Source organism: Amblyomma maculatum, chromosome 3 (genome assembly GCF_055883805.1).
Source record: "Amblyomma maculatum isolate TAMU_Amacu chromosome 3, ASM5588380v1, whole genome shotgun sequence".
Lineage (NCBI taxonomy): Eukaryota > Metazoa > Arthropoda > Arachnida > Ixodida > Ixodidae > Amblyomma > Amblyomma maculatum.
In genome coordinates this window covers 92,541,023-92,613,111 of record NC_139346.1, presented here as the reverse complement: position 1 = coordinate 92,613,111, position 72,089 = coordinate 92,541,023, and the positions used below count along the sequence as shown (strand labels likewise).

Here is a 72,089-nt window from a genome sequence, read left to right as displayed (position 1 = left end):
TTCCAAAGCTATCTGGAACCCTCCATTATCATACTCTTCATAACCTAGCTTGCTTTGGGACGTTGAAGCCCCTAAACCTTATTTCATAACCAAGAGCAAAGTGAATTTCTGCCGTGAACAGCGTATAGAATGGGTACATTTGAACAAGTCGCGGATGAAAGCGCTGCAACCGTAATGCACTCGAAAACACGGAGAGCTCTTTCACGTGCTGCCTCTTTTTTTTTTTTTTTACTCCATGAGAACTTGCTGAATTGCAAGCACTGTGTTCAGATACGGCGTACTCGAAACGGAAACATGTGCTGGAATTGCAATCCAAAGTTATGTTCTGCAGAAATTGCTAAATAAAGAAAAAAGGTAAATTCTTCGTATTTTGCGCGAGCAAGTGATTCAGAGGGCATCGCTGGATGAGCATTGCAACAGCAGCAGTCTGCCTTTCAGCTAAAGAACAGATTAACTCTCGTTAAGCTGTACGGCGATTGAAACCTTTCGGCTTCTTCCAAACCAGTCATTAAAAAAAAAAAACTACATGCAAGTCGAACGCTCCTCGATGACGTGGGCTAAGAAGTCATTGAATAAAGCAACCAAAAGAAAGCCACCAACAACAGACGTTGTTTGCACTTTTAGAACGGAACCATAACACTATAGGTTATTTATCATGTATGACAAGGAATTTGCAGAAATTCCGTCGTCCATTCCTGACAAAACAAAAATGCTTTACAACAAGAACCAAGGCACTATCGATAAGCACCGGGATATTTAAACCGTTGCGTTCCCTACCATTTCCAAGATCAGATGACACACTCTGGAGCACGAACTGCAGCAGTTTCTGCAGTTCTCACTGCGTGAAAATCTAAAACACGGAAACTATAAAAATATAGAAAGAACTGAAAGGCTCCAAAATGAAATGTAATATGAGGGCCACAGAGGCGGCGAAAGAGTGTCAAATTTTCTATATATGCTGCGTTTTTTGTGACAAGCGATACTAAGCAAATTCGCCCAAAGAAAAAAAAAACAGTAAGCCGGCATGTATGGTCCAAACAGGCAAGGTCAGCGGATGAAAATAAAGTGAAGACAAAGTAAGGATCACCAAATTTATTTCCCAGTTGTGTCCGATAGACGACCCTCATAACCTGAGTCGTTTGGGAGCGTCATCACCCCCCCCCCCTCTTACTGAATTGAAGCACGCGACTGCTGTTTACGCGCCGGCACGTATATAAGCTGCAAGCCCACGCTGTTATCGTGTTGCGGTATTATTCGCCCCCTTTTTTTTTTTACAAAAAAAAAACGAAAGAAAAAATGACTTAATTACAAAAATAATGAGGTTAGTTCTGGTGAGCATCGGAATACCAAGACCGTGGAGTTAACTAACCAAACAGCCGATACTCTACTTTAGAGCATATCTTTACCTTCATTTCACAAAATTCTAAACCAGGAGGAAACCAACAATTCAGAAGCGACCGAAAAGCCCAGCAGGAGAACCTAGCATTCAGTATCGCAAATTTTAAGGTTTTTTCTGCCGGCCGAAGAGGTCTAAACTTTTTTTTTTTTTTAACCTTACAAACGGCAGTGCACTTCTCATTCAACATTACTGCAGTCGCACTCTCATAGAAACGTGCTAGCCGACCGGTACAGACTAGAAAGCGATGATCAACATATACGGAAAGTGAAAACAAAAGAATTAGCACACTTCCCAGTTGTGTCGGATCCTGCTGGCCAGCCTGAGCAGCCTGATGAGGAGCAGCCACTTGCGCAGGTCCCCGTCACTACGACGCAGCTCCAGGATCCTCAAAAGGGCCAGCGCCTCAGCCTCGTTGACGTTCAGCGCCATGACGGAACAACGAAGAGAACAAAACCTCCAGATACCGGAGCACACGGTCACACAGACAGCAACAAACTGAACAGAGATTTGCGCGCGCTTGGAGCCAGGGCGAGCGCATGGCACCAGCAGCCAATCAGAGACGAGGATAGCGAAAGGAGGAAACCTCTTTCTCCCGAACTAAGCAGCATACCCGGCTGCTTTTTCTTCGTTCACTGCCTCTTCTCCCTCTCCATACATACACTTCATTTTGTGACCCAGATAATCACTTTGTGCTTCCTCGCATTCCCCCGTTTTTATGATAACAGCTCCAGTCTGGAATTTACACACCTGAACAAAAGTTCAAGCGCAAGCCCTTGTGGACTCAAGAATGCAGGTTTTTGCAGTGTGTACTTTTTTTACCGCCATATGTGACGTCATTAGAAAAGCTGATTTCATTACATTTTGCTCTAAATACTCTTACATCGGTAGTCAATACATTGTGCCCTCAGCAGTGTGAGCAAATAACATGATATTTGGCTGTGTAGCCTAATATCTGTCACGTTTGAATATGTGCTGGAAAAGGCACCTAGCTTCGCTGATGTCAATTACACGCTGTGGCTTTAGTAGTGAATCATTATCAAAACAGATACCAGGAAAAGGATTGATGCCTTGTAAAATCGACTGAGGGTGTGATTGGTGGAGTGATTGGTTAATGAGTAGTTACTCGTCATTAGTGAATGAAAAGAGCTTTGTGTAGACAAATATTTTTGTGTCGCTGAATCTGAACACGTGGCATGACCTATGGCTGCTACTGGTGCGGCAACGCCTTCCAACATTGCACCAGATATTGCCGCGCATGCGTCTAAGGAGGTGTATTTTCCTGATGGTGGTACTCGACGACCGGGAAAAGTCATAAAATAGATGCTGAGAAGGCGCGAAAGAAACGGTCGGTATATGACCGAGGCAGGTGAACGGTTGAAGCGGAAGCGAGGTGCTCATGTACGAACGTCACACGCGGAAGCGAAGTCCCGTAATTGTGCGGAGCAAGCCGAGCTGGAGCGTCAGCAAGCAGCTCACGATCGTAAAAGTCAACGCCGTTTAATAAAAGGCAAAGAAGCGAGTGTGATCAAAGTGTACCATCAGAGTAGCAATTACCCACTAAGTGCGGACGCCATCGCGTTAATTCTTATCCGCCTCCTCATATTTTTACTTTTTTTTCAAATTGTGCATTAGCTCTACTTAAATCAGGCATGAGTATGCGGCACTCTTCAGTACTCGTACCATTCTCGCTTACAAAAATGAACTGAGGTATATTCGGCAAACGTGTACTTCAAGGATATCTTGGTGTTCCAAAAACAGATGTGGCCTTTGCGAGAAACCTGAATTCCCACCAAATGCTTGAAGCGCATAGGTCCTACGCATGTTTTAAAGGCGGTCACTGCAGGCGAAGACATTTCCTGTTACCTGTTTCGAAATGTCATTCAAAGACACGAGTGCCGAGTCCCACCAAGAACGGACTCGGTGGCGTGAGGTGCGATGCACGTCCTCCTAGTTTCCCGTTGTGAGAGACATTATATCCCCGATACAGTCTCCTAAAAATTTATCCCGTAGTCTGTTGTTAGCCTATGCGCGAGATTGGCTCCAATCGCGCAAGCATCGTTCAAGTGTGAAAATTCAATGGTCGAAGAACGAGGAGCATCTGGATCCCAAAAAAAGGCCAGCGTCTCGTTTACTGCAACCTCGCTTGCATGAAAGGCACAGGGCTATTAGAGCGAGGGCTGTATTACATCATGTTTCGCCAAGGTCGCCGGGAGAGGGGGGGGGGGGGGACATTTTACTTTGAATCCATTAACGTTCAGTTTGGTTTAAAGCAGGCCACTTAACACTGCGTTGAACAATTACTGCAACGGCATTTTACATGTGAGCTAAGCCGCGTTTACATGAATGCGACAGCTATCGCATCGCATCAACTTTCTAGCGTTTCGTATTCGTGTAAACAGAGGTAATGCGCTAGGAAAGCGCATCGCAATAATGCACCAGGACGGGTTGGATTGAGAGGGATAAGTCGACTTTCTCCCTGCATGTAAACCCGGTCGCATCGCATTAGGAATTATGGGAAGAGAGTTTTCTCTGGCGGCGGTGGCCTGGTGACGTGCTCGCAGAGCTCCGAGACAAAACAGCGACAAGGGCAACGACGGTTGCCGCCGCGATGGCCGCTCAGCGAGTATATTTTTCGCCGGAGGAAACTGGCGCATTTCTGGCTATTATTAGTGAAATGATGACCGGTGAAATGCTTGGCTCTCGTCGTCAGAGGAACCAAGTTCACTTCGTGCGGGTGCAAGAAGAAATGAATCGCATCGGATACGCAGGGACATGACAGCAGCTACGCACTCGAAAAATTTGAAAGACAAACACAAAGGGTCTTGTGTTTTATGTCTACTCAATCATTCGAACTCGAAAACTCTTATGCACGCTCCAAACTCATGCTTATGCTGTTATTTTGTATTATACTAGGAAAGGAAGCTGCAGAAGTTCAGTGGCGCGGCGCCGTCAAAGTGGCGGTGGGTTAATGAGATGACGGCAATTTTGGCTCATCGCATTTTGGTGGAAGCGCAGGACTACGGCTTGTTCAGCGACGCAGCTATCGAAGCTTGCTACAGCCGCACAGGTAAGACCTGTTTAGCTCGCGCTGACTCTGGTGCTTTTCGGTGAAATGTAACACATGTACTTTTTTTTTTCGGTCAGTGCAGCGCCTGACTGTGTCGTCACACCGTCAATCAGAGCACCCGATCATATTCTAGGCACTATAGCTACGCTTTTGGTAGGCTTTTTGCAAACTGCCTTTCTTTAGAAATATGTGCAGCGCTGGCGTGTTGAGTTCTAACTCAGTGCAAATCGCACGTGGTACCCGCCCCGCTTGCTTCATATCAACTGCGCGATTCGCGAGCCCAGGTGAAACGTACGGTGAGAGGTTGTCGCGCGAAATAGGCATGCGAAGAGCGCTCACGCATCTGCCTGGAAAATCATCTCCGGTACACTTTTTCTGATTCATAGACGGCTGGAATAATTTTCATAGTGCTCAGGGAAGCTGATGTGAGGTCGTGATTGGTGGACCGGCATTGGTTCCAAAGGCTGGTGCCGGTGCAAAAAATCATATATATATATATATATATATATATATATATATATATTTTTTTTTTTTTCATTTGCTGCAGCTACATTTTTGCCCATCATATCATTTGCTAAAGTAGACTTCACTGCATGCAAACAGCGTGTGTCATTGCCGTGCTATGGCATTTTTATGGGAATTTATGCAGAAAGAAGTGATGATGAAGGCGGGCAGCATGATTCCAGAACCGAGTCAGCTGACGACATATATTATGTTGAGGCGTGCAAAAGGAAAGAAAAATAAAGAGCCTCTGCCCGTGCCGCAAAGTATAACGGGCTTACGACAGCGCGGACTTGCCGGATTGCCGCGCAGACTAGGCAGCTCAACTCGTAAGCGGCTTGTCATTCTTTTGGCTTACATGCAGTCTGTGGCCTATATATATATATATATATATATATATATATATATATATATATATATATATATATATATATATATATATATATATATATTGTTGGCGTTTTGGTGCAATAAAGGTTTAGATTCTCATGTTGAGAAGCTCAGTTTACCAATTCATTTAAAAATGAAAATGCTTGAAATAATCTTGGCAACATGTAATTTTGTCTGCATACTCTGCCGATCTTCTCTTTCTGGGCATTCATCTGTATTTATTGAATTGCACAGTTGGTTTTGGTGTCGCGAATATTGTTTCTTATACAATTCAATTGTTGCCCGTCCTGCATGGAGCAGATGTGGTCGGCAGTAAATGTAAATAAAAAAAAAAGACGGAAAATCACAACTTAAACTTTACATGCAACGTCGGGCAACGAAATCTTGTCCTTCATCGACAGCCGTAACCGATCCATCAGTTGAGATCGAAGAGTTAAATTTCTTCTGTTTGCCACCTTTTCTTTATTTTGATATTGCTAATGGCATATATAGGTAGAATTTTTTTTTTCGAAGCATTTCTCATTGTTGTGAAGAGCTCTGTCATTGTTCATATTTACATTTTTTTTTCTAAGCCGTAAGCAGTGCTACTAGTTCTGCACCACCAGCAAAGCGGCCAAGACTTGGCCAAGACGAGGCAAGTTCAACGATCTTGCCGAGCTGATGGAAGGGCAACATAGGAGAAATACTAAAATGCTGAAGAAGCTCTTAAATTTAATGCTCGAGCAGCAAAACGGAGCTGACAAAAGAAGAAAAGAAATTATGAATGGCATCACAACGTCGTTCCTGCAAGGAACACAGGCAGTGCTATCACAGTTAATGAGCCAGACCCCCCAGAATTTCGGCCTTCAGCAGACATATTCCCATGCTTCGTGGATATATGGCAATGCGCAGCAGCCTCCAAAACGGAGCAGCACCCCAGCAGGCCCATTGTCCCAAGCGTACATGCCCCATAAAACATTTGGGGCCCACACATGCAGCAGGATGTTCTGTACCAGATACTCCAGCACGACGGGGCCAAGTAAGCAAAGACTATATGTATTAAAGCATTCGTTTTATTTATTTCATTAAAAAAACTGCTTGGATACGCACTGATGAGCATAATAATAATTCTCACCATGTTGAAGAACGCAGGGGAAAACATTGCGCTAAATAATCGCACAAGAAATCTTGCACCCGACAACTAGGCCTTGTGTTCACAGGTCTCGTTGATGGCTGCTGAAGTAAATTTTGCACTCAGTCTCTAACATCTGCCATCTATTACTGTCTGGCCCCTCTCTTTGCAAAATATGTGCAGTATGCATGCAGCAAGAATCACTTTCGGCATAAAATGTATAGTTAATTTTGACTTGTTTTAAGGTAATACGCCACCGCCCTTTTAATCGTCCGAAAGCATGCTACTCAACGTGCCTACCATTGCTGTGGTATACATTAAACGACTCTTGCTTCCTAGAGAATTCGTCCTGCGATGAAGTGTAGCCCTTCAATATCCAAAGAAAGGTGGGATATGCCGGATCTCCCAGCGACATGAACGGAATCGCTCGGCCCTGGAATATTTTTTCTTCCTGAGGCAGGAGTTGAACGCTTCTCTGGTACACAAAGGAGAGCCTAAGTACAGTGGCGTCAGCAGCACTTCCGGGGACGCTGCCATGTTACACTGTGAAATCTGGAATAGAAAAGTTCATTAAATGAGGTTGTTATTGTGCTTCTAGTTGTTCTAAGCCTCTGAAAACAGTCTTGGGAACAGTTTTACATTCACTTACGCCGATTTTATCTGCACTGCTACAATGCAAGACGTCCGCATGTATATCCAAATGATATTTATATATATTGAGATTGGAAGGTCTCAAAGCCTTTGAAGTCCTGCTAAATGTTTCTTACCGGCCTCGACCGTCCACTATGGCTTGCATGTTGTATAAGGTCAACATCTTTCGGTTGACGAAGTCACGATATCCCTTCTTACGTGCCTTAACGGGAATATGTGAACCATCAATTGCGCTAAAAATCGGTGACAGATAGCAACTCATTTCAAAACTCTTTGCGATCATTGTCGCTTCTTCTGCTGAAGGCAGGGCTATACATTGGTTCATATAATGATCTACTAGTGATCGGCAAAACATATAAACACAATTTTTCACGCTGCGTTTGTGAATGCCGAACTGGTTTGCCACGACTCGGTATTCAGCACAGCTTGCCATTTTGTACAGAGCTGTGGCCACTCTTTTCTCCACTAGAATTGGTGGTCGCACACAGTGCTGTTTTGCCGACATGAATGACGTCATGAGAGGAACTAGTTTGTTGAAAGAAGCACGACTCATTCTGAGGTTCTCTTTCCAGTCAGCATCGGTGAACTCCGTTGCGACGATGCGGTCCCACCAGTCCCCGCTACGTGTCTTCATCCAAACCGTTTTTTTTTTTTTCGTTTCATTTCCACCGACGCTCCTGCACGAAGAAGGAATATCTTACTAAAGGCATACCAATTCCATACGCCTTGCGTCTGGTGTCATCACTGATGCAATATTGTATATGATCGCTTTCAGACTGACAAGTATTATATCACGTTTGCGAAATTTATAGCAGGAATAGAATGCGAAATGAGCAAAAAAAATGGCGTGAAACAAATTTACATTAAATCAAATATAACGTTTCATGGGGTTTAATGTACGAAAGGACTCAGGCCATGAGATGTGCCGTGGTCGAGGACGCCGGATAATTTAACATGTCTGATTTTGCACATTACGAGGGCGTTTCGCGTTTCACCTCCACCGAAACGCTGCCGCTGCGCCGGGGTTAAACCTGGTCCCCCGGCTCAGTAGTCCTTTTCAAAGGCAGTTGTGAGAGAGAAAGGAAATGAAAATGCATCCTGGCACGTACTTGTCGCGAAAGACAACAATCGCTGTACAGCAACCTATAACAACCTGTTTCAAAAGACTCAAATGAAGCGCGACTCCACCACCAGATATAAAAACACACTCGCGAAGGCTTCGACCTCTATTACTAATCGTTTGTTCTCACCTTGCAAAGGAACCCATAGATCGACGGTAGAACTCATCGCTGCTCCGGTGGCGTGCAGACAAGCTTCTATCTCGGTGAGCTATCCATATCCGCGGCGGCGAAGTTGCTAATGTTGTATGCGAGCGAGCCTCTAGAGAATGTGAAAGTTCGTCCACGCGGACAAAGGCAGCAGGACATGAAAACGCAATGTTAGGTTTAAAAACATGTTCCGTACAATCAGCAGCTTGATGTAGAGTTCACAGCACCCGAAGAAACGAGCAAAATCAGCGGGAAACTGAAAAATGCCGGAAGCAGATCACACAAGAAGTGCTGCTTTGCCTTCGATATACGACACCATGCGCCGCCATCATCGCGCTAGAGATGATGCGCTACATGTAAACGCAGTGAGGCGCTACGAAATGCGATGAGATACGCTACTGTCGCCTTCATGTGAACACGGCTCTTGACAACAAGCCTAACTGAGCCAAACAGAGCTCTCTATATCTAGAGCCGTGTTTACATGAATGTGATCACTGTCGCATCCCATCTCAACCGGTTCCTAGCGCACTGCATTCATGTAAACAGGGGTAATACCCTAGGAGAGCGCATCACATTAAAGATATACTGAATGAAAGAGATTTCCGCCGAGATTTCCAGCGCAGATGGTAGCTATCGCATTGGGAGTGACCAAAACAATCCACTTTGTGAATAGAAATGAGCGGAAAGTAAGTATTTTAATTAATATTTCTCAAATCGTCGCACCTAGCGGGATCCTGTGAAAGCTCTGACAAAACCTGATATCACGTCACATTTACCTGCCTCCCTCATGTCTCCCTAGCCACCCCCATCGCGAGCGGTCGCATCTGTTCATTTTTCATTTCCTCCGTGGCACTCACAAAGCGCTCGGACGGACGTTTTTTTTTTTTTTTTTTATTTATTGTTTTTTTTTTTTTGCTGCTCGTGTTCCTGCATAGAATGTATCGTTCTCCCTCGTATGCAGCATTCCATATTTGTAGCATTGTGCACGGCGCGACGCAGGATAGACAGTTTTAGTTTCACGTACGTACAGAGTTACGTACGCAAACGTGAGAAGTCTACGTGCGCTGCGCGAATTTCGCCAGGACTACTTTTAGTTTCACGTACGTGGTGTACGTGAAGCAAAATGTATGGACCTTTCATACAAGCCTCGAAAAACTGTGCGTACGTGTTATGCCGCGCCATCTAGTACAGATGAACCAAACTAATTTTGTTCAGTCGAGCTGCCTTGAGCCGAGCCATGCTGCGGCCGTAGCCAAGAGTCGGTCGAATTGGAAATAGCTGTTTTTAACGTCGTTGCTCTACAGTGAACAATTAGAAAGACGCATACCTATATGCGTTCATCGAACAGCGTGTCTCATGCAGTCTTCGAATGGATTGCATTCTCTCGCGTCGCGAAGCATATCCAGATCGTCGCTTTTGGAAAAGCGAATTCGCTGGGCAACAGAACTCATGCTTACAACTTCACGACCTTCCCCCTACAACGGATTGGCTCTGGTTGGCTGCCGGCTTGCATCTGGCACTCTAGCCACTTCTCGCTCAACTCTGGTCTGGCGTGACCTCGCGAGATCGTTGCTATGACGACGACAAACGCTTCTGCGTCGGGCTTAACAGCTGAAAAGTCGCCCTTCTATCTAAAAACAAAAGGCTATTTGTCACTTGAAACTTTACGCGAGGGTAAGATTGGGTAAGCTTAAAGCGAATACAACAGTTTAGAACACGATATCGCGCCGAGGAATTAGCGGCGAAGCTGTTATTGCTGTGAAGCGGGCGGGCAGGGCGTCGCCATGTTGTCAACTCTACGTACGCCAGCAACGTGAAGACGCCAACGTAAAAATCCGAATCTCACGTACGTCCGTAAAACTCCCGCAGACTCTTCAAGTTCTGCGCATGCGCACTGGTCACACGTAGGCGCTTCAAGTACGTAAAGCCTCCACGTACGTGAAACCAAAACTGTCTACTGCGTGTAGCGTGTAGCCGGTCAACCAACGTCAGGTGCGGGGGCCGCGGCGGCAGCGGGATCGCAGGGCCATGACGCAGCTGACGGTAAATGTGACGTCACAACCGCCGGCGCACAGTCGGTAGCACGCTGCCTCTGACCCGGCTTCCACTCAGAAAACGTCAAAAATATAGCCATCCGCTCAAACCTAACCCGAATTATGTATTATGTACTAGTGTAATCGTGTCTTAAGAATGCAATCGTGATGCTTTCTTAATATTCTTGGATATTTGTCCATTATACCCCTTAATGCGCCAGGCAGGGCTGGGTCGAGAAAGGTAAGTCGACAATTTCTATGCATGTAAACCCGGTCACATCGACTTAAGTGCAAGGTGGCGGTGTCCGGCGGTGTCCTCATCACCAATTCGGTATTGCCGCTCTACTGTGCTCCGCGTTCGCTGCAAACGCTTGGTGCACAAAGCTTTTTATTCGTCTGAAGAGGCCCGCATCACACAATACTAGCTCTAAAAAGCCTCAAATTTCAAGATACCTTCGGGATTTTGACAGCTGTCAGGTTTAGCGAGCAAGCGTTGCTTGGGTGCCATGGAGAGAAGTTGTCAGAATGCGCGGCATACTCAAATAGCTTCGTGTTTTTGCGAAAACAAAGCCGACGAAGTGTATAATTTCGCATAGTACACTGTTTTTGTTATTTATTAGAACTTTTCTCTTACTTTGTCATAACTATACATTAGAAATTAAATTAAATTTGCCAAGTTTACAAATCTGACGTTTCACTTTTTTATTGGAAATGGCGTAAAGCGACGCACCCTCACCCCCCCCCCCCCTCCCAATGCACACACATACACACACCAAGATGGCCCAACATCCTTCCCCGCCCTATATTTCTTCGTCTCGCTTTCCTCTGTACTTCTCGCTGTCTCTCTCACAATGCGGGCAGGGCAATTTATTTTACACAGCCCAAACTGACACATGTCCTCTTCTGCACACCAAAAAAAGAAAGAACGAAAATCTGTTCTGACGAAAGCGCCACTTTGCTTTCAATACACGACGACAATGCGTGCCGTCACCGCCGCGTTTGAGATGATGTAGAGAGAGAGAGAGAGAACAACTTTTATTTAAAATGCCTGCAGAATCGGTTAGGCTCCCTCCAAGCAGGGAGGACAAGCTTTTACCGCGACGCGGCCACTACGTCAGTCTCGTGCGTTGTGCTCCTTGAGGTCTTGTTACGTCCCTCGCTACTTCCGCGGGTTCGAGAGGGCCGCCGCCCCCTTCTTGGGGGTGCTGCCTCCCCTCTCCTCGGTTTCGCTCGGTCGCATCGCATCACCGTGAGGCGCTACGAAATGTGATGCGCTATGTTTTCCTTAGAAAGCTGCTGGAGTTAAACAAGGCGCGAGCACTGGAATCTATAGTCTCACTCTGCACACGGATATTTCACATATGCGGACAGTTCAAAAATTAAATAGTTCTCGAGCTACGACTGTGTTTCAAAGTGCAACCGTGTTTCTTTTTCTTTTTTATTGAGAGCAACACTACCCCAGCCGCTTCGCGCGCTCATTGTGGCTATGCGCTCAGCCGTGGCACCAACGCTCTGCCAGATGTGGGCATGCGCGGAGTAACGTCATAGCCCTCAGCTGGTCTGCGCGCCGCGCACCTCGCCGCTGCGCCGACGACGGGGCAGACGCGACGCCCGCCTCACATACTTGAACCCTTGAAACTACGACTACAGGGCGTCCTTGCAAAACAAGAACCATGTCGGCACACGCTGACTCAACATCTGCAACCTGAACTCCGACACGATGCTCACGGAACACCGCATACAGGCCACCACCATAACGCACAGGTCTCGCAGACGCCGGCGGCAGTCTCACTAATTTACTGACCACCGGAGCGTCTTCATTGGTATAAACAATAAAGCTCATTTTTTTTTTTTTAAAGATAACAGCTCGAACGACGAGTCGAAGGGTAAAAAAGGACAGCGCTTGTCCTGTGTTTTTCTACCCTTCGTCCCTGTTGTTAGACCTGTTATTTTTTTGAAGATGTATCACCAACTCGCCCGCCCAGCTATCGTGTTGAATAATGGTAAAGCCGTTACGCCAACCATGTGTACTTTCAAGCGAAACCTAAGCGCAGTCAGGGGTGTCTAGCTCTCTATACTCCACCAGGTTTAACTAGCTAAACCAAAACCATTTTCTTTTTGTACGTGAAAGCCTGGCTGTAGTCGTCCCCTTCGGATGATATGGCCTTGCCGAGTCTGCAAAGTGGAACTGCGGCTCCATCTTTAGAGCTTAAAAAACATGCAAAAAAAGTGTACAAAAGTACGGCGCAAGAGAATCCTGGCACTGGCCACCTTTCATTACAATCTTTCAAGCTCTTTTAAGGAAGATACCAAGAAGTGATACCAATATTTCGAGTATGCCAGGTTGCTTGTCAAAACATGAGGTGGCAAACTACTCTCCTTTTCCTCTACCTTCTTCAAGCCATTCTGGACAATCGAAAATTGAGGAAAAGGTGTTTCCCCTCTCAGCAATCGACTTTGTGCAGCTCTTTCTGGTCTGATGGGCGAAGCACGTGAAGTACTGAGAAGACACCCATCTGGAGAAGAAAAGCTGGGACTCGTAGCGAGGAGTCCCTAATCAGAAGGAAGCGGCCGGCGAGCGCTCGTCACAAGTGGTTCACAAGCGGAAGTGCACGATTTAGCCCCCTAAACTACACTAAACTGGGGAGAGGTCAACTGCTATCTAAGGATACCCTTATGTAAATCGCTTGCCCGAAAAGCTTGTTAATTTCTCCCTTGTGCGTAAATCTGGGAACGTTGCTAGTTGACCAATATGACTGGGAGACAGAGGGCTCGAAAGGGTACAATGGCTCAACAACACGCATTTATGAGCAGAGTAGAAAATGAAGAGGACGGAAGATTGTCCTGCGCCGCGCTCTTCGAGAGGGACTGGTTTCGCCTGATTAGCTACTCTCGCAAATTCTCGCGAAACACGTAGGACTCCACAAAACTGATATCTTGAACACCCGAGCTATGGACGGCAGCAATGGAATTGACAGGAGCGACAGCGAGAAAGTGCAGAGAAGGAATGTGTAAAATATTATTTACCAAGGGTGAAAAGCAAACAAGTATGCGCCGCTCGCGTGTGAGTGCTGTTCCTGTTCGAGATATAACGATGCAAGCGACCATTTCTCATATATATATTGCCGCGAAATGCTCAAAACTGTATTTGTTGTTTTTTAACAGCCGCCGCCGTACGGCCTTATCACTGATTCTGGATCGGGTATCAGTTCTGTATTCTTTGTTTGTTAATGCTCGATGTCGCGAGTCGCACCTTTATCAGTTCGTTGTAGCGTAAGATGCACCGAGATCTGTCTCGAAGATTCCAGCCACTCGTGTGTCTTTCTACAATGTTCCAGGTTGCGCTGGTAGCTGTTTACGACGTTATCTAGATTGCTCTGAGCAGCTTTTAAATTGAGCGTTGATGAGTGTGACGAGCAATTCCTTGTTCGGCGATCGACGAGCACGTTTGTTGCTATCAACGCCGCCGAGTTGCTTAGTTCTTTTGCGGGCGCAAGTCATTCTTCAGTGCAATCACCAACTCTTCATTTGTGTCATCGACCTTGTCACCACCACTTGACAGTATATATATATATATATATATATATAGATAAGCGTCAGCCCGTGACGTCAGTGGCGATGCGGTGGCGCTGGAGACAGCTGTGACTTTCGCGATGTAGGCAAAAGCCCGAGCCGTCTGCATTGGATGCGCGGCGCTTGCTGCATTTTCGGACATAATTCCCGATATTTGTGAATACTGTAGTGCGGTTGATTGCGCCACGAAGCACAAAAAACAAAATGACACTTGTTTTAACACGTTTCTTGCGGTCGGATAAACATGAGAGCGAAGGGCAGCAGCGTTGAGCGCGACAAGTATAGAGTCTTCGCTGACGGATTGCCTTCGCGGCTAACGCTTGCGTTGCACTTTTGCGGACGCGATATTCCGTGTGCGTATGACCCCGCAGGGAAGCTGCACTGTGAGTTCCATTCACCTGCAGTATTGCCCGTGCTTATGTTCACACAGAAAAGGACACAAAAGCTGCTGTGAAGGTTACTGCAATTACCTTGAGCGGTCACTCCAGCGCAATAATGCCGAAATAACAGGCCCGCGAGTAGCTTTTCTCTGTTTTTACTTTCGCGAGTTTCAACGAGTGACTCTTCATCACCGGTTCTATAGTAACATCGTTATGATCTGGGCAATCCCGCAGCGTTATTTCTCATATTGTTAAATTTTCTTTTGGAAAGTCATTAAGATCCTGACGAACGAATTAAATATCCACGTACAACCTAGCCCTGATCGAGCAGGATATTTAAGTATCTATGGTACATGGAGTTTAGTGTCCCAAAGTGGAATCGGCTATGAGGGGAGTAAAATAAACATAATAAGGTGACGCGCATTCGAATAAAAAATTTTCAATTATTTTTAAAAACCTCAACAGATCGCTGAGGTTTTTATCATCATCATCATCATCATCATCATCATCATCATCATCATCATCAGCCTGATTATACCCACTGCAGGGCGAAGGCCTCTCCCATATTTCTCCACTTAACCCGGTTCTGTACTATAGCTGCATCCACTTGACCCCTGCGAACTTCTTTATCTCATCCGCCCACCTAACCTTCTGCCGCCCCCTGCTACGTTTTCCTTCCCTTGGAATCCAGATTGTTACCCTCAGCGACCATCGGTTATCCTCTCTTCGCACTACATGTCCTGCCCATGTCCATTTCTTCTTCTTAATTTCCACTAGAATGTCCGTAACTTGAGTTATTTCTCTGACCCACTCTGCACGCTTTCTATCTCTTAATGTTACCCCTACCATTTTTTGTTCCATAGCCCTCTGGGTTGTCCTCAACTTAAGTAGAACTCTCTTGGTTAGCCTCCACGTTTCAGCCCCATAGGTGAGTACAGGCAAGATGCAACTGTTGTATACTTTCCTTTTGAGCGATACCGGTAAGCTGCTAGTCATAATCTGCGAGTGCTTGCCAAATGCGCTCCATCCCAATCTTATTCTTCTTGTTATTTCCTTTTCATGGTCCGGATCTGCGGTTACTACCTGTCCTAAGTAGACATATTCGCCTACTACTTCCAGTATTTCGCTGCCTAATGTAAACTGCTGTTCCTTCCCGAGGCTGTTGAACATTACCTTAGTCTTCTGCATATTGATTTTCAAGCCTACCTTTCTACTTTTACTGTCTAGGTCATCAATCATTATTTGCAGTTCATCCCCCGAGTTGCTTAGCAAGGCAATGTCATCAGCAAACCGCAGATTACTGAGGTATTCTCCATCTACCCTTATCCCTAACTGCTCCCATTCCAAGTCTCTGAATACTTCCTCTAAACAAGCTGTGAATAGTACTGGGGAGATTGTGTCTCTTTGCCTAACACCTTTCTTTATGGGAATTTTGTTACTTTCTTTATGCAGAACTATGGTTGCTGTGCAGCCACTATATATATCTTCCAGCACTTTCACGTACGGCTCGTCTACCCCCTGATTTCGCAATGCCTGCATCACCGCCGAGGTTTCAACTGAGTCAAATGCTTTTTCGTAATCAATGAATGCTATGTATAAGGGCTGGTTATATTCCGAGCATTTTTCTATCACCTGATTGATGGTATGGATATGATCGATAGTAGAGTACCATTTCCGAAAGCCTGCTTGATCCTTCGCTTGATTGCAGTCTAAGGTTGTCCTGATTCTATTAGCGATTACCTTAGTAAATACCTTATACGTAACAGACAGTAAGCTGATTGGTCTGTAATTTTTAAGGTCTTTAGAGTCCCCTTTCTTGTGAATGAGGATAATGTTTGCATTCTTCCATGGTTCCGGTACCGTCGATGACACCAGGCACTGCGTATACAGGGTGGCCAGTTTTTCTAGCACGATATCCCCCCCGTCCTTCAGCAAATCTGTACTTATCTGATCCTCTCCAGCTGATTTCCCCCTTTTCATAGTTTCTAGTGCTTTCTTGACCTCATCCTTCGTCACTGGTGGAACGTCTGACTGTTTTTCCCTACCGCCAATCTCATTACGGTCCTGACTACTTTGGCTACTGTAGAGATCTGTATAGAACTCCTCGGCTACTTTGACTATCTTGTCCATATTAGTGATGACGTTGCCCGCCTTGTCCCTTAGCGCATACATCTGGTTTTTGCCTATGCCCAATTTCTTCTTTACCGCTTTAAGGCTTCCCCCATTCCTTACAGCATGCTCAATTTTCTCCATGTTATACTTCCTTATATCGGCCACCTTGCGCTTATTGATTAGCTTTGATATCTCGGCCAATTCGATCTGATCTGTTGGATTGGAAGCTTTCATACTCTGGCGTTTCTTAATCAACTCTTTCGTCTCCTTAGACAGCTTACCGGTATCCTCTCTAACTATCCTACCGCCTACTTCTACCGCGCACTCAGTAATGATATCTCTGAAAGTATTGTTCCTTGCCTCTAGGGTAATGTCGTCACCCTCAGTTAGAGCTGAAAACCTATTCTGTAGCAAGATCCTGAACTCTTCTGCCCTCCCCCTCACCGCTAATTCGTTGATGGGTTTCTTTCTTACTAATCTGTTGCGTTCCTTCTTCAGATTTAGCCTAATCCGGGACCTCACCATCCTGTGGTCACTGCATCGCACTTTCCCGATTACCTCTACATCCTGCACAATGGCGGGGGCTGAACACATTATGAAGTCGATTTCATTTTTAGTCTCTCCGTTAGGACTTTTCCATGTCCATTTCCGGTTCTTCCGTTTGCTGGAGAAGGTATTCATGATTCGTAAGTTATTGCGCTCTGCAAACTCAACTAGTAACTCCCCCCTGTTATTCCTAGAACCAATGCCATAGTCACCTACTACCTTGTCTCCTGCCTGTTTTTTCCCTACCTTGGCATTGAAGTCGCCCATTAGTACAGTATACTGCGTCTTTACTTTTCGCATTGCCGATTCTACATCTTCATAGAAGCTTTCAACTGCCTGGTCATCATAGCTACAAGTAGGTGCATAGGCCTGTACAACCTTCAGTTTATACCTCTTATTAAGCCTAATTACGATGCCTGCCACCCTCTCATTAATACTATAGAATTCATCTATATTACCTGCTATATACTTATTGACAAGGAAACCTACTCCTAGTTGTCGCCTCTCTGGTAAACCTCGATAACACAGTACATGCCCATCCTTCAGTACAGTATATGCTTCATTCGGCCTCCTAACCTCGCTAAGCCCTATGACATCCCATTTCATGCCCTCTAGTTCCTCTAACAGCACTGCTAAACTAGCTTCACTAGCTAGGGTTCTAGCATTAAACGTTGCCAGGGTCAGTTTCCAATGGCGGCCTGTCCAGCGGAGCCAGGCTTTCTTAGCACCCCCTGCTGCGTCACAGGTCTGACCGCCGCCGTGGTCAGTTGTTCTGCAGCCGCTGGTGACTGAGGGCCGGGGTTCTATGGAGCTTATCATAGGAGGTTGTGGCCAATTACTGCACCAGGGTGGCCAACTCCTGTTCTGGTGAGGGAGTGCGTTGCCGGAGGTGTTCACCGGCATCAGGTCGCACCCCAAACCTGTGTATGCAATTCCATCGACACGCGGATTTTTTTTTTTTTTTTCATCCGGTGGAGAATTGCGCGGCACCGGGATTTGAACCCCGGTCCTCTTGCATGCGAGGCGGATGTTCTACCGCTACGCCACCGCCACCGCCCTCTGAGGTTTTTAAATATACTTTTTTTTTAATATATATGTTTTCGAGAAAATTCGCTGCAAGCGATCGTGGAGAAGGTTTGAATTTGCACTCGCGTCTCTCCTAGAGAGCAAAGAGAACAAAATGAGAGCATTCTTACGAGCCTTCATGTATGTATTAGCCTGTGAATGACCTTAGCTGCGTCTGTAAGATGAGACAGACGTCAAACGACATTTTTATCGAGCAGGCGAAAACGATTATTTGGCAGCTCACTGGGCGAACATGTTGCAAGGAACTAAAAGATGGAGTTCTTATTAAATATGCGATTCTATGACTTAAGTTTCCGGTAAAGTGAGCTAGAAACTTAATTTCTTGTTCACTAAATATAGTCGCTGATAATATTGTTCCTTGGAGTAAAAGTGCTTGAAGCAGCAGAAGGCCATGGTCAAAAGAGTTGGCATATGAAAAACACACTTCCAGTCATTCATATCACCGTCCTCCTTGCAGCGCTAAGAATAGGCCCGGGAGTTGAGCAGTGTTAACTATTAGTCTTTCTTGCGCATTGCACTTTCTCGTTTTTATTTAATTTAATCACCCACTGCAGCCGCCTACGTCCCGTAGCCGCGCGCTTTTGAGGCCACGGAGAAGGAAGCCAATGCAGCGGTCTTCGTCAGGTAATTTCAGCAGTAATAGGCTGATAACGTGCTGAAATACTCTCCAGGCATAAACCAAACTATTTCTACGCACAAACGAAGCTTACGCTTCAGAACATTTGCATGCGCGAACTGATTTCGAAGCCAGCGCCGCGTGGCGCTGTGTAAGCACGCTGCGCTTTTGCCTACACCCCGTGTCGCTGACGATCGCAGCGCCACCTTTGTTTATATATATATATATATATATATATATATATATATATATAAGCGCACGAGAAACCGCGTGCTCATGGTGCACGATCACCAATCCATCGCTCGTAGCACCTGGCCCAAATAACCTCGCGCGCAAATATTTAGCTACTGTATACGCGCTCGTACGTATGTGTGAACTGATCACTTTGGCTATTAATGGGATGCAGTGCACCGCGAATGGCAGAGCTGTTTCAAATAACGCGCGAAATGGACTTTGAAAAATTATTATTTATCCTTATTGCTGAAAAATTCGTGATTGAGTTTATGAAAGCAACATTTAATATTTTTAGTACAATACTGTTGTTTACGTGCATGATGTACCTCATTCGAAAATGTTATTGCGGGCGGAGTTGACCTAGCAAACTTTGCAGCACAGCAAGGCACGACGAAGTATAGCCGCATAAATGAAACCGGCGTGATTTCTTGCCTTGAAAACGGTTATCATGGGCCCCAGTAGTAGCATTTCGAGGACATACTGTAAATTCTACTTCAAATTCGGCTGCTTGCCGCATGAAGGATTGGCATATGCCAGAGCCTATCATACATTTGCCCCGACCACTTCCAAGCGGGAGGCTCTGCTCCATTTCTCTCTTTCATTGGCGCCCCATAACACGAACGAAAAAAAAAAAAAAAGAAAAGAAAAAGCCAGATTAGCACAGTTGTACAGTTTTACACTAAAACCGTGCATGACAAGTTGTACACACAAGATTGAACCTCTACAGGTTCTTCCTAACCTCCTGTGCATAAGCAAAGACTCCTGAACCGCCATAAGGGGGGAGGAGTTGGAATAGTTTATGACACGTACTTTTCAGGAATGATGTTTTCTCTATCGTAAACGGGGCAAACTGTGACTCAAAAAGTGGGTGCAATGTAGCATTTTTTAATGGTCACACGTGCCCTTGCCTGAAGAGAGAAGACAAGGTCAGGTCCAGGAGCGCCCTTTTGTGAAGGAGGAAGGTGCATGGCAGTCAGTCCACAGATGATTCATGCGTCTCTGCACAGGCTGGAAGAGATAAGCCCTGTTCTCAATTATACTTCCTGTCACACGACAGGAATAAGCACTGCGAAAGGCACAGGGGCCCTTGCAATCATGCCCCCAAGTGCATCTCGCCCCTTGCACTATAATAGAGAATTGGGCTCCTACTGTTACCCCTACCGACTTGGGGGGGGGGGGGGGGGGGGGGGGAGAGCCGCGTACGAGCACAATTACCTATTGTAGTGCGCGTGATCCTGGTTGGATCGGGGTGCCTCTGCCTTTCGTAGTACTGCAAACATCTTCTGAGACAAAGTATAGTGCTCTATAGAGAAAGTTTCAATTCACAGCCTGAGCCAGACAACTGTGTCTGCTAGCTTTCTGAATCACGGCACTGAAATCAATCGGTGAAAGGAAAGTATTTGCTTTTTACTAGTGGGACACAGAGGGCTTTGAAAGAGGAATCTGGGCGGTAACTATGGTACTTGGAATATACTATTGTATTATAACCTCAGCATACTGCACTGTAACCCAATTCGTATCTGGGCCTTATTCCTTTTCACCCTTTCCCTTGACAAGCCCCAGCCAATATGCGCATGCGCTGCCTAACGATACCAGCTCATTTTTTCTGTCCATCAGTAGCCAACCGCGCTCGTTAACTCAGTCACGGCTCGAGGCTTCTGTGAACGCACTCGTCGCGGATATCGTGGGGACGGCCGATCAAGAAAATGGGAAGACGCAAAAAGATGAGAAGGAACAAGAAACATCAGAAAGAGCGACAAAATAGTATTGCTGGTATTAGTGTATCCGCGCTCCTGTCCTCCTCGACTAGCAAGCTCGATGACCTCCAGGATGAAAATAAGCGGTGGCTCCCCAGTGACTACTACCTGCGAAGCCTGCTTCTGTGGTCAATCACCGAGAAATCTACTAGGCAGCTGCTGAACGAGCCCCATTCCCGGATTAAAGGTGACGGAACTTTGGACATTGAATAACCCTGTTTGTTATCGCTGGCTTTGTGCATTTTACGGCATGTGGTCTCCTGTTTGAGATGCCGACACCTTGAGAGCGGCAACAACTTCAAAAGGTGTCCCGCCCAGTCCACGTTCGCGTGCATCGAGGGGACGCGGCCGCCGCTGGTGGTGTGCATTTACTGCGGCACCGTGAGCACCGTCCAATCTTTCAAGCCGGCAACGAAGCTATGTGACTGGAGTGATGCGAGTAGCGGTCTGAATCAGCAGTATCGGGACAAGATACCCGCAAGCGCAACCCGACAACAAAAGGATGTACTCACCCGCTACCACGGTTAAAGCTGCTTTTACCTTCGACTTTCCAATTGATTGTCATCTGTCTGTGATTTATTTCTTTGGGGTTGCAGCGAGGGATACCTTTAATGAGTGTGTGAGGGGGGGGCTTCTGTGTGCCCTCGCTAAATCCGCTAATCCCGCATGGCTCCACGCAAGGTGTCTACCACCTGTCATGAAGTATTTGTGAACACTAAAAGCAGGCTGCATTATGAGCCGAAGGCGCTCATATACGTTATATGATAGATTGTACGATACCTGACTCCACTAGCAGATGGTATGGCAACAACGTAGAGACGATTGAGAAAATAAAAACACTACACTTGTGGTGCTTGGTCCGCTGTCATTTGCTCGCGCCAATCTTGAGCTTTCTGATCAACTCTGAGAGCTGCTCGAACAGTTTTCTGAATAGTCTTTAAAGTTCTGCTTTGCTGCTCACACAATGCTTGTCTCTGCGACCTTCATTTTGCAAACCTCCGCAGGCCAGTTTTTCTGCGTAGCGAAAACTCCTTTGTTGGGTGCAACGCGTGAATACCGTGCTTGCTTACAAGCAAATAACGTGAGGAGGGTGTTATCGCCCGGGAGAAAAATAAAAGAAAGGAGAGGTGGCTGCTGCTAGCCCTACGGGGCTGGGACTGGTAGGTCACTGACGCTTGCGACGACGGCTAGCCTGCCACCATATTTTTATCTGTTGTAGGCCGTCATTGCACCCGCTATTGATTCGGTGATGGACGACGGCTGGTGCGACGCGCGTCTTTCTCTCCCTCTTCTTTTTCTTTCTTCTCTATTTTCTCTCCTGTCCGTGCGAGGCAGCGGAGGTGGCTCAGCTACAAAGCCAGTAGCAGGCCCGTGCATTTTCTTTTCCTTCTTCTTTCAGTCGCAACAACAAACCACATCAGTGGGAATCTTTAACGTGCACTGACATCGCACAACACACGAACGCCTCTTCGTTTCGCCTCCAGCGAAACTCAGCCGCCGGCGCTTGGGATCAAACCCGGGAATTCCGGCACAGTAGTCGAGCCATGTTTTGACCACATCAGATGTCTCAGAGTTTTGACCATGAGATAAGCCGACGTCTGGCTGCAGGATTACCTTGGTCGATTCTGACAGCCGTCACCGAGGCCATGCTTGAGAAGTTCAAACGTGGACCGTAACAAACAACGGCTGGCGCTCAACATAAGGCCCGTAGGCCTGAGGTTATACCATACATTCCCAAAATGTCGCAAAACCTCAAAACGTCGCTGGCAGGCATGGTGTACGTGTATTGTTCTCGGCACCCAGAAAGCTGGGAAAGTTCTGCCCACGCATTTGTAATGCCAAAAAACGTGAGTGCCTGAACAAGCATAATAAGCCGTTCGTGAAATGTCCCACTGGAGTGGTTTATTCCATTCCCATGTCCTGTGGAAGGTATTACATTGGCCAAACTGGACTTTGCGTCAATGACCGCCTGGGGGGAACATGCCCGAAAATTAAAATAAGTAATAATGACGACAATTATAAGCATCTTGTTGCTCACGTAAGTAAGTGTCATGCATGTGTGGTCCGGTTTGAGGAGACGAAGGTTCTTGGCAAAATAAAGACAGGACGGCACTGATTAGCCTAGAAGCCTATCACATTAAGAAACTTAGTAACGAATGCACCAGTGAACCCTCTTTATCTCTGTTCGCGGCTGAGATTGACTTTTTCAACGCTACTACCTGTTGAATATGGCAAAAGAGTCTTTTCAAGTGTAACACACGACCACCCGTGCATGTGCCTTGATTTCCTGGATTTTGCCTTGCGATTTTTTTTTTCATTGTTATTAGCCCCATTTCATTATCTCCTGCCCTTCGGTGTATATATGTGTTCCCTTCCACAAATAAAGTCAGTTGATAGTGTTGATAGCGCTTGTGTGTGTACGTCTCGCCTTTCTTGTCCTTGTCTTTGTTTGCGTTAAAAAAAAACCTACATCAAGAGGGAAACAAACGTCCTTAATTTCTAAAAGCGTATGCGTGAAAAATGTACTTCTTAAACTGGAAATGTGCACTGCAGACCATCAGGGCCTTTTTCTCAAGCTTTAATATCTGGACTTAGGCTAAATTGAATAAGTATTTGCTTGTTTTCGTGCCATTGGAAACCAGCTTTATATAACATGTCCACCTCTAGCTCATGTTCAGACGTATAATACGAAACAATAATGCGAAAACTATTATGTAGTCTCAAAAACGCAACCGCACGGCATCTCGGAGCGATGCCAATGACTCCGCTGCGGATGGTGCCTATCCTGCCGGCGCGAAATCGCGGAAGCAGTTGAGATAAAGACGGCCAACGCACTAAAATGGTAAAAGGCGTAACAAGAGCGAGAGAAAAAAAAAGGGGGAGGTGGGGGGGGGGGGAGGGGGGACGGCTGCTGTCCAGCGGGAACTCGCGCAAATAAACAAGCAAAAAACCCTAACCGAAGCCGTGCTTTCCTGGCAGCCCAGCTTGAGAATCCTTAGATCTATGTCACAGCTTCCCTCAACTCCGCATTTTTGTCTTGTATTTAGCATCCCGCCGCTTGCTTTACTATAGTCCGGAGACGGCATGGTATGCGTCAAAGACATGCAGAAATTATCAAAGTTTGTTGAAGGGGGTCCACTAAGGCGAAAGCAAGTTTTAACTGCACGCTGGCCCCACCCATACACAATAAGTAGCCCTATTTCGTCTTGGTCGTTTGGAACATGGTCGGACAAAGGAAATAAAACATCAATTCAAGCTCAGCTAACAACACTATGTCGAAATTCCTCAGGGCCTGTTGATATCTGCGCACGCAAATACAGTCTTGCTCGTGCGAACACAGCGTGACGAGAAGTTATATTGGAGTGTAGTATCGTCTACGTAGACAGCCAGGAGAAGCCACGCCGCGCGAAGAAAGCTTGGCGCGAATTTTAAATTCATGCAAATATACTTGCAAAACTTTCATGACCTGTAAAATTCAAACCTTTGGATCGATACGAATGAAGGCTATGCCTTCAAACGAAGGAGTGCGAAATGCAAACTAAATTTTGATAGCAAGATTTTTTTTTTTTTTTCATAAGACGGCAAGAAAGTGACAGATGCTTAGAAGAAGGTTTTTTTTTTTTTTTTTTTTTTTTCAACGAAATTTAACAACGTCTTGAAAAAAAAGATGAAAGATTTATTAAAATTCTACCGGCAACATTTCCACTCTTGTATATCAAGAAAACATTACCACAAACTGCATGAAATGAGGACGAAAATTGCGCACGTTAGAGATTCCTAAATTACGCAAGTATTCTACATATGGTTGCTCGCACTGGTGAACCCTCTTAGGAATGAAATTAATCTTGTCATATGGATTAGGCAATTAGAGAAGACCATGATACGCGCCCTAAAAATATCTCTTTTATTTTATCTACGATAATAAGGCAGTATGAGAAGGCGGTATTAAAACAGGATATTTACAAACTGCTCAGTGAAGGCAAACTCTTTCAGCTCCATCCAACAGTGTGTTCAGCTCATGGCCCTGTTCCTATATCGAAGGCACCGTTCAGATTTCTCCGACACTTTTGCTAACAGTGCACGTACGCGCATCAAATTGCCATAAACCAAGGCACGTAACACCAGCGTACGCTGTTCTGTAAACACCGCACAGCCAAGTGCACGTTAATTGTCGCGCTGCGTTGTCATAGAGACCAATATTCCCCGTGCACTATTTCACCCATCTTTCCCCGGTTAAGACAAGTGTGTTGTTCCTGCTTCAATTTTCTTTCTTTTAAGTTGTTTCTTTCAGTCTCTCAGGCAGTAGATAAGACGGCAGCCAGGAGATATAATAGCCAGAATGTCAGAACAGGGGGAAACACGGGAGAGGAAACACGCTCGACAAGGGCCAGAGCTAGGAATCTTCTACAGCACACTTACTATAAAGAAGTTTTGGCAGTTGACAAACGAGGGTCCCAAACGCAATCATAACAGCCACGAAAGCGTCATGACTGCACTTGAATTTGCGAAAAGTGTACTATAGAAACTCTGAAAGCAGACTAGAACGCAGTAAAATTTGGCGTTAAATTTTGACTTTGAATGTATCGTTCTTTTTAAACTCTTAAGATAGCATTAAAAACAAGAATGACTTTGCCGTCTGCGACAAAGAGAAAAAAGAGACACGACGTGGGCTAATCCAGTTTATGGAGAGCTATTCATTTTTATAATGAAGATACACCAAGCAGTCAAGAAAGTTAGCGCTCTTATTATTGAACAACAGATCTGTGACATGTGATCGGCTCATGACCGCTGTAGCTGCTTACGTTCCATAAGGACCCAGTATAACTCATAAATTTACAACGTTGCTTTTTATTACTTAGTACATGACCTCATGTACTAAGTGATGCATTGATTGATTGATTGACTGATTGATTGGTTGATTGATTAATTGATTGATTGTACAGGATAATTTGTCCAGTAAAATTGTCAACCCTGCGCTGCGCCGAGGTATGTAAAAGTGAGGTGAAAAAAGTAAAAATTAAAATTAAAGACCACTGCAGATTCTGCATTGGAGCAATGCGAAAGCACGGATGCTGCCGTTGGTTGCTTCTAGTCGCTTAATTCAGTGCTTGTTTACCCATTTTAATCTTTGGTACTTTCAAATTGCGCGAAAATCTCTTCCGATGCCCTTTTTCGGCTCTACTTCCGGTTGCGTGACGTCACATTCTTTATGTTACATTAAGTCACTTCTTGTTTACCGATTTTAGCTTTTAGTACTTTCAAATTGCGCGCCAATCCGTTCCTATGCCCTTTTTCGGCTCAGCTTCCGGTTGTGTAACGTCACATCCTTGACGTGACATTATTTCACTTCTTGTTTGCTCATTTCAGTCTTCGATACTTTCATACTGCGCGCCAATCTCTTCCTATGCCCTTTTTGTGTCGACTTCAGGTTGCTTGACGTCCCCTCTTTAACGTCACCTTAATTGACTAATTTAATTAACTATTTTTAGTATTTGATACAATGAAATGCGGCGCCAAGCCATTAGTTAATGAGACCATTTTCGCCCTTACCTTCATATTTTCGCCTGTAATTAATTCTAGTATAATCTTTACGGACACACTACTTCACCCTCTATCGTTTGAGACCACTCGTTAACCTTTACTTCTCAATTACTCACAACTGCAGAGGACAACTTTTACATTTTTGCCTATAATTAATTACCAAATTACTTTTGGTGTAATTAATTTTTCGGACACGACGTTACGTCACTCTCTATCAACTGTCACTGCTCATTTACCTCTAACAATTCTCAATTACTCACAGCTGCTGCGGAAACTATTTTGCTCGCGGTCTTCAGACGCGGTTGACGTACAGAGATCTGTGAACATAGCGAAGTAATGCTTTCACATTAATATAAGATGCCCTAAAAGGAAACATTACTGTATATTGATACATGACTCCAAGTACCTGGTACAGCCGTTCTTCACGTAGTCGAACTGCTGTGTCACATAAAAAAAAAATTCAAAATATTTTTTCACGACTTATACGGTATTGCTTATACCCAGAATTCATACCCAGAAAGACATAGCAACTTGTCTTAAACTGCACTACTGTAAACAGGTTAGGAAGAATGTAAAAATTCCTGACTTGAGGGTGTCATTAAAAGCATGGGGTTAGCGGTGCTTCAGCATACTCAGCAAATGGCGTATTTGGGTCAGAAGAAGGAAGGTGAATGGGAAAGGGCAGCTGATATGCTGTTTAGTTCAGGAGAAGGAGTTTTCCTCCTTTCTCGATTCTCGTCTCTGATTGGCTGCTGGCGCCATGCGCTCCCGCTGGCTCCAACCGCACGCAAAGCTGCGTTCAGTTTGTTGCGGTCCGTGTGACAGTGATCTCGTCACTTTGGAGGTTCTGCTCTCTTCGTCGCTCCGTCATGGCGCTGAACGTCAACGAGGCTGAGGCGCTGGCCATTTTGAGGATTCGGGAGCTGCGTCGTACTGATGGGGACCTGCGCAAGTGGCTGCTCCTCATTAGGCTGCTCAGGCTGACCAGCAGGATCCGACACAACTGGGAAGTGTGCTGATTCTTCTTTCGTCCTCTGTTTTCATATAGGTTGATCATCGCTCACTCGACTAGCTTGTTCGTATAAACGTGCCGTCGCAGTAATGTTACGAGAAGTGCGCACTGTCACTTGTTAGGAAAAAATAAGCATGCTTAGAATTATTTAGCTGTCATGAAAAAGCTTAAAATTTTACCAGGCGAATGCTGGCTCCCCTGCTGAGATTTTTAAGTCATGCTTTAGATGTCTACCAAAATAAATGTGTCAAACCTGCTTCGATTAGGACAGAATTTCAGCTGTTAGTCTAGTTAACTCGCCAGCTTGGATATTTCGATGTTCATCGGAGCAAACTTAATTCTTGTTCTAATGCGAAATTTTTCTTTTTTTTTACAAAAAGAGGCGTTTACCCCCTGGAAAATGATAACAACGTGGCGGAGCAGTTTATGTGCAGGCATGCATACAGCAGTTAATGATGTAATATTTCTCTAGCGTCAGCTAACTGACCAATAAGGACATTTATTGGTGTTGCTCGTGAACGTCTGTTTTACACGAAGCAAATGCTTTAGACCGTGAGATTTGGAACTGCATGTATTTGTTTGCTTTTAACCCATGCCGAATGTCTAATTTTTATGATGCATCAAAGTTGCGATAGGTAGTTTTTAGGTTAGATGTGCGTGCACCTGTATTTAGTAGAATGTGTGTGGGGGAGTGGGGTTAGCGCCCTGAAGCGACTCTGGCTATGAAGACAGTGTAAGAAGTTGATAGGGAGGTCATGGGTGCAATATCTGCGCCATTGTGATACAGCTGCATATTTCTGTGCCTTAGGCGCGAAATTCTTTAAATTTGCGCCGCACTGTGCCAAAATGCCCCTACTAGCCGCAAAAGTTGACCATACTCAGAGTAAACTTTCTGCGGCAGTGATATGACCAGTTGCGACGTTTTAGAAATTCCAGCGCTCGTCACTGGTCTTTTATTGTATCTTGAGATGGTGTCACGCCATTCTAATGCCTACTCATATTTTTCTCTTGCATCCACGTGCTTCGTCTGCTCTTCGCGTACGCTGAACCGTTGTCGTTTCAGGATGCTTCACTGCACAGGACACTGTCTGTGCCGTGAAGCATCATTCGTACGGGTCGCATTCCTGAAGAACTACACCGAGCTCTTACCAAACTACCTCCCTACACTGAGGTGGATTCCCGGTCCTGTGCGGTGAAGCATCCCCATAAAGCAGTGGGGCCGTTTGTAACGAGGCACCACTTCTACTGCGTCGCACAGCGAAAAGGGCCGTGGTGGTGCTTGTGATTTTGGAGAAATACTTATACGCTGTGTTTTAAGTGCCGCATGCTTGTAATAGATATATCTAGCTTTTATTTTTATGCGGCTCTTGTAGGTTTTCCTTACTTTGTTGGGCCATTCATGTACTACAGGGTTTTGTGCTTTCTCGTCGATAGACTCACTTTCCCGTCGTCAGATTGTGTAGAAGGTACATCAATTATGGCTTCTACGTTTGTGATAATGTATTTTGAGATGAAGGAGGTATTGGGAAGGGGGGGGGAGGCACCAACAGGTCAGGAAACACGCAGCAACGTTAGTTTTTGAATTTCATAACGCCGCAGTGAATCCCAAGACTGCCAAAATTAACATTTTCAGATGCTGGAACATTTAAATGCTATAATGTCTGCGCTGTGCAGGAAATGTATAACCTAAAATGCTGAGTCATCGCCAGTCCATAGAAAGCATAAATCTCAAGCCGAACATGCGCTCGCTCAACAGTTTTCTCTGCTAACGACTTGCTTGCTCCTTCGCTTTGGAATCAACATATTTTGTTTTGTTTTTTACAACGCTCCTTTCTGGGCTTTTTGGGCACGAGCTGATCGTAGTCACGGCTTCGAAGTGAGCTCTTTTACGCAGTAATTTCGACCACCTGGGGATCTTTAACGTGTCAGCGCACGTTAAAGATCCCCAGGTGGTCGAAATTACTGCGTAGCCCTCCACTACGGCTCCTCTTTCTCTCTTTCCACTTTCATTCCCACCCTCCTCCCTTCCCTTACGGCGCGGTTCGGGTGTCCACAGAGCAAGTGTGACAGTTACTGCGCCTTTCCCTTCATGTGAACCAATTTAACTTAACTTGGAGCTGTTCTCGCATAACAGCAGCTGTGAATTACGCAGACAGTAAAAAACTAGTTTTGTGAGTCTTGCGACAAATATAAGATCCTGTAATTAAGATTGTCAAACCGCGATAGAAGCAAAAAAAAAAAAAAAAAGATATGCATAATCTCATGCTTTGAGTATGTTTTTACTACGAGGTTTGAAAAATTAACTTCCTTAATTTTATGGCTCATTCTTTCTTTTTTTTTTTAGTGTGATATCATGCCTTGTAGTGCAAAACGCTTATTTACAAGAATAGGTACACGCCGGATTCTAAAAGGAAATATGCCAGTGCCGCTGATAGGCGGTCCTTGCTAGATTTACTCTCAATCTCATTCATACGGTTGGTTGTTTGGTTTGTGGGGTTTAACGTCCCAAAGCAACTCAGGCTATGAGAGACGCCGTAGTGGAGGACTCCGGAAATTTCGACCACCTGGGGTTCTTTAACGTGCACTGACATCGCACAGCACACAGCACAGCCGCTTTTCGCCTCCACCGAAAAGCGGCCGCCGAGGCCGGGATTCGATCCCGCGTCCTTGGGAACAGTAGTCGAGCGTCGTAACCACTGCGCCACCCCGGCGGGGTAATCTCATTCATACGGTCAGATATTCACACCTCCTCAACTTTTTTTTTTTTATTTTTGTGCTGAAAGTAAGGCTTCTTCCGGGTTTAACGGCTCCAAAATTTGAATTTGTGCTGAAAAGTGCAGCTATTTTTTCCCGTCAGTTGCTCCAAATATGAATTTTACTGCTCAAAAACTAAGATTTGCTGCTCAAAAAATTGCTACGAATCTTATTTCACCTGTTGCACCACTGGGAGGTTGATAGGTTACCTCTCCTTCCCCCGCTCAGAGTAATCCCCATTCTAAGAAAATGTTGCACCTCACCCAGTCAGACGTTCCGCTCGCGTTTCCAATCATGTTCATCCTGATTCCACGATCGTCTACACATAACGTAGCTGCTGCTTACTCAATTGAGAGCTGTAGCGAGGCAGTGACGAATGCCCTCGGACGAATACAGCAACTCTCGAGACCCTGCCAATAGCCGCCAGTATTCAAGACCTCTCACAAGCATCCCATAACCCTTCAGGTTACGGCGCTCGACTACTGTTCCCAAGAGTGTGGGATCGAATCCTGGCCTCGGCGGCCGCTTTTCGGTAGAGGCGAAAAGCAAGGCGCCCGTGTGCTGGGCTCTATCAATGCACGTTAAGGAACACCATGAGATCAGAATTTCCGGAGTCTTGCCCTATGCTGTCTCTCATGGCCCACAAAATTCACTTGTTCAATACTGACTATACGCACCATTCGTACGGGTCGCATTCCTGAAGAACTACACCGAGCTCTTACCAAACTACCTCCCTACACTGAGGTGGATTCCCGGTCACGCTGGAATCCCAGGCAATGAGGTAGTGCCTCACCCGCGAAGTTCAGCATCGGGTACTTGGGATTCCTTGGCCTTAATTATCCGCCCACGTAGCACGCTCCAATTCACTACAAAGAAGAAATCAATCTTCCCTGCGACAACGTTAGGAAAACTTCGTGCACATCCTCTTCCTGATAAATCCCTCACTACCACGCAAATACGCATACTGAGACGCATACAACTCAATACAATTCTTACTTCTGCGCGATCATTTCTATACCGAATCAGACATTTCCCCACATGCCCAAATTGTTCTGAACATTATGCAAACTTAAAACAATGCATGTTTTCCTGCCCTGTTGCAATACAGTCACATCACTTTCCACACCCTCCTCCCCCAACCTGGCGGGCTTGGTTAGCCTTTGACCAGCTGAAGGACTAGTTGGCCTTGGTGACCCTGGCTCAGGACATTCCCGACGCCTAATAGTGAATTACATTAAAGTTTTTTGCTCCTCCTCCAGTGCAGGGTTCCAGATTACCTCGGCTACTGGGTGTTTTTAATACGCGCTAACATAGCAGAGCACAATTTGCGACCGCCGCACAAAGCACTCCAGAGAGTGTGCTAAAACTTTATTTGCCAATTCAGTAGCCATCTCATTTTCTACAGGCGACATCTTTTCAAAAGTTTTAGCTCGCCATTATAGGATAGCGTTTGAAGTAATCAACATTATTTGCTGTACTGTACGTCATCATAGAGAACATAATATCGCAGTTTCTGCTCAGGCGAGCTTTGTCTTACAGGATGAATATACAAAACTATTATACGATTGACAGCGTACTTAAGGCAAGAATTTTCGAATAGCTTGTGTACAAGACCCATCTGTACTTATGGGCAGACACGCTGCCACTGATCCTGCGCTTTCGCATTGGCCAAGAAAATACCCTCTCGTGAAATTTATACCTCGTGAATGCCCATTCTGATTTTTGAGGGACGATGTTCCGTGGGCCCTTTCCTAGAATGGCTCAGTCTAGACGCTGGTCTGTACGTTTGCTCTGCGGAAAAGTACATGTCCAGGTTCACAGAAAGTCAGCAATGGTGGCCGTTCTCTGTAGGGAATTCTAAAGCGTGTCATGTCTGAAACATGACCACAGGGTCGACTATGTAGATTGATGGAGGGGGAGGGGGGGGGGGGGGGCATAGGGCCCTCTTAATTTATTTTGAACCGGGCCCTCATCACAGTTATTCCGACCCTGAACACTGCGCCGCTGCCCTTTCATCTCTATCAGGTTGCAAGGAACTTGTGATAGCAGGTGCCATTTTCTTTCTTGTACCTCGCGGCGGACCCAACCGCGCAACACAACTTGCCAGAATAAAGGGAATTATGCTCACAAACACAGCAAGCGCCACACTTCCAATGCAGACGACCTGGGCTTTGCATACACCATGAAAGTGGCCGGTGTCGCCATCCAAACGGTGGTCTTTCTTCAGTTACTCGAGGGTGTCTCCTACTTGTGCGATCCTCGTCCCTGTCACCCATGAGTCCATGCACACGCTACTTCGGCTTACTACTCCGAATCACCCACACGTGACAGGACATCAAGGCCAACATTTTTCACAGCATTCCCTCTCTATAGCTCAGTGAGACTGGGTGCGCCGATGCTGCGATTGCATTTCAACAGGTTGAAAATCCTTGGTATGCCGTCTGAAGGCTCTTTAACATGATGCGATTCTCGCCGCAGCAGAGTGCGATTTCAGCCGCACAGCGACAAAATCGCAGGAGTCGCACGCCGCACTGTCGCAGCGACCGTCGCAAACGAAGCGGCCGTCAGCCAATAGAATTCCGAGGCGCGACATCACAAGAAGCGACGTAGCGAAAACCGTCGAAACTGCATCAGAGGTAATTTTAACTCGGTTTGTGGGCGCTGCTGCCGGGTTCGGTTCGAACACGTCACTTAAAACTCCGATTCCCGTTTTCGGTTGGGTTGAATCGGTCTCATCCGCCACTGCCTCGAAATGGACGCATTCATCACGGCGTTTTTCTTCTTTAGGAGGTGTGGACGTTTGTTTATATGGCCTGGCTAATAAGTTGGACTCTTTGAAGGATGGACTACTCTAATTGTGCCATTCTTATTTCAACATGTCGCTCGAAATCTTGGAGTGTGGTTGGAGCGGGATGATACGAATTATCGCGGGGCTACAAGAACCCTGTCTTTAGCTTATCTACTTTCTTTCGAGGCGACTTTGCCGCTCCTTCTGAAAAAGACTGCCCACCAGGTGAACTTGATGAAACTGTAGAAGTATGTTTATGACTGGCTGTTATGCGTTCATTCGCCAGGTTAGCAACTTTGGCCCAGATGTCTTGGCTGCTTTGTAGGTTCGGGAGAGGCGGGGTGGGGGAACACGGAATAACATGGACCGTAAAAGACCGCAGTCCGACTTTGTAGGGTAGGCTGTTGCCTTCAAAAGTGATTATGGCAGCGCCTTTGTCACCAAACGGGCGAATGCCTGCAGGATTTTGCACTTGCGACAATAGTTATCGCCATTTATAGTCATTCCTCCGAGTTGATTATGACCATGGTTCCATATGCTTGAAACCGCACATCCTACCCATTGATTTGCAGGCACTTCATAACGAGAAGTGCATTTTGCGTCTCGGATCCACCGCGTCAAAAGCGAGCAGGTTGCTCTGCCAAAGCAGCGGTCTGAAAACTCCAGTATTACGTCTTCCTCAGATAGACGGAGATGAGCCGAAATATGGCTCGTTATGACTCTGTCTATCCGTACGCAGTGCTCATCCATAGTGTGGCATGGTTGCTTAGGACGAAGGGTGATGGTGTGTTATTTGCGCGAGGCCCGTCTGTCGACGTTCCCAAGTCTTTCGTGCGGTTCTGCTTTTGCCGCTGATAATAAGCAACGTTCTCCACACGCCTCCTTCGCTCTGAGAAATAATGGCAGTAGGCAGCGTTTGACTTGCGCCGGTCTCCTGAGAACAGTCGAACATATTGTGGGTAGTGCATTGCCAGTCGGCCGTCAATAGGAATGACTCTCGCGACCTTTTCTGCCCGTTTGCTGCGGTAGAAATGAAGCGATGTTCATGAAAAGCATTCTCGCACTTGCCTCCGGTGCTGTTATGCTCCTCGAGATCAGCGCGCGGAGCAAAAGGGTTGAGGTACGGCAAGAGCAGCCCAAATTGTAGGCATGCCAACGCCGGCCGCATTCCCTGGTGGAGTTCATAGCGTTGACCTGCCGGCAGAGGTTTCTTGATCCTGCAGGTCCATTTCCTCGGGAACGTCGTTTGGTGGTTTGGAGTGGTCAGGCGAGGCCGTTCAAGCACGGACAGAAGAGAACGTTGACGGGGTAATGCCCAGCAGCGGTGGCCTCCGACAGCAAGCCGGATGGCGGGGGCGTGGGCGGTGACGCGCTCAGATAGCAACAGCCCAGATAGCAGTCTCTGCAAGCGGGAGATAATAGTCCGGTTAGGCAGTAGCGCGATCGCAAAATCGGCTCTTGCGGAAGCAATATTTTCTACCACAGTTTGGTTTTAGAGGAGGAGGGATTAATTATACCTGCAGACAAATTTTGGAAAACACCAACCTTTTACGAGCACTTGCTCAGCTTTAAAAATTTTTTTCTTGTCATCATGTGATTGGATGCCTGATGACAATCACACAAACTGTCGATTTAGTGAAAGAAACGCGCTGCCCCCTCCCCTTACACATTGTCGTTTAAATTTTCATGGCTTGCGCGAGAACGGCTCCCGCGAAAGGGGCCTGAGAAAGAGATACAGAGAGACAGAATAACGGGAAATAGCAAGGAGGGTAACTAGGCGATGTCCAGTAGGCTGCCGTACACGTACAGAGCGGAGGAACAGAGAAAAATGAAAGAAAGCGAAATATGACAGGAAATAATGGCATGAAGCTAGGGCGACGCCGCGTGCGAGTATCCTTTACTGTAGAAACAGTAAAATGCAAAGTAATAAACAGATATTACTTTTTGGCCCTAGTAAGAATAGCAATCAACATAAGAGCCAATTAGCAACACCATATAATTAGAGCGTACTGTTATAAGGCCCTCTGGAGGACTTATTTTTGTTTTCAGAAAAATAAATATCAGTAAATGGTGAGCCTTCATGCATACCTGAGCTGAACTTTACATGCAGCACATAACATATGGCAGTACATCCTTCCAATTTTTTACCGCTATCACGCAAGCTTCGACCGTTCGCTTGATCAGCGCTCTATGAACGAAGGGACCGGCAAACTCGTCGAGTCGAGAGTTGTCGCATGCGCACAACGACCAGGCCACTGCGGGCGTCATCTGCTAAGCTGTTCCTGGAGCTGTGCGCATCCCCCGACCCTTTTCTTCTCTAACCGCAATGACATTCCAGCCTAGGGAGCCGCGGCACAACATGTAGGCACCCTATTCCAGCCGCTAACACAGCGCAGACGGTAAGAGAGATTGCTGATAGTAGCAGTGTAAAGCTTTCCTCAACTAAATCTCACTATCTACGTTTCACACTTATCAAAATCGTGGGACAGAGCCATATGCTTAAACAACTACATATAAAACAAGAGCAAACCAAGGATCGATCGCAATTCGAGGAATACTGAGCACGTTGGTATGAACTGGGCGGCACGTGGCTTCTCCTGAATATCGGAGGCGTGTTCCGGCAGTATTACGATCAAAGGAAAGGGTCAGAGGCTGCGCGCAGCTCCTGGAACAGCCTGGCAGGCAACGGCCACCCTGGTCTTGGTGCGCATGCGGCAACTCCCGGCGAGTTCGTTCCGTCATAGGGCGCTGATCAAGCGAACGGTCGACGCTCGCGTGATACCTTTAAAAAATTGGATGGGTGTACATGGCACGTACATTATTCTGCCAAAGAAAGAAGCTGTCGATAATTTTGCTTACTTCTTGCATCGTGAGAAGGTTCTCGATCTCATTAACACTGAACTGAATGCATTGTGCTATACAAAAAAGGCAATGTTTAGGGCCGACGTTTAAGGCAGTCCTTTGGCGATCCCTCGCTGCATGTCACAGCGAAGTTCTTTGCACAGCCACCGCACCATATGACTCCTCAAACTGTCGCACTCACGAAGCGTCCAAACATAATTCGATAGCATCGCGGTGCTCTCTGAAAAGCCTCGGCTCGTACAGGTCAGCCGCTTGAGTTAGCAGACTGCCATTGCTGCGCTTGGCAACAGCCGCGGGGGTAGATGGTTTCTCTATGAAGGTAAAGCGTTTGCAACGGGGGGGGGGGGGGGGGGGGGGGGCAGCTGGTGCCCTCGTGTGGCTGCAAATTTGCATCTTCATAACAGATCCTCTAAAATGTTGCGCAAGCTGCAAATTACTATGGTGAGGTCGTTTCAGTCCTATTTGCAATGACACGATGCTTCAGCTTACTATTCGCCATGCACCAAGAGTAATTGTCTACCAAACTGCGGCGCCCACCCTCTGCAATTTACGGCAATGGCAGCACATCCTTTACGTCATGACGCGTCATTTTAACATCACTGTGTGATGCGTATGCATGACGTATTTCCCGCTGCACAACGTCAGCCAATCGGGTTTCAGGAAACGCCCCTTTACAGCAAGCAGTATATTTCGCCCTATTCGTAGTACAAGCACAAATGCTTTCCTTCCTACCATCTACACCTTCTTTTTCTCTCCGCAATTACATATATTTACCACCCAGGCAGCATGAATAGCTCTGCCTAAAATCTGTTTGCAAGATCACGTCATTCTGACGTCACCGCAAGAAGCCATTTCGACAGCTCAATGTTTCACGCCATAAATTTGAAACACTTGACTGTTCTGAGAACAGTAAGAGAAACAATATGGCGCCTAACAGCAGCCATACATGTCGGGAAAGGAAACCTGTGCTGCCCAGGGGCCGCGCTTAAATCAGGTACCCTTGCAAGATTGCGGACAACTAAAGACAGGCGGCTTCAGTGGTGGCGACTGGCAAAGCGCTGACGGTGATGGTGTCAGCAGTAATAGGCTGATATTGTCGCGCAACTCTGGAAAGTGCCTATTTTATGTTTTCCTTTCTTTGTGACTGCTCTTTTTCTCCTTTTTTGTCGTGCTTCCTTTTTTTAATTTTACCGGCTAGGATATGTATGCCGTATCCGCCCGTTACAAAAAGAATGCCCTCAATTCATCGGATGGATGGAATGGATGGAATATAGGAGCGTCCCCTTTGAAACGGGGTGGTAGCAGTAGCTATCATGCTCATTTTTCTCCATATATCTTAATTATTGATTTAGAATTGTTAACTAAACCATCATTCTAATTATTAAATTTTCCTCCTACATTACTAACATTATGTCACTTCTCTGCTTTTAAGCCACCAATCTTCCAGCCATTTTTTGCTAATTTCCAGCGCCGGTTTATTCACCCGGCCACTGTTATCTCTAAACCCCAGAGCTTCAGGAACAGTGATTGCGCCTGCATCAACTTCCGGATGGATACCATTGCATTCGAGTATAATATGGTCAATTGTTTCACTGGAGTTTCCACATACAGCACATGCGTGATCTCCATTGTTATTCTTTTTGTAGCTGCGTGTTCTAAGGCACCCTGATCTAGCTTCAAAAAGTAGGGCACTGCCTCTTGAGTTATCAAAGAAATCTTCCTTCCTGATCTGCATTTTCCACTTTCGGTATAATTCCACACTCTGTTTTTTTTTTTTTCATCGAATTTATCCAATTTTTACCTTCTGTGTTTTTCACCTGTTGCTTAATGCTCTTTATTTCTCCGTCCTTGTTACTAGCATACTTACTAGTTAGTTTCCTAGTTCTTTTCCTCCATTGTGAGTCAACGCTTTTTAGGTACAGGTATTTAAATACCTTAGCTGCCCATCTGTTACTGTCCAATATCCTCAGGCGTTCCTCATATAATATTTTACTCTGAGCTTCCCGTACTTCGAAAGATGCCCAGCCCATATCTCCCTGTACCGCCTCATTTGTAGTTTCGCCGTGGGCACCTAGTGCTAATCGTCCAACGGATCTCTGATTTGTTTCTAATGTCGACTGTACCTCTGATTTTAGGCACAAAACCGCATTTCCGAAAGTAAGTCCGGGCACCATAATTCCTTTCCAAATACCCCTCAATACCTCATACCTATTGTATCCCCACAATGCCTTATGCTTCATTATCCCGGCATTCCTTCGCCCTTTGGCCTTAAGTGATTGCTCATGCTTTCCAAAGTATGCCAATCCTTCGTTTACCCATACCCCCAAATATTTATATTCTGCTACTCTAGGTATTTCAAGGCCTTGAATTTTAAGACTCTGATCAGTTGAGCCGTTGAAAATCATCAGACCCGACTTAACTGCGCTGAAACTGAAGCCTAAAGCGTCCCCTTCGTCTCCGCAATACTTAACTAGAGTTTGCAATTCTTCCAGACTCTCAGCTAGCAGAACAATATCATCTGCATACATCAAACCGGGGAGGCGCTGCTCTACCGCCTTTCCACCTAATCTGTATGACAGGTTAAAACCTAGGTTACTGTCTTGTATCCTCCGTTCCAGGTTTATCATATAAAGCATGAACAGCACCGGTGATAGAGGACAGCCTTGTCTTAATCCTTTGCATACTTTAACATCCTCCGTACTTCTTATCCCTTCCCACGTAATTACTACTTTGTTATCCCGGTATATTTCCTGTAGGTACTCTATTATCTCATTACCGATACCTTCTTCTTTTAATATGTTCCACAGGAGTTCCCTGCTTAGGTTGTCGTACGCCCCGTTTATGTCCAGGAAGGCCAAATACAAAGGTCTATTTTCCACTCTAGATATTTCGATGCATTGGGTAAGCACGAACAGGCAATCATCTAAGCGCCTACCATTTCTAAAGCCGTTCTGAAGTTCTCCGAGTATCTTGTTACTTTCAACCCATGCTTGCACCTTTAATTTCACCGCCTGCATGGCTAACCTGCACATTACAGACGTTATGGTAATCGGCCTGTAGGATTTTATGTGCATCCTTTCCCTTTATAAATCAGATTCATTTTACTCTGCCGCCAGCTGTCCGGAATTTGCTTATTCGCTATGACTGTTTCCAAAGCTTTTAACAACGTTTCCTTACTTTTTGGACCGAGTTCATTAATCAGCTTGATCGAAATTTCATCTATTCCTGTAGATGTGTTTTTAGGAATATTTTTTTCTGCCTTTTTCCAGTTTAGATTGGTCAGTTCTAAGGTGCTTTGTATTCTGCTACCTTGTGTTGCTTCCTGATTTGCGGAGATTACCCTATCGTCGTTCTTAAATGACTCGGCTATAACTGATGTAATGTAGTTCACTGCGTTGTCTCCCTTTAAACAATTTCCCTCGTTATCTTGAATCCGATCTTGCTTTCTTTGATTCTTCTTCCCTATCCACCTTATATGGTTCCAGAATTTTCTTGCTCCGCCTCTAGAGGCATCGTGTATATCAGCCATCCAGCGATCGGTGGACTGTCTCATTTTACTTTGGACGAGGGCCTGCACTTGAAGTTTCTTTCGTCGATACGATTCCCATTTTTGGTCGATTTCCTCCTGAGAAGCCTGTGCTTTCTTTGCCATTCGGTGTTCCCTTGAAGCAGCCCTTCGTTGTTCAATAGCCTCCCTGATTTCCTTATTCCACCAGCTCCGTGGCTTCCTCTTTCCATTCCAGCGGTTTGCTACTTTAACCTCCTGAATTTTACTCCTTATGAGTAGTTCTACCTGTTCATAATCCCAGTCTTCCATGGGGCTTTTCTCTAATGCTTCCTCTATGTTTGCTGCTATCTGTGCTATCTGATCGTCGTTTAATTTTGCGTTTACGTTTTGTCTAAGTTCCATTTCTCTTTTCATCAAGGGCCCCATCTACAGACTAATACGTTTATGATCACTTCCCAGACTACACTCCCCTTCTTCGCCTATTTCCATTTTTGTGACCTTGCTATAAATTTCCTGCGACATTAGACAATAGTCAATGGTCGTCTGCCTGTTGCGGAATTCCCACGTGATTTGGCCTTCACATTTTGTTTCTCTATTTACTATAACTAGATCGTGTCGCTCGCAGAAATCTAGCATTAGCTTCCCGTTACAATCCGTGTATCCATCCAGATCGTCGATGTGGCCGTTCATGTCCCCCAGCAGAACAATATTGACCCCGTTTCCAAACTGGCTTATATCGTCCCTGAGACATTCAACAAGATCCCTGTTTTCTTGCCTGCATTGATGTCCTGTTCCTAAATAAACTACCCCTAGCCATTTCCTTATGCCGGCAATGGTACCTGAAACCCAGATATGTTCTTTACAAGATGATTTAATTCTTTGCCAATTTGTTCCCTGGTGTATCAACATACCTACCCCTCCACCCTTTCTTTCCGTTCTCGTTCTGTTGCACCCTTCCCAGACGTAGCCTTCTATAAACGGTGGATCTTCTAGATCCCTGAGATGAGTCTCGCAAAGAGCGTACACACCTATTTTGTCATCCTTCAACTGCTGTTCTATCTCTAGCCATTTCGCTCTTTTTCTACCTCCTTGCATGTTTATGTAGCTGACCCTAGTGTTAAATTTCTTTTTTGTACTTTTCTTTCTCGACCTACTCTTTGCCATTTTGGGGGGCTCAGCCTCCATTATTACACTTTCTTCTGCTTCACTTCTAACTACCTCTGTGCACGGAGTCCTCGCGGACCCCCTAAAAAAGCTACAGCCCTGCCTGCCAAGCGCCAGCCGATCTCTGCTCCGACCCTTCTGTTAAAATGAATGCCATCTCGCTGAAAAGCCCTACCAAAACCTTCTTTATGTACCTCCCTGTTTACCTCAACCACTTCGAAACGCTTCTCCAGGCTTAACTTTCTTATGTCCTGATTAACTGTCACCACGTCCTTTTCCATCTTTCCGTTCAATCCTAGCACCTCTGGTACTGTGCATACAACTATCTGCGTCTGCTGTGTTATCTCCCTGATCTCGTCAACTCCCTTAGCTAAACTTTCCACCACTCCTGCAGCGTCACCATTTAGGACATCGTTTAGACCCGCGGCTACTATTACCATACTGCGCTCTGCGGAATCCTTCAACAGCCTATTTTTACTCTCTTTTAGTACAGCCCTCATTGTTCTCCCTGGGAAGGCTCCAACCAACACTCTCTTATCACCCCTTACACGTTCCAAGATATCTCGCTTGCACCTGTTCATGTTAGAATCTCCGGCGATAAGCACCTGGGCCTTCTCTCTCCCTCTCCCAACTGTTGGCTCCTGCTTTCGGTTATCTGTGTCCTTATCTCTGGGATTTTCATTCTTCCTTACTTCTTCCTTTTTTTCCGGCGTCTTAGCTGCTTCTAAATAACTCTGACGGTTCGGATCCGCCTGACCTACTTTGCTTATGCCTTCCATGCCAGTGCTGGCCCCAGCCACGTGGCCCGCATTGGAATGTTCGTCCTTGTTGGTTCCAAGGACAAAGTCGGCCCCTTTCTTTTCAATCTGAGTAAGCTGTCCAAGCAGTTTCTGATTTTCCGTCCTTAGCAAACGTACTTCATTTTCTAAATCATCCACACGGGACACTAAACTGCCCCTTTCTTGATCAAATCTGTCTAGATGTGCATTCAGTACGCAACATCGACACAAAAAGTCGCTGCCTTCCGCTTCACCTACAGAATCAAAACGCGTTTCTTTGAGATTAACCTGCGCCTCACACTGAGTACACTTTACCTTCTTTTGATTGCACATCTTAAGCGCTCATCGACTGAACTATAACTGTTACGAATTCTTAGAATACACAAATTGCCAAAAGAAGACACAAGAAACGACTAGCAAACACGCGTTAAAAACTAAATCTGCGAATGCCAATAGCCTAGAAAGAAAAATATCTATCTAAACAAGATAGCTAAACAATGAACGCCAAGAAAACCTAGCTGCCGGCACGAAAAACCAGGCCGCTAGGACCAAGAGCTAAAATCTATTCTTTAGGCTGCACCTAACCTAACTAGCTGAAAAAGAAATAAGGTAATAAAAGAAAGAACTCATCTATTTGACGCTTCGGAAGCTCCCGCTGTCGCCAGTCCGTCCGTTTCCGGTAGCCACGTGCAATCGGAGGAGAGAACGTGCAATCATCATTATCACCCAGCGCCGCCTGGTTTCAAAATGAAGAAGTGTATAGTAGGACGGATGAGTAGTGTATGTCCTATCGTGGCTGCGCCCATAGGCGGATTTTGAGCTTTATATTTCGTGCATAATGCTTTTATCACAGGTTTGATGTTTTGAAGAATTTGGAGTTTCCTTTTTTGTTGCTTAAAGGTGCAACCTGACCTCCTCAGCTGAATTTCAACGTGGATGCGAGCCGCGCCGCTGCTGCATTATGAAAGCTATAACGTCGCTGCGCGTAGGTTTCAAACGATTGTCGTGAGTTTAGTCTTTGTTTTAAGGCGAAAGCCTTTAATGGCTCATGCTGTCGTGGACAAAATGTGTCCCGCTTTTGTGGCGGCTCTGATTGGCCGAGATGGGATGACGTCATAGAGGTATCGGCCAATCACAGAGCACCACCACAGTATGCGCGAATGCGTGCCTTATATATGTCAGTCAATGAACATTACTAATTAATGACTGATTAAGTACTTCATAATCATGTAGCTACGTAATCAATAATTACTACTTAATGACTAATTGATTATTAACTACTGACTTATTAACTAATTATTACCAGTTCGTAACAGAATGCGGCACTCAGACTTTCGCCTTTCACTACTTTAGTCGCTAAAGTCCCTCGTAATTTTTATTTTTGCAATGGGGCGCTTTCAAAGTACAGCGTTTCTGCATGGTGAATTACGGAAGCACTTTCTAGCAAATAAGATTCTCCTGCGATGAAGCATCGCTAGTGGAGGGTCATATATCACAGCGAAATGAACGACCTCCCTGCTATATTAACATTCAGTATGATTTGGCAATACTGCGCACGTTAAGCGCATTAAACGCGTGACGTACCTACCTACTGCCCATTTGAGGAACAGTGATGATTCAACTAGCTTCATGATGAGAAAATTTGTCAACTAAAATGGTGTCTCGTGTGCCGCCAAATATGATGCACCGTTTTTAGGGCGATGCCGTTGAACGCATCTGTAGAGAAACTAAAGCCTGCAGTTGCGTTTCGGCACTTTCCTGCTTGCGACATCGAACGACAAGCAACTGATGGGTTTAATTTTGTTTTGTTTATTCTCCGAAGCAAATAACACCGAGATCCGCTGCGAAACATGCTGCAGTGCCCTGTAAAACATTAACTGGCCGCAGTTGTCCTGTCGATAATGCTGGGCGGAAATTATCGGTGCCCTACAGTGTGAGAGCGTGGAGGAGAGTTGCCATACCTTAAATTGCCTTAGTCTAAACCCTGCGCTTTCTATACAAACAGCCAAGAATGAGCTGCATCGAAGGATGGGGTTAGTATCGGTGAGGGTTAATACAAAAAAAAAATATCAGTGCGAACTTGAAACAACAGAGTTGCTAGGCGTTTTCCCTGCACAGAATGAAAATTGGCGTATACCCCCCCCCCCCCTTCCAACCAACCTGTGCGCAAACTGTGACTAGAGATCGGCGTTTCGTGCCCCGATAAAACACTCGAGCAATCATTATCAATTACCAGCATGAGTGCCTTACAACAATCATTCATGATGAGGCAGCTAGATCGTACAGCGCGATATTTACAATAGGCAAGTTCTGGATTAAATAATAAGAATATCTACCTATTAATTTGTACGTGTGCTAAAACAAATATTGCATGAGTGTTTTCAGCTGTACTTCAGCCGCAAAACTAAAACATTCAACTTAAAAACAAAAAGCGTTTTTTGTGAAGCAATACGTCTTTTGTTCGAAGCAAATAACGGACGAATTATTTATCTAATTGTGGAGCATTTTTCAATCACAGCTCACTTACTGACCCATTGAAAAATTGTTGAACGATCATTAGGTGAGTTGCTATAGATTAATGCAGAAATAACTCTGAAATCATGCAGATTAGGGCATTACTCGAGTCATTGCAATTCCGGCAAAATATTGCGTATGCGGACAGGTTGTTAACACTCTCGGTTTGTCATCTAGATAATCGCAGTATGTATATCATGATGCCACTTACGTTCGCCCTTTGTTGACTTTGACTTGTCGTCCATCTTGCAATGGCCCCACTCACGCCCAGTAATAAAAGGCTTCCTTCACAACTCGTTCTATTCAGGTCACGCAAATGATAAAAGCGAATAAACGGAGCTTTATATCTAGGGTATGGCAGGCGAAGTCACATCATGAAAAGCAATGGGCAGCACTCAAACGAGAAGCTGAACAATTATCCATACTCATCCAGTCTCCTGAATTCAGCTGAGTTCTACCGCCACTGTGTTTTGTACAGCTGCGGTGGAGTAGAGTGCAGATCATTATTTTTATCCTAACCGAGCGCTTCTAAACGTAGCAGCATGCCTTTGATTTCGCGATAAATTAAATGCTCTCCAGCGCCTCCACCCGCGGTAGTCTCAGCCGTCCTACCAAGATAGTACCGCAGCGGCCACCAGGCGGCGCTAGCGGTACGTGGAAAATAGAATTATGGTCCCCGGACCTACTTTCGGAAATGCGGTTTTGTGCCTAAAATCAGAGGTGCAGTCGACATTAGAAATAAATCAGAGATCCGTCGGACGATTAGCACTAGGTGCCCACGGCAAAACTACAAATGAGGCGGTACAGGGAGATATGGGCTGGGCATCTTTCGAAGTACGGGAAGCTCAGAGTAAAAATATACGAGGAACGCCTGAGGAAATTGGACAGTAACAGATGGGCGGCTAAAGTATTTAAATACTTGTACTTAAAAAGCGTTGACTCACAATGGAGGAAAAGAACTAGAAAACTAACTAGTAAGTACGCTAGTCACGAGGACGGAGAAATAAATAGCATTAAGCAACAGGTCAAAAACACAGAAGGTAAAAATTGGATAAATTCGATGGAAAAGAAACAGTGTGGAATTATACCGCAAGTGGAAAATGCAGATCAGGAAGGAAGATTTCTTTGATAACTCAAGAGGCAGTGCCCTACTTTTTGAAGCTAGATCAGGGTGCCTTAGAACACGCAGCTACAAAAAGAAATTTAACAATAGAGATGACGCATGTGCTGTATGTGGTAACTCCAGTGAAACAATTTACCATATTATACTCGAATATAATGGTATCCATTCGGAAGTCGATGCAGTCGCTGTCACTCTTCCTGAAGCTCTGGGGTTTAGAGATACCAGTGGCCGGGTGAATAAACCTGCGGTGGAAGCTAGCAAAAAACGACTGGAAGATTGGTGGCTTAAAATCAGAAAAGTGACATAATGTTATAGTAATGTAGAAATAAAAATTCAATAAATAGAATGATGGTATGGTTAACCAATCTAAAACAATAATTAAGATATAGGGGGGAAAATGAGCATGATAGCAACTGCTACCACCCCGTTTCAAAGGAGACGCTCCTATATTCCATCCATCCATGCAAACTCCAGCGCAGGGTCCCTGTTCGGCTGTGTGATCGTTGTTTTTTGAGACGCAGAACACGGCTTCAGCCTCGACGACAATTTCCGTTTCATTGCATTATAATTGCGAGCTGCGCACGTTATGTACGGCTGCTTTTCCTTGTGCCTGTGAGTGCTCTGATCGATGAAAGGAACTTGCACAGCCGACTTCAGCTACCTACGCTCCTGCGATGCAGAATTCCTACTTAGTCGCACTAGCCAGAAATCGCCACTTCCTGTTCCAACTAGTAGATAAATTCGAGGCGGGGCACCGCTTTGATGATAAGATGATTATTTATTTCCATTTATTTCCGGCTGCTAAAATGAATGTGGTTTAAGCTGTGACGCATCGTCACATCGGTCGCTTGTAGGCAAAGTTAAATCCTACATGTCACTGTTAATGTCGAAGCCGAACAAGTCGTTAAAGTCGAAATCAGCACCGTACAGCGCGTTCATGGAGGCTTCATTGTTGCTGAGGTTGCTAAATTCCATCATAATTTGGCTCATAGCCTCCGGAAGCGATCCTGCATAGCTCATAGACTCTTGCGACAAACCAGAAGACGCTCCTTCCAGCTGGGACGTCTCCTCACTCGTTTCAGGGCTTGTGGCTCTTTCTTCGTCTTCTGCACCCGCTTGTCGTCTGTTGTTGTTCTCAAAGGCTTGACCATCTGCGTTCCCCGCTGCTTCTTCGTGCGTCCACCACGCAGGCGGGCGTTGTGGAATTGCGATGCCCTCCTGCGACTCTAGTTCCCGGTCGCGCACGCATAGCATGCATTGACAGTCAGAGGGCGCCCACGTTCGGTGTGAAGCGGCTGCGGACTGTTTTCGAACGAGGTCCAAGTCTTCGTAGTCATCATCGTCTTCGAACTGGTCCTCCGGCTCTTGGTGACGGGGAGGCGATGAGTCATTAGAGTGGTCTTCCAGAAGACCCCACAGTCCCGCCCTGGCGCTCCATGGAGTGATTTCGACGCTGCCGTCGTCAAGTATGCAGGCTCCAGGGTATCTCGTTGCGAGTGCCTCGGCCTTGTTGATGGCGATCTTCAAGAGCAGGCGCCGGAGGACCTGGTTCACGTCTCGCCGCTCTTTCGACAGCAGCTTCGAACGCTTGTGATACGATATTAAAAGGAAGGAATATATTCCGATACCTTCATCTGGCATTCCGAAGGCGGCCATTGGGGACCAGTCTGCACCGCCAGCGAAGTCGACGAGCCGTGTGCTAGGGCCGATATTCTCGAGGAAGTGTTTAGTGAACGATGTTATCGAAACATAATTTACATAACCTACAGTGCAGGAAAAAAGTACGAAAGCACGTGTCCTTTGTGTATCTTTGAGCAGCGTGCGCATACTGTCACAGCGCAGCTGCTGTCTTATAAAAGCACAGCCATATACAGCCGGTTTTGAAAAAGGAACATCTAATCTTTGAAAGAACCGAGAAAGATTGTCGTGGCTCCGCTAAAAATAAATAAGAAAGCTTCAAAAACTGAAAGATTATACCGCCGAGCAAGCTCTCTACTTTGATACAGTTGTACCTTGCTGGCCGAGCTGGTTCTTTACTTTTTTCGCTTGCATCTTGTCGTCGACAGAGAGATAAGGAATAGTATGGGCTTAACTACTGACTGATATCAGAGAAAATTCTTAATAATCGTTGCTGCTTTTTTTTTCAGGAATACTTGATGGTGAGCAAGCTGGTACAACGCGGTAAGAACCCTCGAGGGCTTAAAAATGATTATAAAACGCTCTCACTCGTGCTTCTTGTAAATGTATCTGTTGTGTCGTCGTGTGCTCAACGAACTTGGTAATGAATCACTGTTGTTTTAGGCGATACCAAGCTTATGCAGCTCGTTCTGTCAAAAAGCCGTCGGCTCCCCTTGTCGGAAATCATCGGGGGCTGCGTAAAAAGAAATGTATCCTGATAATTTTGGTTCTAATGGTTCATAATTATTCATAATTGATTAGCTTGACAGGCGATGACGAGCTAATAAAACATTGTAGTTGGTTGATTAATAAATGAATAAAGAAGGGCGAAAATCGAAACAAGTGGTTAATTCTAAGGTGTCAAAATCCTCAATGAAAGCCCATGTTTTATGATGTTAATTACGAAAATTTATAGTGAGCAATTGATCAGTCAAATAATTAGCAAAATTGAAAAAAAAAAAGAAAACTGCGTTCAAAGGTGTCAATGTTTGCTTATGCTAAGTGTCACTGTAGAAAAGTTAAAAATGGCAAAAAGTGAGAAACATCGAAACGCTATCGTGTCATACTCTTAACGGCGGAGATTAACTGTCCACTAAATATTTTATCTCCATCCTCGTACCTTTTCGTAATAGTTTAGGATGTCATTTTTGTTTTCTATGAAATTGGTGTTTCTTTCATGCCAACATGATTATATGATTCTGCTGCGAACACAGTTCTGCATACGTGAATCTGTTGTCCCGGTTTGAAATGAATTAGTGCGCGCAAAAGACACCGTCCCATTCCAGAGCTGTTTAGTACAAAAGTGTTCGCCATGCAACAAATGGCCCAAGTTTCTTTACTATTTGAATTAGTAATTTTCAAACTATTTGTTTACGCAATTCGTCGGAACAAATTTAGTGTTGAGAATAATGACGCCAGTCGAAGCCTAAACGCAGAATTGGCATTTTTCAGCTTTAAATAATAGAGGAAAATTATTTTTTTTCTTTAATTTATTACTTCTGTCTATGTGAACTATGATCCACACGTCGAAAAAGGCGCCTATCGCCGCGGACGTTATCACTGCACTCGCCGAATTTTTCGGAAGCTTGAACGCACTTTATAAAAATAGCAATCCAAACGGTATAGAGTTTCAGCTTCGAATAAGAGCAGCCGGAAAAGCAGATACGACTAATCGCTTTCGCTAAGCAAAAGGACTCGTTTGTTTTACGCACCAAGGCACCGCTTATCAGACCCCCAAACGTAAAGCAGTTCTATATAACCTTCGCAAGCCATAAAATGAATCGAAATTTCCACTTCACACTCTAAATCGCAAGCATATAGTTATTAACCGCCAAGTCATGCCTCTCCTGTGTCTATATATTTCCTGGTACAAATTGCCGTTTCTACTTGCAAACTTGTTTATAATGATGTTATATTATCCAACACTAACAGCATTCAAAACAAGTTCGCGTGTAGAGACAGTAATTTGTACCAAAAATGTTTTCGGCTGTTCTCGCACAGCACGGCCGGGGAGACTGTAGGTCTACTCGATTTGGCTAGACTAGCTGCACTAGTTCCCTGAGTGCAGCACCTTCATAATCGTTTTTCTAGTGCAGCGCGCGACCCGTGCACCTTGCTATTTCTTTTGCAAAAGAGCAGGCCTAGTTCAGCGCGAGTTCACCAAGTCTCTGAACTGGCCAGCTGCCGAGTTCAGCGAATGCAGCAAAGTTGGTGCGGTGATGGCCGCGGAGCTGCGGACCAAGGGAAAAAAGACGTGACAATCGTCACAAATTCTGACGGGTCGTACATCCGTGACGGCCAAGGATATATATGAAACACCAGGTGAGTAACGTTGATTACTACTTCGTGCACGTGCGTAGCGCTTCAAAACCGGGATTCGAGCAGTTAAGATCAATGCCTATATACAGCGCACTAATGCGTTTCATAGAAACAAGCTATGTACGCTTTAATATTGCAACATTAACGTCAGTCCTCGTGGCGGTCACTGTATGATGTGGAAGTTATGCTGTCAACAGTATGCTATAATTGTTTCATTTTTTTTCTCTTTAGACGGGGAGCTTTAACCCTCATTTTCACTCAAGCGAGTACAGAAGAGATACCGCTTCAGAGGTCTCTTGCCAGCCCGAGCACAGGCAGCTTGCTGGATGCTTCGACGGGCCAGTCCGCTTCGGATCATCCAGATCTCATTTGTGACGGGCTGTGGAGCTCAAGAAAAACAAAAATTTTACATAATAAATTCTCTGGAATGAGAGATATGGTCGGAAAGAAAGGAGGATTCCGGTAAGTTATTTAGTTATCTATTGTTAACCTCGGCCACCATTCATGTATTGTTGATATATGCCCCAAACCACATTTGTTTTTGTTCTTTCAGGACGAAGAAGCTAATCTGGCGAAGTGTGACAGACCTTAATAAGGAGTTCAGTGGCTGCCTCACGCCGACACAGACAAAGAACAAGTCAAAATTGCTTGAACGAGCATACAAAAATTCGAGGAAAAAGAACAATTCATCCGGCCACAACCGGCTAAATTGTGAGCATGAAGAGTGAGTTGCTACTATTAATTTTTTGCCAAATTCCGCTGTTAATAATAATGCTGTGGCTATTAATTGCTGTGATGTGCAGGGAGCTGTCGGATCTCCTAGAGGAGGAGCACCCTATCAGCCCTCCAGTACTCCTTGCACCTAGGAAGACAATTGTTTTGCCTGAAGCAGGAAATGCAGAGTAAGTGCTAGTTCATCGAGTCTAAAAACATTTATTACTGAGCCTTTATGAACGTTTGCAGCAGGCCGGACATGACTGAATAGGATGCGGGGGATTTCGAGAGCAAAAAAACGGCGAAGTATTTCGGTGGCGGTAACACTGAGTCGCACTCTGGAGAAAATGGAAGGGAGAGCAAAGCGCCACAGCGAAAAGGTGATGAGATTAGACCGCCTCATTCATCTGCCGGAGAAACAGATGTCGATGGTAACTACCCTTGAAATAGAATGTTTTCAAGGAACTCTTCTGTTAATTCTTGTAGTAATGGTTATGACAAAATTATCTTTTCAACAGCATGTAAAACCTGTTTTCAGCCCCAAGACCACAGCATGTTATGCGACGAGTTAGCTAATGTTTCTCAGCTTATTTTTAGAGATGTCGGTGCCATGTGAACTGACATTACATATCGACAACAAATGTATCATATATTCATAACCAATTTGTTCATGTGACACTAAATTGCGCTATCAAACATCAGAAAAAGTATCACAAACCTATCATTTAGCTTTCGCTCCTATTGGTCGACATGTCTGCTGGTCAGAAACTGCCAAAAGAAGCCGGGCTAATTGATCAGTTTGCAAAACGTTTTGTAGCTATTGCATAATAAAGCACCTGGACATTCTAAATTACATATGCTTCTGAAACAACTCGAACAAAAACAAAACAATTACAAGGGTTCAACGCTGCTGAACCAAATATTGAGCGAAAGTATTAGCTGCGGGTGACCGAGCGTTCTTCTTCTTCTTCTCTTTTTTTCTTCCTCAGCCCACATATAAGCCCCGCTTAACCAACCGATATGAACGTGCCTTAGTGGCCTATAGGGGTAACGTGAATATCAGGGTCATCCTAGCATGCGATTCTGACATAACCGTCACATGTGAAACGAGATACCCAAGTTAGCAGCTCCTGCCAGCTAGGGGTCGTCTACGGGGGTCGTCTAAAGGTCAGAGGTCAATGGTGGTCACCGCCGTTCTACGCTGAAGGCTGAAACTGCGAGCAGTATTGCTTTCGCAATAGAATACTGGATCGCATTTGGCAGCATAAACAAGAGCACAGATCTCAGCACTGCTGCATGGTAATGGCACTTCGCACGGCTTCTGCAGTATTCACCAAACCAAGGCCAACGTCATGTTGAGTGTCGTTGCCAACATCGTCCTGCTGTGGCAGTGATGAAAGTTCTTTTCATCGAGGAAATCTCTGTCCTCATTGCACAAATTGAGCAAGACGCATGCCGCCATAACAAGATAGCATGCCTGTGTAGCTGTCTCGGCATCAGCAAGGTACAGCCTTGTAAAACGTTGTTTCAGGAGGCCAAACATGTTCTCAATTGCCACTCTCTGTTGACTGTGTCGCATGTTAAACCTTCTTTTCCATGAGGAAAAGATGACTTCATTATCACGATATGAAGTCAGAAGCCAGGGCAGCAGAGGGTATGCACTGTCCCCCCAATATGTACCCATCATTGCATAGTGCTGCAGCATTTCCATAAAATGGGCTTTCCTTCAAAACACGAGCGTCATGAGCAGATCCCGGAAATCCAATGAAAACACTAAAAAATTTGTTTCGGTGATCACAAATGGCTTGCAAAATTATTGACGGCCATTTCTTTCTGTTATAGTACGAGTGCGGCGACTCATCTGGCCTTAAATTTTCTATATGGGAGCCATCAATGCACGCCACAGTATTACGTGGTCCTTTTCCATTACTCTTTGCTAAGAAGCAAAGAGTAATGCGCCGGTGGGCCAGCGAGTAACTCCCTCACTAATGGAGTGCAGATAATGCACAACCCTTTGTACGCACTCATTCGCCGATCAGTCTGTCACGTCAAACCTGTCTGTAATAGCATACACTGAGTTTTGGGAACCAAGGTAGGCCAGCGCGATTAGACACGTCTTGTCTGTAGGGATTTGTGGCCGTCCTCGCACTGCATATGGAGAAAAAGAAGAAGCTTTGAACCGAGCGCACATGCCTTCAGGCCTTCAAAAGTTTTCCTCGAAAGCCGGAAACGTCTCTTGAATTCATAGATGTACTACCTGGTCACAACTCTCTCGCAGTGCAATGGCACACGATTTCACTGTTCTCTAGAAAATGTGCGGGCTACGTGCACATAGTCTACGTGCACACAATTGTCGTTGCTGTCAGTCTCAATCAGCTCCATTGCAGCCTGAACATACATATATTATGCTGAGGCACGTAAAAGCAAACAAAAATAAAGAGCCTCTGTTCGTGCCACGAGGTATAACGGGCTTAATCCAATTCAAATAAAAATGAATAGGGATTACTCCAATAAACAATTTTTCATTGAAGAAAAATAAAAAAAAAATAACATGTAAAAAAAATCTACTATCCAGCCCAACCGCCGCCACGGGAACGGGCCAGCCAGTAACGGATTTATTTGTTTTGCTTTTTGTAATTGATTTTGGTTGAGATGCTGAGTTACTATTTACATGCTTCTTGACATTAACATTTTTTATTTAGATCGATGAGGCCGGGCTTGTTTGGGATTTTCACGACCCGGACTTGCTTTGGAGATGGGTCTTCATTAGTTGATTGTTGTATGGTGCCGCTCAGTTCGATTCTGAAATGCTATGGAGAGAATAAGAGCCCCCCCCCCCCACCCCGCATTTATGTTCTGCCCTGCCCCCCGTCCCACTAGATATATCCCCTCCCCCGATGTCTCTTAAGGTTTTACCCCGTATATCTCCTGACTGTGTTTTTCGGGAATGCCCCCTAGGTTATACTTGAGGAGGACTGGTTGGCGGAAGGAGCCCGTCCCGGAGGCGAGCTGAGCGCGGTGTTGGTGGCTAAATTAGTGAGAAATGGTATTGCCTTCCTTTCCCTTCACCCAGGCTCCACTCCCCCCCTTCCCCCTCTTTTTCCTTTTTTTCATCCCTCCCCCTTTCCTTTTTCCTTTTTTTAGAAGAAAGGTTGTGGAAGGATGAGACGTGACAGAGAGGAGGGAGGTCAATTAAAATTGAATGTGTAGTATTATTTATATATACGTACTTGGGTTATCTGATGAATATGTAGGGAAGCAGGGGGAGGATTTTAATTCGGATTGGTAGATTTCTTTAGAAGTTGTTTGATGGAGTGTGTTACTTATTATTCTTCTCTTATCCTCCCACCTTTCTCCAGGATCTTATGGGGAGAGCTTCTTGAAGCTATTTTGGTTTAACTCTCTCTCCCCCCCATCGCCATGTGCGATGCCGATATGACGAGCGCGCGCTCGTCCTCCCCCGCTCTGGTGATGTGAAGGTTATAAGGCGTCGGTTGGGCGCTGGGCCTGATTTGTTCAAGGTCAAGGACCTGATAAAACGGCCCTGTTTGGCCTTGCCCAGATTTTGCTGCTATGGTTTTGTTGGGCCTAGGGGTCAGTTCTTCTTTGTTTCTGCCCACACGTCCCTGTCATACGCTCTCCTCTAATCTGTCCTTTTTCGGGATGGCTAGGAGGTGAGTTTGTTGTACTTCATGATAATTATATTTGAGGGGAAGTCCATTGGGAGCGAGGGACGGGCGCCCGCTGCTGTTCATCTCCGGTGAGATGTTAGGATGCGTCGGGGTGAGAGGAATATTGCTGTCTTTTATTGTTATCTCTTAAGTGAGTAGGGGAGCGAGATAAGGCCGAAGGGAAAAAAATATTATAAGTAAAAAAATGAATTTAGGTGTAGTACTGGTAGTTTGGAGATGACGTTTAGAAAAGGGGAAGAAGGAAAAAAGAAATGCCAAAGCAAGGAAAAAGGGGGCTGGTGGCCTTTAGGTTGTCGTACAGTCGTATTCGGCACGTATGCCACCCTCTTCTACTGCACGCGCAACGTTTCAACAAAAAAGAGTATCGCGAACTAGTTCACTGAAGCCGAAAAAACAGAGACGCAATCTCCAACCACGCACACTGACAGGCTTATTCGCACAATCTCGATTCTCACGCGGCACGCATGCAGACGACAAGGCCTGCACCGCACGTATTCGTTTTGGCAGCAAACGTGCAGCGCCAGCGGCACTAGTGTCGTGCTGCACCTGAACTAAACCTGAACTAGCGCTGCACGCTCGCGGCACCTCCTTGGATTCTGCCAGCACTAGTGCAGAAAGTGCAACCAAATCGGGTAGATCTTACGTAGCGTCCCCTCCTTGAGGCTCGAAGGACGCACTTGATGGTCTCGGTATCCAAGCGGCAACGCTCACGATTAACCATTGCCACTAAAATTGTTCGGCTCGACTGGAATCCGGGTGACTGCTTGCACGGGCATAACAACTTGCACAGATAGCAATGCTCCAGCACGCACCTCCTAGTTTATAGTCTTCGCCGCTAGGGCAAGAACCCTACGGGCGGCCTAGCGCTACTGTAAACCTGTTGATACAAAGGGCGGTCCTGATTACTTTAAAGAAGTTGTACAAGCCTGTCATTTTCTTTATACACGGTTTTCATGTGACCGTCTCAGCCATCAATCATAGCAGAGATGCGGTCACTCTTCCTTCTAGAATTGTATATGATCATGTATAGATAAATAGTATAAGAAGCGGGGAATCATTAACCCGGCCAAAATGGGCACGTAGCAAAGGCGAAATCAAGAGAGCAGCGCGCCCGGCCGCAAGCGCCCCATAAGACCCAAGGGAAAAACAATAAGACACCCATGTGTTGTGCGCTGAGAGCGCTGGCTAACTAAAAAAGCCTGACGTATAAATTGCTATCAAGTCTCCGTTACTATGCGATCTTTCATATAATACCTAGCTTCTCGAACTTAAACCGTCACAGCCAGCCTGCAGCAAAATAAAGTTGAAAGTTGCTTAGAAAACAAAAGTCCATATTTCGCGACAGATGTCCCCCTTACCACATTTTATAATTCCAGAGTGAAACTGCTGCGGTCTAGTTATGTCGGCTTCAATGGCTCTTATCGGTTAATTGGGGCCCGGAAAATGAGACTACAATGGGACGAGCATAATTGGATTAAAAAAAAACTGCATTGTAGGCGCCTAGTGGATGACTTTCTTGTATAGCTTGCTAGATGGCTGTCAATCAATGCTGGTCGGGACCTTTTGGGCTCTGGTCACGGCCTCGAGTTGAATTTCCAGGTCGTAGCTGAGCAGCATAATCTCTCACAGACATTGCTGGACGAGCCTCTGTAGATGTTTAAGTGGGGAATCTACCGGGCAATGTCAGAATATATACGATCTATAGTGGCTCTGCCATCGCATTTGCTGCACTCCAGGATGAATATGTCGGGATATACGTGGCTAAGTACTAATGGGTTGGGGAGGGCTTAACTTTGGAGCTGTCTCCACATTGCCTCTTGTTCCTTAGTGAGGTCTTTGTGATGTTGAGGGTACGTTAGCTTTTCCAGTCGATATATTGTGTTATATTGTGCTAGGTGTCTTCTATGATTGCGCCGGCGTTCGAGTTGCTGCCCACAACTCGGCCGGTAGATCCTCGAGCTATGATGTCGGCTGCCTCTTTCGCCGGGTTTAACGAGTGAGCCGGCACCCAGATCAATTACACGTTCTTTATAATTCCTTAGAATTTTCGCGGATATTGGCGAGATTCTGCCTTTGGCAAAATTGGTGACAACAGATTTCGAGTCACTGACGATGATGTCCGTGGTCGGGTTCGTCATCGCTGCCTCTATTTCCGTGAATTTGGGTCGTACGGATGCACTTGCTACGAGATGGCCCTCTCCGGTCAACGCGGCTGTCGAGTGGGCACACGGGTGGTTGTCTTTGCGGTAGGCGGCCGCATCGGCTTTCTTATTTCGCTGCTAGAGCCTGCGCTCTATCCTTTCGTCTGCCCTCGTGGTGGGCAAAGTGCATATTGTTCGCTAACGACTTTATTGTTAGCGCCTGTCTAATGTCTCTTGGGACGGCGAGCGTGGTCGCGTTTAGTGGTGGCACGTTTTTCCCGAGTCTTCTTAGTATTTCTCTGGCGGAGCTCGTGCGGGCTAACCTGAGCTCCTGCGATATCCGTTGGGCTTCTATCAGTTCATCTAGTGTGTTGTACAGGCCTAGCTGCGGGATATTTTCGGTGCAAGTGTTCATGGGGACGCTTAGTGAGACTTTGTAGGCCTTCGGTCTTGATTTTCTAGGCGTTGTATAGCTGCAAAGTCAGCTCCATCTGTATCCTCGAACTGAGAATACAAGGTAACCAGGAAAACAGAGAAACAATCGAGAAACTAAAGGTTTCGGTACATTAGACCAATTTGCCGCATATCAAACAAAAGGAAAAGCGCAAAAGAAAAAGGCCTGTGCTATTCAGTCCAAGCTTTCATTACCAGGATGAGCAGCAACAATGCTTAACTTTACCTGATCGACAACCTGAATAACGCAATGATCGCCTAACAGAAACTGTCAGATAACTATCAATTAGCACCCACTCCTATCTGCCAATATGTTCGCTGCTCAGAATCGCTCATTAGAAGCGTGTCAGATTGATCGGTTTGTGACAGACTTGTGACGTGTTTGCAATGTGATCGTTGCGTAGCACGGCCTCAGAGCTGTTTTCTCGGTGGAAACTGGTTGCGGATTTCTTTATCAGGCCCCTGTCGTAAACCCTGGGACTCTGGTTGGCCCAAAATGCACATATATGTATCTGGGAGGCGACTCACATCTGCAAAGTCATGCGCCACTTGTACCCCTGAAATCAACTGCTGATGTTCGCTAGAAGGTTAACTGCAGGTCGTTCCGACCCCCACGTCTGCTAACTTCAGGAAAACGTGAGCGAAAAATGCGTAGATTAGAACGCTCATTTCAGTACTGGGCTGCGATACAAAATAAGCTCTGAATTATTATACAGGACTATGAATGTCATTTTTTTTTTCATAACAATATTTTACTTTATATAAGGATGTATCTGTTTTCGTTCTGCTTCTTTTGTGCAGACGAAGTACCAAGCAGAAGCTTAAGCTCAGAGTTTCAATAAACAAAGCAGAAGCGTAAAAATAGATCATGGAAATATTATTACGGTAGTATTCTGGTAAATAATAAAAGTAAGATGTAAAGCAATAATAAAAAATGCGCATCTGCAATGCAACACAGAGCGGAAGGCATGGCATCCCGCAGATGGCCTAGCAGACGACGTGGCTGAGAGTTTCTTGGAGGAGATTCTTGAAGAAACATTTATTTTGCATGTTGTACGGCGGCCACGTGATGCACCATTAAAGGCCAGTTACTATCTTATTATTTGCAAATACAGTGAGCTACAAGTCGCAATATAAGAAAAATGGGAACTAAGGCATGAAATGTAACTTTCGACTGCCGGCTGAGTGTCAGAGTGACTGGCGCATGCGCTACCTGTGAGTAGCGCAAAATATAAGCCTAAAATTGCTGCGTATTATATTTCCCAATAATGTTTACTGAAGAAAACAGCGCATTCATGGAAAAACACACAACAGTCGACTTTGGCGCCTTAAAAAACTACAAACTCATGCTGAGATTTACCTAGCCCGAGTAGCAAATGAGCAACCGACCTCGAATATTCGCGTTCTCCGAAGCAGATGGCGGTGGCGGTGCAACATCGTCTGCTCGCCTGCTCTACAGTGGCGCCAGCGACATTTTTTCTTTGCCGAGTAGCAAAGGAGCAACCAATCTCGAATATTCGCGACCTCCGAAGCAAACGGCGCGGTAGCGGTTCAACATCGTCTCCGCAGTGACACGCCAGGGCCATTTTTTCTTCGCCTAGTAGCATATATATGAACTATCGATCTCGAATATTCGCGACCTCCGAAGCAGACGGCAATGCAACATCGTCTGCTCGTCTGCTCTGCAGTGGCACGCCAGCGCCATTTTTTCTTCGCTGATGCCCCGGTAGCCACTCGACATCTACGCGGGTTCCCGCCGCCTATGTGCCGCAGCTATCGCTTTTTCCTCTACCTCTGCTTCTAATTCACTTGAAACTTTCGTGACGTCATTGAAATCCGTCCACTACCGCTCCAGCGCGGATTTGCATCTAATTGGTTAAACAGAACAATTTCAGCATACGTTGATGCTGAGCCCCTGCCCTCGAGCAGTTTTCGATTAATTGTGTCGCCTACATCAAAACGACAGCTGGGAAGCTCAAGGTGTAAAAAAAATAGCTATCGACCTCTAGGTTGATGCGTTAAACACTGGCTTGACAAGAATGCAATATACAAATATTATAATTATGTAACAGAAGTCTTTCCTATGTCTACCGCAATGAATGAGAATTTGGTGATGAAAGAAAAAGCACGTGTATGTAAATTGTCAATCATTGCGTGGCAATTTGGCTTTGCCTGCAGTCGTGTTGCGCAGTTAAACAAAAAGCACAAGTGAAAGGGAAAGAAAACATAGATAAGAAACTACCACGACGGTTTCTTTCTTGCCTCTCGCGACTGCGCGGAAGCACTGCTTAACTGTGCTTTTATCAGATTCCTAACTGTCCTCCTGAAGCGAAAAACTGCTTGGTGGGCAGGACAGCTTTTCGTTGTAAAACGTCTCGTATTCTGCAGGCAAAGCCCATCGGTGACCTAAACAGACTTGCACTGCAAAGCAAAGGACTTTAGTTCAGGCTGCATTTAATCCTCTAAGCTGCAACGCAGACCGCACGCGTGTTGTCTTCAGGCATCGAGCACCGGTGGGCTGTGGCGGCGGCAGCAGCTGCGCGGAGTTATGGCGCTGAACGTCAATCAGGCCGAGCTGCTAGCCCTAATCCGGATGCACGAGCTGAAACGTCGAAGCCTGGACCTCCGCAAGTGGCTGCTGCTCAGGATCCTGCTGAAAACGACCGGAAGAATACGTCACAATTGGCAGGTTCGTACTCTTTCATTCTGTACTCTATGAGTCCGAGTCGCGCGCAGTAAGACCTCCCGGAATTGATGTTTCGTCGCGGAAGAGTCACGTGAAATTGAAAGTTGACTGTAGTATCAGTTATACGCGGGCAGAAATGAAGCGAAGCGCTTCTACGTACTTCTCGCTGTAGCTAGAGGTAGGCTGCAAGGACATTTAGCTGCAGTGTTGCGTGGTTGCTCAAGAAACTTCCCTGAGCACCGGTAGTCAAGCCTACACGTGCTATGCTTCCGCATTCAGAGTCTGCTGACTGCGCAAGTTAGGCCTTTATGACGAACTCTTTGTGAGTATAGGTAGGCTGTGGCTGGTGTCCGTTAGCAAAAGGGGAATAATGACGTGCCTTTGAGGATTTTGTTGTCGTGATAGCTTAGTTTACCCATAAATAACTGACCTTGGAGCACTTCAATTTACCAAAGTAAGGTTTTCTTTAATAAAAGTAGCATACCTCTTTTATAAAACGAGGTATAAAAAAAGTGCATAGCTTTTTAATCTCTAGTTTATAATTTCTTTGAGTGTTGGGCCTACCCGCCTAATGCTGTGCTGCAGTTACGTTACACGGCTTTTGGGCGCAGCCTTCACCCGCTTCACCTTTGGAACCATTAAAATGTCTTAATTAAGAATAGCTATGGCAGCGTATTCTGAAGTGCCGAGTACTCGACGTTCTTGCATGACCTTGAATGAAAAAAAAAAAAAACAGCAACATTATCTTTGTTTTAACGTTGCGATCTTTCATCATTGTAACCACTGCCACTAGCTGTCCAGTTCATATGTGGAATGCCAGTTGTACGCATAGCTTCGGTCGTCGCCATCACCCGAGTTATGGATTGCGGTTTCGAACAATAAAGTTGAAACCTTCGGCAATGTTTTAATTTTGGCTTATTGAGTCAGGCATTTGCTTGAGGGAAAATTCTATCGAAAGATGCACTAATACTAAAACAAATGCTCGGCGCCGACAAGTTATTTCTTTAGCTCCTTATCTTCTGCACTTCAACTAAAAAAAGAAACGGAGCTCAGTGGGATGGAAGAGAATTAACTTCATATAAAAAGAAAACAGATACACAGGCCAAACCACACCAGGGTGGTGCAGTGGTTAGGGCGCAGAACTACTGCGCCCAAGGATGCGGTATGGAATAACGGCCGCGTTGGCCGCATTTCGATGGAGGCGAAAAGCACGGCGTCCGTATGCAGTGCGATATGAGTGCACGTTAAAAAGCGCCAGGTGGTCGAAATTTCCGGAGTCCTCCACTACGGTGTCTCTCATAGCCAGAGTCGCTTTGGGACGATAAACCACATAAATCAAGACATACAGGCGAAACTGAAGTTTTTAGGGCGAATGCTGCATGAATGCAATGATGCACCCGACAAGTCACAAAATCAGCTGCATTTTATTGAGGCAATCACTCAAACGTAATCCACTTCATACGATCGTTCCTCTATGGTCACCTGAGAGAACTCCCATTCTTCTACTCAGCCAGACATGCAAAGTGTGCTACACAAGGCCACGTGCGAATCCACTGCACGCAAAAAAAAAAAAAAAAAAAAAAAGTCTATTGTTATCGACTTAAGTTCGGGACGTTATTCCTGTTCTATACTGTAAGCTCCGAAGAACGGATTGAAAACATTACGCGAAGTGGCCGACACAAAATTTGGCTCAAGAAAATTTGTCCTGGGAATCCTGCATTCAGCAAGAAGCGGCCGGTATGCTCTTCACGGTTAAAAAAAAAAAAAAGCCGCAACCTTGAAGTCCTACTGACCGGCTTACCTTTTGTCTAGTGATTAAAAAAATGCGCAGTTTTGCGATGAACGCCATATACCTATAGTATTATAGAGTGAATTCTCTGACGTCGGACGTATTACACACAATCCCACGTGTCCCCTGCGCTGCTCTGGATATCAGCGAGTTTCACAACTTCTAATGAAAATTTCGAGAGCATCAAAATGACGTGACCAGGAAAGGAAAGTCGCCGTATCTGTCACACTTGTTTCTGTTATTATTAATTGCCGGGTGGCTCCGAACGCGTTCATGATAATTCCAAATCTGTCAGAAACAATAGCGACCGGACATAGACGCATGTGCTTGCAAAAGAAAAGAACCGCTCATGACAGCTATCAAATCCTTGATTATTCAAGTAACAGTTCATTCTCAAAAACTGAAAAACGTGGAATCGTTCCATCAGTATAGGCATGGTTCTTGTTTCGCCATTAGTCATACTCACCTTCATGGTGTATAAGCATGCCCTATGCGAGCCTAAACGTCGTGCCATTTTTACTTCAGTGAACGCCGTTTTATTTTTATTTTTTTTTATGTTCTATCCCGACCGCAATGGCCTTCAAACTATCGATTTGAAACACAAAAAAATCCGAAGAAGCCCTCAGCGCCTCGCCTTGAGGCTACTTCCAAATGCGGCTTCTCATCTAGTACTGCTGCAGGCGTGTGTACAGTCGAGCCAAACGCTTTCTATGCGTCTATACCTCTGTACGCCTCTACAACTTTTTATTAAGTTTCCTCCTCGACCTTCGCTGTTCATTCTTCCACGCAGTGTTGACCGGGAAAGATCTCGACCTGGTCCTGGTCCTTGATGCGTCATAAACCCGAGTACGAAACAAGTGGCTGCGGCCGAAGACCTTAACTACAAAGTAAGCACCTACCGAAAAAAAAAATTATTTTATATATTCTCCATCTAACTCAATTTCTTCTCTTTGAGCTTTCTATGTGGTTTTTCTACCCGATCAACATATACTCGAGAAAGCCGACTTAATACACGTAAGGGCAGTTTCGGTAGTTCAAGCTCATCCTGCGAGAGGCAGTACAGCTGCACCGTTTGAGGTAGTATACAGGGACATGTGGGAGACACGTTGTCCGTACATGCGTCGATTAACACCAAGCAGTTTGAACCGCGAGAAGATAGCTTTCTTCGTAATAGTTTTTTTTTTTTTTGTCACACAAGTTATCTGTAACAGAGAAAGCACCTGGCCCATGCTTGATTCGGCAAGTCCCCACTTGACTCTGCGTGAAAGCTATTCCGTGCGCCCAAGGTTTACCTAGCTATCTAACGACTCGATTTGTCCCTCTCCTTCACGCAGCTGATAACAACATTGGACTGTCCCATGGCAAGTCACCGTGAAGACTACGGTTTTCGCTGGGATCTTTTATCAGCCTCTTTCATACTCTGAGGAAGTTGCCTCTTCATTTCATCCTCATTTGTACGTGAAGCACGGTAGATACTGGAATAAAGAGATGCATCCTTTTGACGGCACCAGCTGAAAAGACGTAGGTATTTTCTCATTTCACTCTTTTAGTTCGCCTTGTTCAAATAGACGAACCGAAGGGAGAAAGAAGCGCAAATTTTGGCTCGACGTCCAACTCTTCCCCGCCAATGCAGGGCAGCGGACAGCATACAAGACAACATACGGAACATCGCGAAGCGCACACAAAATCAAGGGATGATGCTTTCAATTTTGAGAGAAAAAAAGTCGAAAGGTGACTAAAAAAAAGTATTTCGGGCATAAAAATACGTTTGTAATCATTGATATCACGCCCGTGTTTCACAGAAGCAAATGAAAGTAGCAATAAAAGCATGGTAGAATCTGTAATGAAGTCCACACATTACGCCCCTTTTGGCATGGCCGTTACACGTCAACATATTCAACACCAAGCTTGTTCGAGGAGGGAGCACAGTGTACCATACTTTGTGCGGTACGTTGGAATGTGCCATATTTTGTGGGGGCTGTGGTATTTATTTATTAGATACTGTAGGCCTTTACGACCTAAGCAGGAGAGGCATACAAATAACAGTACAGAATGAAAACAAAATTGTCACAGAAGCCAGTAGAGCTAAATAAGTCAGATTACTGGGCAGTAACACACAAACACCAGCGAACGAAGGAACGGCTTGTGAACTGACTGGTGAGCGAGCGCATGCCAATCTCTCGAACTCTACCACACGGCTAACACTGCGGCAATATCAAATGACTTCAAAACACTTGGGCATATCGAGCAAAGTTTTCCATGTCACACCCGTGGTGCATATCTTACGGCGTCTTGCTCATGTAATCCCGTCTAGCATTAGACACTTCAGTTGTTTTAGAGCATTTTACTGGCGGCAACAATTGTATGTGTTCAAATCCCAATCAACATTTAGTATCGCATTTATGTTTTCTTCTGTATACTGTACTTTATTCGTATTGCTACCTTCAGTTGCTTACCAGGTGGTGTGGGCGTAGTTTACACGGGGCACAGAAAGGGGGCTGCACAGGAGTACCTTGACTTTGCGCGGAAATAAGTGTTAATGATACCCGTGACGCGGGAAAGCTTACTCATTGCATTGCTAACAATATTTTTCCTGCTAAGCAACCTTAGAACGTACCTCTTAGGTCCTTATATTTTCTACAGATTCCCACCACCACCGAAGCAGATGAATTTTGGTAGAACATGTGGGAAGTGCCAGGTTCGATTCCCACTATCGCCGGGCACCCTTGTCTTGAAACAAACAATAACACTACCAACGGATTCTCGAAAATACTGTCTTATTGTCCTCGCGTCAAAGTCTGATTGAAAGCAATTCCGGATTGACAAATACTGTGCAGACCTAACATCATAAACATGTCCAGCGGTAGCCCGTCATCATTTTCAATTGGGAAAAATATGCATCCACAGGTAGGTCTTTTCTAATCGTTCGTTGTACAATGTCACAGAAAGGTCATCGCTTCGGCCTGAGATTGTTGCAGGTCGCCAAACAGCATCCCTCGGACTTGTATGGAATCGCCCAGGTCGAGCCCCTTCCCAGCAGCTGAGGCCCACAAATGAGGAACACCCACGCCGAGGACCGCTGCTATAGCCATTTACGTTGGGTCATCATCGAGCCATCAAATAATCCTGGCAGCTCTACCACCGCGCGTGGCGGGCCTGTCTGCTACTGCCATAGCGTTGGCCGTGTATGGGTCCAACCCACATGCTTGTGCAGGCGGAGTCTCAACTCCCCGTCGTACACTTCCATGACGTGCACCCCATCCAGGGTTACAGCTAGCCAAAAAAATACTCCCGGGCTTACATGGAATTACCCAGGCCAAGCCCTCTCCCACCGCTTCAGTGTGACATTTGAAGAGGTTGCAGTGGAATTTTTAATCAGGAGACAATTGGTTTAATCTAAATTACATAAATTTTCAACTGATTACTCAGTGACTAGTGACAGAGTGTGCCTGTGATCACGTTTTCCTGTTCTATCACATCTTCCTTGCAGCGTTTAAAACAAAATGTGTCTAGTACAGCTGAAGTGAGAGCAGAACAGCGACAGTAACTAGGCGAACTGAATACTAACGCTCTTAGCTTATCACACCAATGGCGACGGGAGTACCACCGCGGGTAAGTGTTAATAAGTGTAAGGTAATAAGAGTTAATAAGGGTAAGTGTCCCGTTTTCCGACCCTAGCAAATACTGTTATGTTCCTCGTGACGGTAAAAATACTTATTTTATGTTGGTTGCAACCGTCCATGATGGATGGAATCCTCAATCCAGGAGTCCGATAGCTGACTCCGACCAAGCGTGCCCGCTCGATCATCGATTATTGGTGACAGAAGGAGTATGGAGAGTGGGAGGTAGGCGCTTGGGTTCCTGTTGGGTGGTCACGTGTAAACTGCTGCTTGTAGTAAAACGTTACCTGTGGTTTAGCTTTGATTAACCGTAGTTGAATTGCAAAAGCAACGGCTGCATGGGTATACGCTTGTGGTTGTAGCTTGTGGTTAAGCGTTTGGTTTGTATAAACAAGATAAAGTGTTCAGGTAACTACTGGGCTTTTATTCTTTATACCAATGATAATGCTGCGATAATCAGTGAAGTAATAGGACTTGGTTTCCACTCTGCTGACGACGTTCTCTGTATCTGCCGAGGCTCTGTGTAAAGCAAAGTCTAAACTGCTTCCCCAATGTGTGGTGGTTAGAAGTTTGTGCTGGTTCAACTCGAGTAGAAACAACTCCCCTACAGCTTGAACGAAGGCGAAGTTCTTGCCTTTATTAAAGTATCACTTCACGGCAACCAATTCCTTTTTAGTTCAGCTAGGCATTCCGGTAGCCGGAACGTCTAACGTAGTTTCAAACCTGGCCTGGGGAAATACATACACCTCGGTTACTATGACCCCGCCTCTAACAGTTTTAACGCGATAGCGTTAAGGGCCCCGTGTCGCAGAAAAGTCGGTGTCGTCGTCGGCGGCCGCCGTCCCGCGTCGTCCGGCGTTGGCCGTGAGCGAAAAATCCCAGAAGCATTAATAAATAAAAATGAGTAGGAAAAATCGCCGATCTGAGGAATCAAACATGGGCCTCCGGGGCACGAGACGAGCACGCTAACCACTCCACCACATCACTTTTTTTTTCTTCATTACAATTTTTTTTAAGCACACAGCATACACTCTGAATACACAGCAACAAAGCAAAACAAAAGGAATGTTAAAAGCACTAGGCACGTTCTGCCTAAAGCGCTAGATTTAAAAGGGCTTTACTGACCTCCAGTACAGTACAGGTACAGTACAGGTAGCCACTCCGGAGAATTATCTTGTGCATGCAGAATTTCTCTCAGGTATACCACGCTCTCGATGAAGTAGTGTCGAGCGGGGTGTACAACGGTTCGCTCATGCCTGACATCCATACGCGTTTTCCATACGCTATGCATACATAATAGTATCAGCATGTCATTCGGTACTCCTTCAGGGTCGGCGCATGGCAGATATCGGATACCGAATAGCGTTATTGGCAATTCTTTTTTTTTAAAGTTCGCTTCAAGATATTCTAGAGGAAAACTGAATCATGGCACTCCAAGAAGATGTGTTCAATGGTCTCGGGTTTTCTGCAAATAATGCAGGTAATAGACCAAGGTACAAAGAGCCCTTTGTTCTGCAGCCATGGTTTGACTGAAGAGTGCCGGAATGCAATTGAAAAAAGAATGATTTTGCACCAGCTCTGACAGGCATACGTTTTACCCTTTTCAAAACGTCACGCTCAGACCCTACATTATACACAGCGTGGTACACTGGCACTGCCAAAAACACATCTCGCAGATCCTTATACAACTTCTTCCGCGGCACAATTGACAGATATTCAGTTGAGAACCTTGCCTTAAGGATACGAAAAGATAAAACAACTTCCCGCAAAAAGGGGCTTAATGCCGCCGGTTTTGAAAAAGCAGATACGATGTAATCAGGCAGTGACTCACGTAATCTCACTTGGATTACAGTCCTTAGAAAGGTGTCACTTTGCTCACGCAGAAAAGAAAATCTAGTGACAATTTGCTTGAGAAATAGATGCGTCAACCCAAGGCCCCCATTCTGAACCGCGTGAAACAGATTGCCCCGGTTCGTGCGTTCCCATGTGGATGCCCATATAAACGTTGCAAATACACGGTGAAGTGATGACAAGAGACTCCACCACGCCAGCTGGATGGCTTGAAATGGACAAAGGCGCGTCTATTGATTGCGGTGTTGTCTCAGAAATGCCACTTAGAGAAGTGTATTGTGGCGTATAATAATAATTATGAACATGTAAATTACAGAATTACAGATGACGCAGTTAAGCGAGTGGCGAATTACTTTTCCGCTGCACTTCCTCTTCGCTTGGCGTGCACGTAGCGCCATCATGCGTGTGGCGCACGGAATAAGATAGACAGGGCATGGCCTCCGAGTTCTTCATCGCGCCGGCTCGGATCGGCAACGATGTTGCCGACGAACCACGACTGCAACTTTAGGCCCGCGCGTTTCCGCAAGGTGGCTGGCAGCGCTTTTACGTCCCGGAAGGATTAATAAATAAAAATGATTATAGCAATTTGCTCTATGTAGGAATTCGAAACAGCCTCCCTTCTCAGTGCACGCCTCAGCCGCACCAAACAGTCATGCTTTGGACAAGTTAACGAGTGTTGTATCATGTGAACTACGTCTTTGTGTCACTCAAAAGCGCGACAAGCAAATGAGTAGACGGTGCGAACGGGGCGCGATAACGCTATCGCGTTCCATTCTTAAAGGCGAAGCTTAAACGTCCTCCAAATAATGTTTTACATAGCGGCGGCAGCGGCGTCGATGGCGGCGCCATCTGTTGGAGCGCGTTCCGGAGAACCAGCGTTCCGTTGAACGCATCGAAGTTCACCGGCGTTTTAGGTGTTGGTGGTAAAGGCGTTTATTGCATCTAAAAATGGGGGACATTTTAGCTCTGACACGATAGCGTAGGCTACCAGCCCACATAAAAAGCCCGATTTAACCACCCCATATGAACGCGCCTTAGTGGCCTATAGGGGTAACATGAATGCCAGGGTCCTGGCAGGCTGATTCTGACATAACCGTCCCATGTAAAACGAGAGACCCAAGTTGGCAGCTCCTGCCACAGTTTCGTTGCGCCTGCCATTTGTGATTACGGCACACGAGCATACGCGACGAGCCGAGCTGGCTGGCGTAGTGTTGCTTTCGCAACAAAATGTGAGGCTGTGAAGCCAGTTACAACTGGAGCTGGGAAAAGGAATTTCGCTGATGATGAAAGGGGGAAGTAATTGGCTGGGAAAGTACTACAGAGCGCTCCCTCCTATCTCTATTACGTTTCTTCAACAAACGGTGCTAGCACGAGACATGTAGCTAGTTTCCTGTGTAACTGCGTTAATGTGCCTTAGTGCGCATTATAAAGTTAGAGCTCAAAAACCAACCACCCACAGAGAAACGACACAGAGCACAAGCGCTCATTACCAACTGCTGCATTGCCGGAAGGCGACACCTTATAACGGCGAAAAGAGTGAAAAAGAGAGAAAACTTGTTACCAGACCTGACAGCGTAGTACGCACGTGCGGAAAAGAAGTAGCATAGCATTCAAACTAAAATTGCCATTTGTTTCTCAACGATTAGCAGCTTCCATAAAAAGAGATACGGACAGCTGATGCACTCACTTCCAAGCTTATTTATGTGATGGGCTTCTAAACTAAGCCGGGCCGTCCAGTCTGAACTTCTCCCGAAAATCTTCGTCCGATCAAACCCTGCCACGAATCTTTTGCAGTCACTTGCGTGCGCAATAAAATTGGCGTACTTGTCATCAAGTTTCTTAGAGATGTTCTCCTAGTCAGTCATTGGCGCAACATCCCGTTTGGCCGACATAAGACTGTCCACATGATATGGGAATATAGTATACCACTCCGGAGGGATACTTCACCATCGGCTGGGAACATCTTACCCAGTTTCTTGGGAGCCCAGAAAGGGGCAGCCTGAGATTGTGCCCTACGTTCACCGAATTTCGCACAACCTGGAAAACGTGGCAAGCAGACATGGCGTGGCTGTCCTTTTCTTGGCTCCCAACAAACTAGAAAAGCTGTGCCCATCCATCTGTGATGCGAAAAAACGTGGATGTAACAAAAATCATGAAACGCCGTTGATCAAGTGTTCCTCTGGAGTGGTTATGCTCTATTCCGATGTCATGTGGAACGGCTTATCTCGGCCAAACCGGCCTTTGCGTCAATGACCGATAAGAAGAAAACGCCCTAAAACTAAAGAAACTTGATTACAAGTACGCACATTTATTTGCGCACGTAAGTGACTGCGAAGGATGCGTGGCAGGGTTTGATCGGATGAAGATTTCCGACAGAAGTTCAGACTGGACGACCCAGGTTAGTTTAGAAGCCTATCACATAATGAAGCTTGGCAGTGAGTGCATCAGCATCCCGTCCGTATCTCTCTTTGACGCTGAGACTGACCATCTGGAAGCTGCTAACTGTTGAGAAAAATGACAATTTTAATTTGAATGCTATGCTTCTTACCTGCTCATGCGTACTACTCTGCCGGTTTTGTTATCACCCTTTGTTATGTTACTTTTCCGTACTTTTTTCATGCTCTTTTCGCCATATACAAGGTACCACCTTCCGGCAATGAAGCAGTTGGTATTTAGCGCTGATGCTGTGTGTGGTTACTCGTTCTGTGTGTAGTTGTGTCGTTGTTGTTGTTGTTAATCTTTTGCACTCTAACTTTGTAATGTATAATATGCACCAACTCATCTTGAAAGAAGTCTTAATGTAGTGACTTAGTGCCACCATTTGTTTTTTGGAAGCAAACATGCGATACGCGCAAACTGTGGGCGGAAAAATCTTGTATTTTCGCTTTCGTTTCTTTCTTGTTTTTGGTGGATTTTTTTTTTTTCCTGACGTAATGTGACAATACAAAACCAGCCTTTTGCGTTGTAAAGCAAACCATTTTTTTTTTTTTCAATGAAGTGAACAAATGAAGCTGTGTTAGCTCGTAGCGAACCAGAAGGTAGTTAAGATGCATTTAAAAATTAGAGATACACTTGAGTTCTGCCTTAAGGGTATGATGCGATAGAGGCCTAAGTTCCTCTGAGGTACTGCCAGACTGAGAAATCGACGTAGACACGCAGTTTACTCCGCAAAAACCGCTTTCAATCTGAGAAACGTTAGGTCCCAAATAAATGCGTGCCAATCAGGGCCCCCGTCCCATGTCTCAGGCCGGGCACTTGATCGTGCGGCAGATGGTAGATAAATTCCCGTTTCTCCGTGATGTTTATGATACTTTATTTACGTACCGCGTGCCAAGGCAGGCTTGGCCATGCCTTGCTCTATTTAGTTATTGAAACGGTGTATATGACAGAAGGCATTCTCGGTTCCTTGAAATAAGTGGTTGGCAGTATCACAATTTTGACTGCCAGGTTTTCAACAGATTACTTAAACTATACCACATGACGCGCCCCAACTGCGCTCCCGCCGTCGCTACGCCGCGCGTTGAACCTTGCCTCGCCAGCGGTGGCCATGTGACGAACGACTTGACTCGCCACTCGCTTAAAAGGAGAGGGAGCATGTCTTTTGATGAACTTCTCGCCATGGAGGAGAGCTTTGAAGGGCCGTTTTCGGCGACTCCGAAAGCGGTTGCATTGTCGCCTAGGCGACGGGCTGCTTCAGCTCCCCTGGCAGACGTGGCTTGTCGAGCTGCTTTGACGGAAAAGACGCACGAGACTACGCGATCTAGGACAGCAGCTAAAACAGAGGACCAAAGTGAGGAACTTGGTGTTACTTTTTTTAGGGGGGGGGGGGGGGATTAGGGATGGTGAAAAATTGGGCGGGGGGGGGGGGGGGGAGGGTGCACAGGCTCACTAAACGTCGGCCGTAAGATCGGGAAGGGTGTCAGTGGACAGCATCGGCTGAATCTGCTGTATCGGCGACGACGTCTGCAATTGACGGAGACTAGCCCGTTGCCGAGAAGCTTAAGCGCAGAAATGAGCCAAGAAGTAAGCTTTAACCGGCGAAAAATGGACACCAAATGACCATCCCCTTCTCTCACTACCGTAGTTGACTTCCGGCTGAGCTTGCCACGCAAGTCGAGGGCATCTCCTCTGAGACCGGAACAGCTACCCCCCACACTGTAAGGATGTCTGGGAGTGTGCGCAACGATAGTGGCGAATCGTTAATAAAACATAATTATTAACGGGTGATACCACGTGACTGCATGAGAGTTGCATAGCAACAATGGACGCGTAGCAGTGGTGCTCGAGCGCCGTAATTTACGCCCATGATTTCGTTTCGCTATATAAGCCGTCTTGTGGGCATTGAGGTTAGGACCCCTTAGTGCCACCATTTGCATACAATTTGCGGGCCACCCGTTTGGCGCAGAAGGTTAGGGGTGTGTGATACAATTCGGCGGGTCACGAAGCATAAGACTGCAAGTTGCGTCGGAGCCTAGTCTACGCGGGGGATTCGTGCCAGCGACCTTTGCCCTTCCAAACATTGCCCCCTGGTGTTCTTTAAATGGCCCATGAGGCCGAACCGTTTGTCGTGGGCTCTACCGGATCGTTTCAAACGATTCATCATTTAGCGCTGTAAAAATTGCTATCTAAATTTGGCTCACAGCGTTTAGATCGGTTACAACGAATGAGTATACAGAGTGTAGCGAAAATGGGTATACGACATGTGATCGGCATATAAACAAAGTTGGTCACAGTATTGCTAAATCAGTTTATAGAACTACGAAAAAAAGCAGATTTCTACAGCTAATGCTCGATAAAGAGTCACTGCGTCGGCACCAGTTACTTTTTCATTCCAATGTTATATTACAGTTCAATCGATCATATTGTTCCTTGTCAGCGACTTCATTGTGGTTACCAACCTTGCACGTCCACAACAGTACAGACCTTAATTTAGTATACCGCTGCCGCTTACCGCAGCTGTCTACCGCTTCCCAGCGCCGTCATCACAGCATGCACTGATTGGTCCTTGTGTGCGGAGAACACGGCCAAAAAACTTTGTCGAAGCCTGAACCTACAGAAGTTTCATAGTCAGCGCCTGTGTTCGTCGCACCTTTCTGCGTCCTGTGTGTGGTTTTGCGCTGTTTTACCTTGTGCGGAGTCCGCCGAAAATTAACAGGAACATGGCGCCATCAGTCGCCCTCAGTGGTCTGCGCATGCGTACTGGCGCTCGCCCGCTAGCGGTAGACGGTAGCGGTAAGCGGTAGCGCACTAAACTAAAAGTCCATAATAAAAAATTCCTCCTTTATACTGAAAGCTGGCTTTGCCACACGTACACCCTTGAAGTGGCAAAGCCACACTACGAATTCAGAGCATCTGCAAACGGGAAAGATCGCAACCTGATCCCTTGGCTTGACATCGTCTCCAGCAAGGCCTGATGTACGGAAGCGGGCCCTAGTCAGCTAAATCAGTGTAATCGCCTGCGACATTCACTAGCGATGGAAATATCCCCTTAACCAGCTGTTAACGGGAGAGGCGCATGTCGTTACCAAAAGTGCACTCAGATTGGAAGCTCGAGCGGGTCTCGATATTCTTGTTTCATGACATCCGACTGCAGTCTGTGTGAAACAGGTCTCAGTATTGGGGGCACACCATTTTCTTGGTAATCGTTTGATCGCACGCTGTCACCCGTTCATAATTAGGGGGATTATTAACGATGCACCCTTAACGGTGCGCACACTCCCAGACACCCTTAGAGTGAGTGGGGGTAGCTGTTCCGGTTTCAAAGGAGATGCCCTCGACTTGCGTGGCAAGCTCAGCCGGAATTCAACTACCTTGTAGTGACAGAAGCGGGTGGTCGTTTGGTGTCCAGCTGTCGCCGGTTCAAGCCAGAGTAATGGTCGGAGTCAGAAGTAACAAACAAAACACAATTTATGCACAGCAAGAGACAATACGAAGGAATACGCAAGAACACTTGAAATGCGCAGACGAGAGGATCACAGAATACAAACGCTAAGCATGCAACTACAGAGGGATTCAATAGCACAGAGGCTTTATAACACAGATCAAACACGAGAGAGTGGCCGCCATACAAGACAAGCGCCGCTCCCTCGCAGGTCCGTGGGCTTACCAGCAGCGGGTGATCCCCGGGAGTCCAGTCCAAGCACTAGCGAACACGTCGCACACTGACTGACTGACTGACTGACTGACTGACTGACTGACTGACTGACTGACTGACTGACTGACTGACTGACTGACTGACTGACTGACTGACTGACTGACTGACTGACTGACTGACTGACTGACTGACTGACTGACTGACTGACTGACTGACTGACTGACTGACTGACTGACTGACTGACTGACTGACTGACTGACTGACTGACTGACTGACTGACTGAC

The 72,089-nt window shown here is 45.8% G+C and overlaps 1 long non-coding RNA gene across 1 annotated transcript; it reads left to right on the top strand.

Annotated features, from left to right (window-relative positions):
* Positions 1–58,033: 58,033 nt before the first annotated feature.
* On the top strand, positions 58,034–61,785 carry LOC146195306 (uncharacterized). The gene is made up of 3 exons (XR_014705994.1): positions 58,034–58,454; positions 61,031–61,127; positions 61,575–61,785. It is a non-coding gene; the product is annotated as an uncharacterized LOC146195306 (long non-coding RNA).
* Positions 61,786–72,089: the final 10,304 nt, after the last annotated feature.